This window comes from Gigantopelta aegis, chromosome 2 (genome assembly GCF_016097555.1).
Source record: "Gigantopelta aegis isolate Gae_Host chromosome 2, Gae_host_genome, whole genome shotgun sequence".
Classification (NCBI taxonomy): Eukaryota; Metazoa; Mollusca; class Gastropoda; order Neomphalida; family Peltospiridae; genus Gigantopelta; species Gigantopelta aegis.
In genome coordinates this window covers 29,214,967-29,287,055 of record NC_054700.1, presented here as the reverse complement: position 1 = coordinate 29,287,055, position 72,089 = coordinate 29,214,967, and the positions used below count along the sequence as shown (strand labels likewise).

The following is a 72,089-nucleotide window of genomic DNA, read 5'->3' as shown; positions in this document are numbered from 1 at the left end:
ACGGCTCGAGGGGATCACGAACGTAGTCCGTTAGGACTTGGTAAATATCATTTCTGCTCTGTGTATAACCTTGATGTGATTGATGTGACTTTAAATATTTTAATACTGTATTATACCAATATTCTTTAGACAGTGTCTTCGGTCATCTGACGAAGTAAATCGTAGACTTTTTGTTCTAACATTATACGAGTATTTGGTAATATAAAGCTTAGCCAGTCATCCTAGACGACCTGGGTAAACTGTAGGTTATTGTCTTTATTGTGATAAGTATTAATTATGTGTTACAAGGTTACTGAATGAGTAGTTAGGGTTAAATACAAATTAACCCGTTAGGAATAGAGCTATAATTCCTTTATTAATTAAGTTCCCCAAGAAGCGTTCCTAAATTATCACACGTTACTGAACGAGTAGTAAGGGTTAATTAAAAATTAACCAGTTAGGAATGGTGTTGTAATTCCTTTATTAATTAACTTCTCCTGTAAGCGTTTCTCAATTATCACACGTGTGGGTGTGGTGTAACGGTGAAGTGATTCGCATATTGTGTAACTAGACACTTAGAGATTAACTAATTAAGTGATCAGTTCTGGGTTGTTATTATTGCTGTTATTAATTTACTACTACGGCTGTACATTTGTCAGCGTAGATTAATACAGATTCCAAAGTGTATTGTGTTTTTGTTGTGTTTTCTAGAGAACTAACGTGCTATAATAATATATACTTATATAAGATCGTATCTCTGATCATACCTAGAGAGAGCCATACTAGGGTTAACAGCCTGTTACAGAGAGATCTAATAGATATACAGTTAGGAGAGATATTTTGATAATCGTGTTTTATTCAGTTACGGGAATTATAGAATCCCCGTGACAGTATGTTATGTGGATATTTGTTTATTTGTGTGTTTTGTACACTGCTTTTTGATGGGGGGGGGGGTTCCCGTCCTACCCCCCCCCCCAATGGCATTGGTCATATTGTCGATTTTTTTTTTTTTTATTAATTTATTTTTAATCAATAATTTCACAAAACTAAAAGAAATTTTTTTTTCTAGAAACAACACACTGTTTTTAAAATTATGTACAGGGCCAGAGGAGTGTATTTAAAAGTGGGGATGGGGGTGGGGGTACTAGTAGTGTGCTGTCAGTTCAAAGGTTGTGGTGCGTATGTGTGAGAGAGAGAGAGAGAGAGAGAGAGAGAGAGAGAGAGAGAGAGAGAGAGAGAGAGAGAGAGAGAGAGAGAGAGAGAGTGAGAGTGAGATAGCTAGAGAGAGTACGTACATATATTTGAGGCCCCGAACCTGTTAGTGGGTTCGGAGGAATGCTCACCCGGAATAAGTTTAAATTTCAGATGTTAACATAGGGTCTATGGCATCTCCAGCCTTTTGAGCACAGTAACAGGAAAAAGGAGCAGACCATGGCCATATCGGCCCTCACCTGTTCCGCAGCCTCTAATACACAATTTGAAGAAGAAGAAAAAAGTGTTCGAGACATGCAAATAACATACATACAATATAGACATATACTAGTGAAGATTTTGTGTGCCCATTAAGGCGTGAAAAAAAATATTCATATTAAATCGCCATAACAAACATTGAATAGAACCCGGACGTAAACAGCGAAGAATGGAATGTGGCGTTTTACAAATTAAAACTTTATTAAATACTGTTACTGTTTTCTTTTTCTTATTGCAAACACTCTCAAGTAAATTATCAATCAAGTATGGTACATATTTAATAATTATTGTATGGTGGATATTTGATAGAAAGTCATGAGAACGGTTAGGGGAAACCCACGATTTGACTGAATTGTTTTGTTTTTTTCTCTTCCATTAGTATTTTTTTTACCACCAACTGCAAAATTTAGCAGACTTTTATTATTTACTTTAATTTTTAGCCGTTCTACGCTTCAATCACATACATGCTCATAGGTCGGGAATAATAGAGTGGTGCGGTACGGCAAGACACATTTAGAAAGCGAAATGGTGTATAGTGCACGATCACCACCTGTCAGAAAGTCTCTATTAGTACCCTATTTGAGTCAAATAGTGTATGACACATCGGTGTACTGACCGCCCATTCTCACAAACACAGATGGGATGGGAAACTCTATGTGTATAACTGTCCGTATGCGTCGGTTTAACGCACATTTTTGTTTTAAATGTAGTATATTTTCCCTATTCCTAGAGTAGAGGAAATATCCTTTTTGAGGTGGGGGTGGTGTGTGCACGGTTACATTCTCTTAAATTTGTTTTTTTTCGCCTGTGGCGATTTTACTGGTGTTAGAGGGCCTCGTGTGCAGTTTTATTGCCCGTAGCCCAGATGGGCAACTTGTTACTAAGACTTCTGCTGCGCGACCGTCCTCGATCGGGTACGCCTAATACACACCCTCAGCCAGCTGCGGAGGCCATGTGGCTAGTAGTTACGTAATATCTCCGGTAGTGCTGTTTATGGCCAGGAGATTGCTCGCGGGTTGGCGACAGCCAGACTGACGATCAGAGAGAAATATACCGACTCTAGTAAATGTAGAATATGAGATGATACGTGAGGTACCGCCTTGTTCCCCCAGGCCAATTCTGATTTTGGAATAAATAGCTAGGATTTAGAGATATCTAGGAGAACGAATTAGGACGGCTCGAGGGGATCACGAACGTAGTCCGTTAGGACTTGGTAAATATCATTTCTGCTCTGTGTATAACCTTGATTGTGATTGATGTGACTTTAAATATTTTAATACTGTATTATACCAATATTCTTTAGACAGTGTCTTCGGTCATCTGACGAAGTAATCGTAGACTTTTTGTTCTAACATTATACGAGTATTTGGTAATATAAAGCTTAGCCAGTCATCCTAGACGACCTGGGTAAACTGTAGGTTATTGTCTTTATTGTGATAAGTATTAATTATGTGTTACAAGGTTACTGAATGAGTAGTTAGGGTTAAATACAAATTAACCCGTTAGGAATAGAGCTATAATTCCTTTATTAATTAAGTTCCCCAAGAAGCGTTCCTAAATTATCACACGTTACTGAACGAGTAGTAAGGGTTAATTAAAAATTAACCAGTTAGGAATGGTGTTGTAATTCCTTTATTAATTAACTTCTCCTGTAAGCGTTTCTCAATTATCACACGTGTGGGTGTGGTGTAACGGTGAAGTGATTCGCATATTGTGTAACTAGACACTTAGAGATTACTAATTAAGTGATCAGTTCTGGGGTTGTTATTATTGCTGTTATTAATTTACTACTACGGCTGTACATTTGTCAGCGTAGATTAATACAGATTCCAAAGTGTATTGTGTTTTTGTTGTGTTTTCTAGAGAACTAACGTGCTATAATAATATATACTTATATAAGATCGTATCTCTGATCATACCTAGAGAGAGCCATACTAGGGTTAACAGCCTGTTACAGAGAGATCTAATAGATATACAGTTAGGAGAGATATTTTGATAATCGTGTTTTATTCAGTTACGGGAATTATAGAATCCCCGTGACAGTATGTTATGTGGATATTTGTTTATTTGTGTGTTTTGTACACTGCTTTTTGATGGGGGGGGGGGGGTTCCCGCAAAACCCCCCTCCTACCCCCCCCCCCAATGGCATTGGTCATATTGTCGATTTTTTGTTTATTTATTAATTTATTTTTCATCAATAATTTCACAAAACTAAAAGAATTTTTTTTTTCTAGAAACAACACACTGTTTTTAAAATTATGTACAGGGCCAGAGGAGTGTATTTAAAAGTGGGGATGGGGGTGGGGGTACTAGTAGTGTGCTGTCAGTTCAAAGGTTGTGGTGCGTATGTGTGAGAGAGAGAGAGAGAGAGAGAGAGAGAGAGAGAGAGAGAGAGAGAGAGAGAGAGAGAGAGAGAGAGAGAGAGAGAGAGAGTGAGAGTGAGATAGCTAGAGAGAGTACGTACATATATTTGAGGCCCCGAACCTGTTAGTGGGTTCGGAGGAATGCTCACCCGGAATAAGTTTAAATTTCAGATGTTAACATAGGGTCTATGGCATCTCCAGCCTTTTGAGCACAGTAACAGGAAAAAGGAGCAGACCATGGCCATATCGGCCCTCACCTGTTCCGCAGCCTCTAATACACAATTTGAAGAAGAAGAAAAAAGTGTTCGAGACATGCAAATAACATACATACAATATAGACATATACTAGTGAAGATTTTGTGTGCCCATTAAGGCGTGAAAAAAAATATTCATATTAAATCGCCATAACAAACATTGAATAGAACCCGGACGTAAACAGCGAAGAATGGAATGTGGCGTTTTACAAATTAAAACTTTATTAAATACTGTTACTGTTTTCTTTTTCTTATTGCAAACACTCTCAAGTAAATTATCAATCAAGTATGTACATATTTAATAATTATTGTATGGTGGATATTTGATAGAAAGTCATGAGAACGGTTAGGGGAAACCCACGATTTGACTGAATTGTTTTGTTTTTTTCTCTTCCATTAGTATTTTTTTTAACCACCAACTGCAAAATTTAGTAGACTTTTATTATTTACTTTAATTTTTAGCCGTTCTACGCTTCAATCACATACATGCTCATAGGTCGGGAATAATAGAGTGGTGCGGTACGGCAAGACACATTTAGAAAGCGAAATGGTGTATAGTGCACGATCACCACCTGTCAGAAAGTCTCTATTAGTACCCTATTTGAGTCAAATAGTGTATGACACATCGGTGTACTGACCGCCCATTCTCACAAACACAGATGGGATGGGAAACTCTATTAACGTGCCCGAGGTTCAGGCACGCCCACCCCGGACTTAGCCTCTGACTTCGCCAGTGACCAATTCCGGGACAGGAGGGTACAAACAGAGAGAGCAGGCCAGGCCAAGTCAGAGGGTTTTATGTGCACATTCAGAACAAGCTGTTGAAGCGCACGCCTGTCATGGGCGCAGGTGTCGGCAATCGGCTGGCTCCTCCGTCCAGAACAGGACAAAGAGAGCAATGTCATGTCATGTCATAGGGTTTTACGTGCACATTCAGAACAAGCTGTTGTAGCGCACGCCTGTCGTGGTCACAAGAGCCGGCCTTGGCCGGCTCCTCCATCCATGACAGGAAAGGTGGGGGGAGGGGAGTGGTGGGGGTGGTGGTGGTGCTATGGAATTTGAATGGAGCAGTTAAATGCCAAAGAGAAAAGGGTGCGCAATTTTGATTGAGGGAATTTGGCGCAATTTTGAACGGTCGGTCGAAAGGTAAATGGCCGAGCTCATATAGGTTTTGATATTAGAGAATCGAGAGTAGCTCGTTCATTTTAGACCTTTACGATGCTGTGGTGTCTCCCTAGGTTGCCCATAGGGCCCTTATAAAGGGCCTGACCGCTTCTGGTCGAGGCATCACCAAGTACCATGTTATTACCAGCAGCAAGTATTGGGGGTTTGGGTGGGGGAGGCCGATATTCTTTTGTTCAGCTTCCCCCGGGTGCATTGCAATTGTGTACTCGGAACGGTATTCTTTTGTCCGGTTCCTTATTAGAGTACGTGCTGGACCCCATTAAATGGGGGCGGGTGCATTGTTATCATTAGTCAATGCACCCTGTGTACTGATGCAGTGAGCGTGTAGTCTGTGTGTGAATCCTAGTTTTGTGTTACGGTTGTACCTAGTGTCTTAAGTCCCTATTGTAGTGAGTTCAACGGTCATTCATGACCACCCACCCCCCTCCGTCCTTGTATAGCATTGAATACAATGACGGAGGGGGAGTTAAACTAGCCTAGCTATCTAATTTGAAGGGTTAAACCCTTATAGTGTAGGTATTGGTTTAAAAGCCTAGTGCTTGGCATACTTAACTTTATTACCAATGCAATAAAACGAAACTAACGGTGGCAAGTAGCAATTGTATACATATATGCACCGATCTAGGTACTTAGTTTGAAGTATTTTGATTCCCGCCCCCTAAATATAGGATTTTAGTAGGCTTACTTGGTTTGTCTTCAGGCTATCTGGATAGTTGGGTATCGGTTTTCCTGCATGTCTTTGCTTCTGGAATCCTAGTTGACTTACCTTAGTTAGCTAGGATGGAATGCATCAGTAATAAATAAAAAAAAAAAAACAAAACAAAAAACATGGTGCGGGTGCAAAGACAAATTCGTGCAGTTTATTTACAGTTAGGTGTAGTGGGGTTCTTGATCCGTGATTGGCTGGATTGGACCAATGAGAGTGCTGCATAAAAATAGGCGATAGTTAGTGGTGTCCTATCTTGGTTGATTATCTAACGATGTTGATTGGCTGGTTAATTAGCCAATTGGGTTACTGCGACTTCGACTCTGTCTTAGTGAGAAAAAAAAAAAAAAAAAAAAAAAAAAAAAAAAAAATAATGTGTCGTTAGCGGGTGGTGTATGCCAGTTGTCAATCACGAGTTAGGTCTGGATGGCATTGGCATATCTAGTGGTTATTAATCACTCGCTATCGTCCCGCCGTTAATCCCCAGAGAGCATGTGAGCGCCGATTTTATACGACCTCCCACATGGAGCCACCACTCACACGTGTTAACACTATCCTATTTCGGCGACCGAGACTGACCTCTGTAATGGCCAACGTGATGTATGTGTTCAGTGTCATGTTCTTATTTGACCTCTACAGCGAATATGAAGGTTACCAAACACTTTGCCACGGCGAACTTCTCAATATTATAGCTGGGTTTTTTTATCATTTAAATCTGATATTACTTATATTATACTGTTTAGAATATTAATTTTCGTTCGTCTGAAGTGTTTATGGTCATTGAAACATTATGTACAATATACTATTACGATATAAATCTTTCTTATTTCACAATTGTTTGTTTTAATTCTTATTATTAGGCATAGTACAATGAATGCAATAATTTATATTTTTAAATTTCAGCTATTTAGAAATGTCATTAATTACACATGCCTAGTCTTTGTTTCAAAGATGAGCAGTTGGAAATTATTGGTGTTGAAACATTTACATGTTAGTCATTTTTAATGGTCGGGTCTGTTTTCACAGTTCTATTCATCACTGAAACCAGTAATTGTTAATTTCGTTATATAAAGATATATAGACAGATGATTGGTCAATATAAAAATGTGAACGCAACGCAGACGCAAGTAGGCGCACACGTGCGTTTTTAGACGGATGCAGCAGGAGACTGATGCGTTTGTGCGTCTAAAATCAAACATGTATGATATTTGAAAAATCGACGCAGCGCTAAAAAAACGGAACACAGAGGGGGTCGCACACGACGCGTTTTAACTGCGTTTGTAAGCCCCGCTTTCCATTACCGCGTTTCCGAGCGCGTTTTCGCGCGTGAGTTTATCGATACAATGCATTTACATAGTACCTTTCCCATTACCGCGTTTAAGCGCGCGAGCATTCCGCGCACGGAAAAATCTATCGATCGATGAGCGATAAAATCGCGTGCAAGTTTTCCTCGCGGTGACGTCACAACGCGGAATGGTTGAAGCGGCTCTCTCGCCCCGAATAGTTGGTCCCTAGTTTCTCGGCGCTGACATTCGGAAGTATTCATGATGTTTTTCAGAATTAATTTCTAACATACTCCTTGACTAAGTGATAAAACCGCACCGTGCTCTAGCCTTCTCTGTAAAATCTCGTAGCAACCCAGTTACCTATGACTTCCGCGCTGGTGGGTCCGTCATCAATTGGGTACTGCTCATAACGCATGCGACGTGTTTGGTTTTTGTACAAACGTATATAATAGTCCAAATTGCGGTGATTGAAGACATGTTTCCTTTCTAGGTTAAGGTACAGCTGCGGTGACGTCACATTCTGCATCAAACCCGCATATGGAAATGCACATTTCCGCGAGCCGGAATCGCGGCGCGTGTAATCGCGGAAAACGCGGTAATGGAAAGCGAGCCTTAACAGAGACAGTTCCAGTCTATGGTGTATTAAAGGGACATTCCTGAGTTTGCTGCATTGTAAGATGTTTCCGACTAATAAAATATTTCTACGATTAAACTTACATATTAAATATATTTTCTGGTTTAGAATGTCAGTGTCTGTATATTCAATGTGTTTCTGGTCGTCTTAATATTTGTAAGAAGCCCAAACTGGATTTTGTCTTAAAATAATTTCGTACGTTCGAAAAAATATTTTAGGAAATAAAATGAAATTTAACCTAGTACAAATATTAGAACGATCAGAAACACGTTTAACATACAGCCCCTAATATTTTATGCAGAAAAATATATTTGATACTTAATTACAATCGTTAAAAAGTCTTTGTTAGTCGATAACATCTTAAAATTTGCAGCAAACTCAGGAATGTCCCTTTAAGACTATTTCCGTGTTTCGACGTCACGAACTCTTGATTCACTGTGTTGTAACTTTATCCAGCTGTGGTACAGGTTTGTAGATTAACCAAACTTAGAATCTATGTTCACGGGTTCAAACTAGGTTCTGCGCCTTTAAGAGACTCAGGCTGATTGCTATCAGGTTAGACCACCAAACGAAATCTCACAGACACAAATAAGAACACGTGTGGCTTAAACTAAAAGATCCCTTGAAACTGATGGGAAAATATAACAGGTTTCCTCTCAATGTGCTTATGTGGTGTCGTTAAACAAAACTATATCTATGGTTAACAGTTCCCATATCACAATTCTGTCACAGTGCTACAATTTCAACTTTATAACAATACAGTTTAGAGTACAGTATAGTTTAGTAGCTTTAAGCCTTCTGGCTCATAGGCATTACATCCATTAATTAGAATTAATTAATTGATACATTGACGTTTGCTGTGGTCTCTATTTAGTTAGCGACCTGCCAATCAGACCAGTTAGTGTCAAGCACTAATAAAATATGTTCCGAGCGATCAAAGACACACTGTAGTTTAATTGTTGTCACGGGTATTACAGGCGTCTTAATGAGTACACAATGACAACTATATATTACTACATGGATACGTGTTTCGTATGTGTCTTATAAATAAAGATAATTTAGCCATGACGACAATTTTAACCCTTTCTTTGAACCCTTTTTATGTTCTTTGTAAATAAAGTTTTTTCAAAACCATCAACCTTTGAAACCAAACGTGCTATGGTATTTATTCTTAAAATTCCTTTAAAAAAACAAAGGAAAAATCATTGTTTCATTCTAATTTTTAAACAACCCGTGGTTAGGAAACAAACCAAAACGTTTTTTTTGGTATCCATGGTTTTTGAAACATTTTCAACAATTTAAATTTTAAAATTCGTGGCCTTCCTTTAGGTAATACCCAAGGAAATGGATGGGCAACCAATTGGTACAGATTGGGGTTGGTGGTGGTTGTTTTGGTTTTTGTGTCTGGGGGGGTTGGGAAGGGGTAAGCCAAAAGTAACAAAAGGGAAAGTGTTTGTTTTTTAAATCCACAAGCCAATTTTATTTTTCCTGGGGCCTAATTCCCAAAAAGGTTTTCGCAACTTTTTGGGAAACCCGCGGTGCCCAATGCTAAAAGACGGCAAAGAGGATCTTTTTTTTGTAACAGGAAGCCTTTAGGAGACCTTTTTGAATTTAAAGGCCCGGGTTTAACGTTTAATCCCATGTTATTACCAGAAGCAAGTATGGGGGTTTGGGTGGGGGAGGCCGATATTCTTTTGTTCAGCTTCCCCCGGGTGCATTGCAATTGTGTACTCGGAACGGTATTCTTTTGTCCGGTTCCTTATTAGAGTACGTGCTGGACCATTAAATGGGGGCGGGTGCATTGTTATCATTAGTCAATGCACCCTGTGTACTGATGCAGTGAGCGCGTAGTCTGTGTGTGAATCCTAGTTTTGTGTTACGGTTGTACCTATTGTCTTAAGTCCCTATTGTAGTGAGTTCAACGGTCATTCATGACCACCCATCCCCCTCCGTCCTTGTATAGCATTGAATACAATGACGGAGGGGGAGTTAAACTAGCCTAGCTATCTATTTTGAAGGGTTAAACCCTTATAGTGTAGGTATTGGTTTAAAAGCCTAGTGCTTGGCATACTTAACTTTATTACCAATGCAATAAAACGAAACTAACGGTGGCAAGTAGCAATTGTATACATATATGCACCGATCTAGGTACTTAGTTTGAAGTATTTTGATTCCCGCCCCCTAAATATAGGATTTTAGTAGGCTTACTTGGTTTGTCTTCAGGCTATCTGGATAGTTGGGTATCGGTTTTCCTGCATGTCTTTGCTTCTGGAATCCTATTTGACTTACCTTAGTTAGCTAGGATGGAATGCATCAGTAATAAATAAAAAAACAAAACAAAACAAAAAACATGGTGCGGGTGCAAAGACAAATTCGTGCAGTTTATTTACAGTTAGGTGTAGTGGGGTTCTTGATCCGTGATTGGCTGGATTGGACCAATGAGAGTGCTGCATAAAAATAGGCGATAGTTAGTGGTGTCCTATCTTGGTTGATTATCTAACGATGTTGATTGGCTGGTTAATTAGCCAATTGGGTTACTGCGACTTCGACTCTGTCTTAGTGAGAAAGAAAGAAAGAAATAAAAAAAAATAAAAAATAAAAAACGAAAAAAAAAATAATGTGTCGTTAGCGGGTGGTGTATGCCAGTTGTCAATCACGAGTTAGGTCTGGATGGCATTGGCATATCTAGTGGTTATTAATCACTCGCTACCGTCCCGCCGTTAATCCCCAGAGAGCATGTGAGCGCCGATTTTATACGACCTCCCACATGGAGCCACCACTCACACGCGTTAACACTATCCTATTTCGGCGACCGAGACTGACCTCTGTAATGGCCAACGTGATGTATGTGTTCAGTGTCATGTTCTTATTTGACCTCTACAGCGAATATGAAGGTTACCAAACACTTTGCCACGGCGAACTTCTCAATATTATAGCTGGGTTTTTTATCATTTAAATCTGATATTACTTATATTATACTGTTTAGAATATTAATTTTCGTTCGTCTGAAGTGTTTATGGTCATTGAAACATTATGTACAATATACTATTACGATATAAATCTTTCTTATTTCACAATTGTTTGTTTTAATTCTTATTATTAGGCATAGTACAATGAATGCAATAATTTATATTTTTAAATTTCAGCTATTTAGAAATGTCATTAATTACACATGCCTAGTCTTTGTTTCAAAGATGAGCAGTTGAAAATTATTGGTGTTGAAACATTTACATGTTAGTCATTTTTAATGGTCGGGTCTGTTTTCACAGTTCTATTCATCACTGAAACCAGTAATTGTTAATTTCGTTATATAAAGATATATAGACAGATGATTGGTCAATATAAAAATGTGAACGCAACGCAGACGCAAGTAGGCGCACACGTGCGTTTTTAGACGGATGCAGCAGGAGACTGATGCGTTTGTGCGTCTAAAATCAAACATGTATGATATTTGAAAAATCGACGCAGCGCTAAAAAACGCAACACAGAGGGGGTCGCACACGACTCGTTTTAACTGCGTTTGTAAGGCCCGCTTTCCATTACCGCGTTTTCGCGCGTGAGTTTATCGATACAATGCATTTACATAGTACCTTTCCCATTACCGCGTTTAAGCGCGCGAGCATTCCGCGCACGGAAAAATCTATCGATCGATGAGCGATAAAATCGCGTGCAAGTTTTCCTCGCGGTGACGTCACAACGCGGAATGGTTGAAGCGGCTCTCTCGCCACAGTCCTCGTCTGAATAGTTGGTCTAGTTTCTCGGCTGACATTCGGAAGTATTCATGATGTTTTTCAGAATTAATTTCTAACTCCTTGACTAAGTGATAAAACGCACCGTGCTCTAGCCTTCTCTGTAAAATCTCGTGCACCCAGTACCTATGACTTCCGCGCTGGTGGGTCGTCATCAATTGGTACTGCATCATACGCATGCGACGTGTTTGGTTTTTGTACAAACAGTATAATAGTCCAAATTCGGTGATTGAAGACATGTTTCCTTTCTAGGTAAGTACACTGCGGTGACGTCACATTCTGCATCAAACCCGCATATGGAAATGCACATTTCCGCGAGCGGAATCGCGCGCGTGTAATCGCGGAAACGCGGTAATGGAAAGCGGGCCTTACAGAGACGAGTTCCAGTCTATGTATTAAAGGGACATTCCTGATTTTGCTGCATTGTAAGATGTTTCCGACTAATAAAATATTTCTACGATTAAACTTACATATTAAATATATTTTCTGGTTTAGAATGTCAGTGTCTGTATATTCAATGTGTTTCTGGTCGTCTTAATATTTGTAAGAAGCCCAAACTGGATTTTGTCTTCAAAAAATATTTTAGGAAATAAAATGAAATTTAACCTAGTACAAATATTAGAACGATCAGAAACACGTTTAACATACAACCACTAATATTTTATGCAGAAAAATATATTTGATACTTAATTACAATCGTTAAAAAGTCTCTGTTAGTCGATAACATCTTAAAATTTGCAGCAAACTCAGGAATGTCCCTTTAAGACTATTTCCGTGTTTCGACGTCACGAACTCTTGATTCACTGTGTTGTAACTTTATCCAGCTGTGTTACAGGTTTGTAGATTAACCAATCTTAGAATCTATGTTCACGGGTTCAAACTAGGTTATGCGCCTTTAAGAGACTCAGCCTGATTGCTACCTGGTTACTAAATGAAATCTCACAGACGCAAATAAGAAAACGTGTGGCTTAAACTAAAAGGATCGGCCTCGGTGGCGTCGTGCCAGGCCATCGGTCTACAGGCTGGTAGGTACTGGGTTTGGATCCTAGTCGAGGCATGGGATTTTTAATCCAGATACCGACTCCAAACCCTGAGTGAGTGCTCCGCAAGGCTTAATGGGTAGGTGTAAACCACTTGCACCGACCAGTGATCCATAACTGGTTCAACAAAGGCCATGGTTTGTGCTATCCTGCCTGTGGGAAGCGCAAATAAAAGATCCCTTGCTGCCTTTCGTAAAAGAGTAGCCTATGTGGCGACAGCGGGTTTCCTCTAAAAACAGTGTCAGAATGACCATATGTTTGACGTCCAATAGCCGATGATAAGATAAAAAATCAATGTGCTCTAGCGGCGTCGTTAAATAAAACAAACTTTTTTTAAACTAAAAGATCCATTGCAACTGATGGGGGAAATGTAGCAGGTTTCCTCTCATTGTGCTCAAGTGGTGCCGTTAAACAAAACAAACTTTTACCTTTAACTTTTATATTACTTAACAAAATAAGGCTATATCTATGGTTAACAGTTCCCATATCATAATTCTGTCACAGTGCTACAATTTCAACTTTATAACAATACAGTTTAGAGTACAGTATAGTTTAGTAGCTTTAAGCCTTCTGGCTCATAGGCATTACATCCATTAATTAGAATTAATTAATTGATACATTGACGTTTGCTGTGGTCTCTATTTAGTTAGCGACCTGCCAAACTAATAAAATATGTTCCCAGCGATCAAAGACACACTGTAGTTTAATTGTTGTCACGGGTATTACAGGCGTCTTAACGAGTACACCATGACAACTATATATTCTACATGGATACGTATTTCGTATGTGTCTTAGAAATAAGGATAATTTAGCCATGACAACAATTTTAACCCTTTGTTTAAACCCTTTTTATGTTCTTTGTAAATAAAGTTTTTTTAACCATCAATTAAATAATTTTATCTGTACAAACGTTTTTAACTTTTAAAACTTTTTTTTTCTTTCATTTTTTCTTTTTTTTACACTCCCCCACCCCTCTCGTTCCGAGTACAGTTTCTGGCTCTAGTCAGAAATCGTGCTCGCAACGAGCGTGCTTTAGCATTAAATTGATATAAGCACATACATACATACATACATACATACATACATACTACATACATACATACATACATACATACATGACGACAGACTAAGAGAGAACAGGTTCTGTTCATGCGTATTGATGTTCTCTGACATCAAAAACAGACAACTTATGTGTTATTCGCCAAAGAGCTGAGATCCATCTTATCTGTATTACCATGTTGTTAACTTGTGAGAAATGTTTCATGTTTGAAATAACAATAAGAACCTACCTGACCAACTTGTGACTTGTGTTATTCATTTAACATTCCTGTAAAACAACACAACGGAAAAACTGCACTGTGTTCGTTCTCTTTTCTCCAGCTGTCTCGCGATGCGACTAGACGTGTCTACGTGCGCTCTCGACTTGCCCCCCACCTGGGGGGACTGATAGCCATCTTTGGCTCTTTGTTGGAGTTTCGGGTCACGTATACCGGGTCACGGGCGACCGTGACTTTGGTATACGGGGACCCGCCTCCACAGAAGAGGAAAGGAGGGACCGGAAGAGGAAGGAGAAGGAAGAAACCCGTGCTAGGGACGGCACGGGGGGGGGGGGGGGGGACAAAGCTGGCGGCTCAACCGCCAGTGGCGGTCCCTTCTGTGACACCGCCCCCACCGAGTTCTCCGGAGAGGAAGCAACCGCCTGCGGATCCTGCACCCCCGGAACGGCCGTACACCACCCAGGACATGTTGATGTTCAAGCGGACGAGTGTGCCACCACCGACCTCCACCTCCACCCCAAAGACGACGACTCCGGTGCAGCGGTCAACTTTACCGACCGCTAATATTATTGCATGTGTTAAGCTTGTCAAGAATGATTATATTATATAACATATCTTCAATACAGTTTAGATCTGACGAAAAACCATTAGCTCTGGAGTAAGATAAACTAAATACACACTAAATACTACAGCCAGGCAAACATTGGACTGAAACCGGCCTCGGTGGCGCAGTGGTTAAGCCATCGGAATACAAGCTGGTAGGTACAGGGTTCGCAGCCCAGTACCGGCTCCAACCCGGAGCGAGTTCTTAAGGGCTCAATGGGTAGGTGTAAGGCCACTACACCCTCTTCTCTCTCACTAACCACTAACCAACTAACAACTAACCCACTGTCCTGGACAGCCAGCCCAGATAGCTGAGGTGTGTGCCCAGGACAGCGTGCTTGAACCGTAATTGGATATAAGCACGAAAATAAGTTGAAATGAAATGAAATTGGACCGAATCTTTGTGTCCTAACTGTTAAGTGGTTTGAAGTTTCAACTCATTATATTTGCTTGTCATTGTTGACAGATTGCATTCGTCACTACAAACCGGCCTCGGTGGCGTCGTGGTTAGGCCATCGGTCAACAGGCTGGTAGGTACTGGGTTCGGATCCCAGTCGAGGCAAGGGATTTTTAATCCAGATACCGACTCCAAACCCTGAGTGTGTGCTCCGCAAGGCTCAATGGGTAGGTGTAAACCACTTGCACCGACCAGTGATCCATAACTGGTTCAACAAAGGCCATGGTTTGTACTATCCTGCCTGTGGGAAGCGCAAATAAAAGATCCCCTGCTGCTAATCGGAAAGAGTAGCCCATGTAGTGGTGACAGCGGGTTTCCTCTCAAAATCTGTGTGGTCCTTAACCATATGTCTGACGCCATATAACCGTAAATAAAATGTGTTGAGTGCGTCGTTAAATAAAACATTCCTTTCTTTCGTCGCTACAAGTTTTTGTTTTGTTTAACACCACCAGAGCACATTTATGTAATAATCATCTGCTATTAGATGTCAAACATTTGGTAATTTTAACACATAGTCTTAGAGGGGAAACCCACCACATTTTTCCATTAGTAGCAAGAGATCTGTTATATGCACCATCCCACAGACATGTTAGCACATACTACGGCCTTTGATATACCAGTCGTGGTGCACTAGCTGGAACGAGAAATAGCCCGATGGGTCCACCGACGGGGATCGATCCTAAACAGACCGCACATCAAGCGAGCGCTTTACCACTGGTCCACATCCTGCCCCATGTCACTACAAAGACAGTTTATCCAGCCCCCAACGGAAAATCTTAATAGAACAATCAAATTACCACTGGCATTAGTACATAGTCGATTTAAGACCGATAGTCACATGTCTTGATGGTACTGGGACAACCCAGATAGCTGAAGTATGTGCCAAGGACAGCGTGCTTGAACCTTTATTGGATATAAGCACGAAAATAGGTATAAATGAGTGGATGAAATAAAACGAATACTTACACCTGAATGAAAAATAAACGATGGACCCACTCATATTTTTACATGTAACCCCGTGGTACAGCGCTCGCCTGATGCGCGGTTGGTCTAGGATCGATCCCTGTCGGTGGGCCCACTGCGCTATTTCTTGCTCCAGCCAGTGCACCACGACTGGTATAACAAAGGCCGTGGTATGTGCTATCCTGTATGTGGGATGGTGCATAAAAAAGACCACTTGCTACTAACAGAAAATAAAACAACCAAGCAATCAAACACTATACCAACCACTCAAACAAACAATAAACAAAAACAAAACAAAAAACAAACAAACAAGAAAACTTTATCAAGCCTAAATTCAGTAAAGGACTAGTCTTGTTAATACACTACGAATAACAAATAACACTGTCAAAGCTGTAATATATAGCTCGTTGGAAACATGACAACAAAAATCCAACAGTTATATTAACCAATTTTATAGAATTATAACAACAATTTCCAATTTGACTCCACAACGTTCAATAATTTGTATCAGTCAAGTTTAAGAGTTATTTCAAACTAAGTTTCTTTCAGATGTATTACAAGAATTGTTTACATAAAGAATTCGACGAAAATTGGGAATGTTGGTTAAGATTTTTGGAAAATATTTAAACGACCAGCCTGATTTTTTTATATATATATAAAAAGACTATGGTTGTTTGTTTTACAATGTTGCTGGTTTGGAGGAAATACTTATTTCAGCTTTCTTACTTCGTTTTCTCTCCTTGCTCCATGGTATATTCTGTGTATAATTGCTATGTACGGTAATGATTCGGGGCCCTAACCCTGACATTATCTATTGTTTTTCTGTGGCAATAAAATAAAAAAGAAGTTTCTTTCAGATAGGTAGGGTATGTCCAAGAAGCTGTAGCAGTCTCACCGAATAGTTGCGTCTAATACCGGCCTCGGTGGCGTCGTGGTTAGGCCATCGGTCTACAGGCTGGTAGGTACGGGGTTCGGATCCCAGTCGAGGCATGGAAATTTTAATCCAGATACCGACTCCAAACCCTGAGTGAGTGCTCCGCAAGGCTCAATGGGTAGGTGTAAACCACTTGCACCGACCAGTGATCCATAACTGGTTCAACAAAGGCCATGGTTTGTGCTATCCTGCCCGTGGGAAGCGTAAATAAAAGATCCCTTGCTGCCTGTCGTAAAAGAGAGCGGGTTTCCTCTTAAAAACAGTATCAGAATGACCATATGTTTGACGTCCAATAGCCGATGACGTCCAATGTGCTCTAGTGGTGTCGTTAAATAAAACAAACTTTTAGTTGCGTCTGACAAAGTTGTGTCAGTATAGTTCTATAAACCACTTCCTGAAAACTATATTTAATAACGTTCCGAACAGGACACGAGCAATCGAAATCATCCGTGTTCATTATTGTTAAGGAAATTAATGTGAGTTATAATGTAGTGTTAATTGGCGATAGTTAAAACTCAAAACAAGCTCAATTATGTGCCTGCTGGTTAGCAAAGGATTTTTGTTTTCATTTTATATATTTATTACGATAATAATTGACAAAAAGCATGTATATTCATAATATACATATGTATATCTATATTTTTAAATATAAACATTTGTTGTCATCAGAATTTAATATATATTAAACATTTTAAGATATTTCTGACGTACAAATGAAAGTATACATTTACAAATGTTATTTTGTTAATTTGAACCATTTAAATAGGTCCAAATAATAATGTGAATACATTCAAAATAGTTATGTTAAGCAGGTTTACAGATTTCTTCTTACAATTTCTTCTGGTGAACACGTTAAAATAGTCGAGCACTTTCGAAACTGTGATCTGAAAGTTCTATCAACACATTTCTAAACTTAGTATCAACACGTTAGAAGATTCGTACGAACAATGTTTAAAGATATTAATAACCTTCAAATAAGTTAATAACGCTAATTTAATAGAGTTGTATGAAGATGCTCAAACTATTGTGCCGAGCTAGTGTTAAATGCATCTTGAATAGCTCAACTGGCGCCATACGGACAACACTGGTCAGGGCCGTAGCTAGGATGTTTTGTTGGGTGGGGTGGGTTGGGGGTGGGGTGGGTGGGTGGGGGGGGGGGGGCAACTGAATAGTTAATAGTCTAAAACTCCTTAAACGGTTAAGAAGAGAATTGTTTTTAAGTGTCTATAATTTTGTCCGGATTTTTTCTGAGGAGGGTACATGCCCCCCCCCCCCAGCCCCCCTCCCCCCAGCTACGGCCCTGTTGGTTATTCACTCTTCCATAAACAAGATATCTCACGGCCTTAATATGCTAATTACCGAGTACTGGTTGGAACGGGACAATCCTCAGTTGGTTTGTCCACCGACGGGATATGGGTAACTCGGTATCCATTCTGACGAACCAGATTTTATTATGAAATGAAAAGTTATGCAAGACTTGCAAAGACGCCGTAGATGAACAGGTTTCGCAGTTAAAATCAATGTTAGAATTGGTAAAACTCATAGTTTGTGACCTGTTTGCTAAGAAAATGATCATTAATTTGTTTCTAACCAAAGAGGTTAAACTGTAAATTTGATTCTTCCTTGGTCGGTATCTCCCCAGAATTGGAATGAACAAATTGTCTCTGTTCCATAACGATGTCCAAGCGATGTAACATGTTAATCATCCACCGTGATAGCATACTGATCTAGAGTCACAGCTATCGTAATATTGAACTCTTTTCCCACATGGAATGGAAATGTGTTGACAGTGTGTGCTTCCTCCCACGTGCCTCCAATCTTGCGAGAGTTACATTTAACAGTATTTGTGGAAAATTAACATCAAAATATAAGACAATTGTCATATGTATTGACAATAAAGAGAAACTGAAACAAGTGTTCTTGATAGGTACACCAATGATTTCTATGAGAGAACCGACTCTCAAAGGGCATTTCAGTGCTTCATTCAACCTCGGTCTTATGAGCCACTCGTCTTGAAAACAGACATGGGTTAATTTCTCCCACGATTCGTTCACTAAACAGGTGGCCTCGTTTTGGACTAGTACCCAACACGAGAAGTCGTCATCCTCGCACACGTCGTGTCTGCTGCATCCACCAGTTGAAACAGTGAAGACCTCTTGTGCTGGTCAAGTTGTATTGTAGATGGCAATCTTTTGTATGTCATAGGGTTGCTGTCGACAGGCCTTCTCAAAATACTGCAATCTACGAAGTCGCTTGTAAGACATCGTTTTGAGGTTTTATCCCATGTTACCCACTCACATTGTGGAGATTCCAAACAACTCCAGATACATTCCAGCAAGGTGGTATTTTTCGGCTGATTGATAATGTCCTGGTTTGCATGTATGAAACAAACCAAGATCACATGGAGAGCAAGAAAACGGAGTTGTTGTCCACCTCGCTCCATGACGGCAAATATCTTTCAGAAACATTCCATACACGAGTAATGACATTAGAATGGTATTGTGTCCATTTAATTCAACTCGTATGCCATTCTTAAAAGGGCGAATCGGTATAAACGGATCATCAAGTTGTACTCACCACATCTAATATACTTTTCAAAAAAAGTAGGAGAACCTGAAATATTAATGTTAATATCAACTATTAGACCGAACATACATTTTGACCACAGACATCCTAGTAAAGAACGTTCAGGTCTGTTTATCAACACGCCAATACACATTCCATAGTTTGCACGTGCATCACGCAGTTGCCCCGTACACGTGCGTGGGGTGTCATTCTCGATTTTGACAATTTCCAGGAAGGTCGATTAATCACTGTGGAACATTATTTTTGTCAATCTTTTTCATTCTTTTGATCATACAGTTGTCAAAACGTCAACTTTCAAATTTCACTTCTGATCCCAATCGTCATTCAAGATCTTTGGTCCAGCCAGTGCATCACGACTGGTACATCAAATGCCCTTGCTGCTAATCGAAAAGAGCAGTTCATGAAATGGCACAGCGGGTTTCCTTCCTCAATATCTGTGTGGTCCTTAACCATATGTCCGACGCCATATAACCGTAAATAAATAAAACATTCCTTCCTTCCTTCAAGATCTTTGGTGGTCATAAAACTACTGTAACACTGAACTACCGGTTGTAATGTTTTCCCGATTAATTCATTATTATCATATAACCATTCCCCACAGCTAATATACCATACACTTTTGGCAATAGTGAAATCCCCTACTGTTTTTGAAGAGTATAATATAAAATAAAGTATTTAAATCCAACGATTAATAGATTATGAGACCGATGCAATAAAAACTTTCCCCATACAATTTTTGTTCTTTCCAGACAGAGTTTGCAGCGTAAGCCGAAATAGCTAAACCACACGCGATAACGAAAGTCTACGTATTGTTTTTGAAAAATAAATGTCTTCCTTGATATCACTAATGGCGCAATTTAATTACGTAATTCAAACCGGGGTTGCTTTGAAGTTCCGAAAAAATAATAATAGATCCATATTCTTATTTTCTCTTAGTATTACTTCGTGCTTAGATGTGTGTGTGTGTTTGTGTTTGTGTTTGTGTGTGTGTGTGTGTTTGTATGTGTGTGTGTGTGTTTGTGTATGTGTTTGTGTGTGTGTGTTTGTGTGTGTGTGTGTTTGTGTGTGTGTTTGTGTCTGTGTGTGTGTTTGTGGTGTGTTTGTGTACCGTGTGTGCGTTTGTGTGTGTGTGTTTGTGTGTGTGTGTGTGTGCGTGTTTGTGTGTGTGTGTGTGTTTGTGTGTGTGTTTGTTTGTGTGTGTGTGTGTATGTGTGTGTGTGTGTGTTTGTGTGTGTGTGTGTTTGTGTGTGTGTCGGGGTGGTGGTGTTGGGGGGTGGGGGTGTCTATCTTGTTTTCACATTTTAACTGGTTTAATCATTTTCAAAGTCTAGTGTGTCTTTAATTGTTAAAACTTGGTCTTTTGATATGCACGGTATTGAATATTGCATTTTAAAAATTAATTATGGTTATAAGCAGATCACAGTAAATGAAACTCGCAAAAACTCTTTGTCATTCGTGTTCCCGGTAATACACCCAGTTACCTCCAAAGTACAAAACCTGGAATTATTTTTCTTAATGAGAATAGTCATGAAAGTTGACGCCATACTGTCATAGTGTCAAACTTAGAATAATCGAGTTGAAAAAGATTCTTAATATAGGACACAATGACGACGCGTAACACTACATCAACCTGCAAAGAATGATAACTTATCTGCACTAAATGTTAACCGCATAAAACGCAATTAGCGCAAGAGTAACAGACTCTCCATATGATATAACCGATCAATTAAACAGCTCAATATATACTCTTCATAAAAAGTAGGGAACCTCAAATATTAATGTTAATATCAACTATTAGACCGAACATACGTTTTGACCACAGAAAACATTCAATAGTTTGTACGCGTATCACGCAGTTGCCCCGTACACGTGCGTGGGATGTCATTCTCCATTTTGACAATTTCCAGGAAGGTCGATTAATCACTGTGGAACTTTATTTCTGTCAATCTTTTTCATTCTGTTGATCATACAATTGTTATTGTTTTGTTTTTAGTTATTTTTATTGTTTGAATTTGCGATGCGACGTATGCAACACGATGAGCGTCTACGGGCTATTGGCATGCTGCAAACGGGCAGAAGTCAGCGTGAAGTGGCCAACACCTTCAATGTTTCGAAGTCGGTGATTAGCAGACTATGGAACAGGTACCAACAACCCCAAAATGTTGACGATCGACCCCGTTCAGGTCGTCCCAGGGCAACGGCAGGAGTACAGGATCGATTCATCCGTAACCAGGCTCTAAGAAATCGAGCTCAAACGGCCAATCAAATTGTTGCAAAATCGTCTTCATGCAGCCCATCTTCATGCTCGACGGCCCCGGATTGTGCCTACCTTGACAAATCGTCACATTGCCCACATACGTGAATGGTGTAGGGAGCGTCAGAACTGGGGTATTCGTCGCTGGCCATGTGAGTCCCTATTCACTTTGGACTTCCTTGACAGGCGTGGTCGGGTCTGGCGACGACGAAATGAACGGCACACCAACGTCACAATGCGATTTCATGACAGATTTGGCGGTGGATCGGTTATGGTGTGGGGTGGTATCACTATGACTGACAGAACCCCCACCCCCTCCATATTATGCAAGGAAGGGTCACTGGGCAGTACTACCGGGACAACATACTGACACCCTCTGTCGTCCCATTTGGTAGGCGTGTGGGCCGACGGTTTGTTTTTCAGGACGACAATGCCCGTGCTCACCGTGCACGAATCGTCAATACTCACCTCCAGCAGCACAACATCTATCGAATGCCATGGCCAGCAATGAGTCCAGACCTTTCCCCCATTGAACACGTCTGGGACATAATAGGGAGACGTGTGCGTCAGCGTCAAAGACCGCCGACCATGTTAGCGGAACTTGGTCAGGCGCTGCAAGAGGAGTGGAACAGACTCCCTCAAATGGCCACTGGGAGACTCAAACGCAGTATGCCTCATCGACTGAATGAATGTCTGACACATCATGGCGGTATCACCCACTACTGATAAATTTCACTTCTGACCCCAATCGTCCTTCAAGATCTTTGGTGGTAATGTTTGCCCAATTAATTCACTATTATCATATAACCATTCCACACAGCTAATATACCTTACAATTTTGGCTATTGTAAATTCTTATTAGACTTCCCCTACTTGTTTTGAAGAGTATTTAATATTACAACAGGGCTTAAGTCACGAGCCAATCTGCTAACAACGATTAACAAATAGCACGTATGGCAAAGACATCAGAAACTACTTTAACAGTTACAACACAAATATAGGCTTATGCAATTAAAATCTATAACGGGGAAAATCTTAACAGAACACACACATATCCATTTAGATTAATGCATAACCAACTGAGTCGGGTCCATATAAACAGAGTACAGCTCAGATCCAGATATCTCCCCCTGGTCCAACCAATGGCCATGCCAGAGACTGGACCAGAGGGGGACACGCCTGAACCTTAGTGGACATAGGCATGCTAAAAATGATCTGAACCTGAAGATTCAGATGTGTACGCTACAACAGCTCGTTCTGAACGTGCACGTTAAATTATCTGACCTGACCTGACCAGATCCAGCCACCCACATGTGACAGAGAAATAAACGGTGGACCCACAGTGACTCATCTCATGTTTTTGTTTCAAGTCGACTCCTATTTGCTCCCTAGTTACATTCCCCAGAATTAGCTCCAAAGCAAAATAGTAACCCTAAAACCAAACGGTTAAACCACTCGGTTATATAAACTCAATGGTTAAAAACAAGTTTGTTTTGCTTAACGACACCACTAGAGCACATTGCTTTGTTAATCATCGGCTATTGGATGTCAAACATTTGGTAATTTTGACATATAGTCTTCGATTAGCAGCAAGGGATCTTTTATATGCACCATCCCACAGGCAGGATAGCACATACCATGGCCTTTGATATACCAGTCGTGGTACACTGGCTCAAACGAGAAATAGCCCAATGGGCCCACTGACGGGGATCGATCCTAGATCGACCACGCATCAAGCGAGCGCTTTACCATGTCCCGCCATTGGTTAAAAACAGTCACGGTTATAATATTAACGGACTCTGTTTCGGGGAGGGGGGGGGGGGGGGGGGCGGAGCCCAGCGGTAAAGCGCTCACACGATTCGCGGTCGGTCTGGGATCGACCCCCGTCGGTGGGCCCATTGGGCTATTTCTCGTCCCAGTCAGTGCACGACGACTGGTATATCAAATACCATGGTATGTACTATCCTGTCTGTGGAATGGTGCATATAAAAGATCCCTTGCTGCTAATCGAAAAGAGTAGCCCATGAAGTAGCGACAGCGGGTTTCCTCACTCAATATCTGTGTGGTCCTTAACCATATGTCTGACGTCATATAACCGTAAATAAAAAATATGTTGAATGCGTCGTAAAATAATTTTTATTTTTTTCTTCTGTTTCTAAGGTATCAAACTGATTGTGTAAGTGCATGAACATTTTTATTTCAACTTATTTTTGTGCTTATATCCAATTAAGGTTCAAGCAAGCTGTCTTGGGCACACACCTCAGCTATCTGGGTTGTCTGTCCAGGACAGTGGGTTAGTTGTTAGTGGTTAGTCAGAGAGAAGAGGGTCTAGTGGTCTTACACCTACCTACCCAGACTACTGAGACGTTAAAACTCGCTCTGGGTGGGAGCCAGTACCAGCCTTATGTCCGATGGCTTAACCACGACACAACCGAGGCACGAACATAGAGGATAATAAACGAGTTACCAGTTATTATCAAATTTATGTCCCGAGTGAAATAATTTTCAGTTGTCACGAGCTTTAGCGAGTGACAAATTAAAATTATTTCATGAGGGACATAAATTTGATAATAACTGGTGCCGAGTTTGTTATTCTATTTATTACCGGAGGTATTTTTTTCTCTAAAAGCCTTTATTTTCGACACACACATGCACATACATGTATAGAAAAGATATACGCCACTTTACGCAATGTTCTGAGTATTTCTATAACTTTGTAATTTAATCACGTTCATAGATAATTTTCAAAAACAAAAGTTCTCTTTATTCTGGTACAAAATCTATAATGAATTGCATTAAAATGACATTTTGTTATAAATTTAACACCAAAATCAGACAGCTGTAAATGCAAACTCTTTAAACTACATGTGTGCGTTTGCCAAATCGTGATGACGTCATATTTAGTACCGACAAGGTCATTGGTTTGTAAGCGTCAAATTATCCAATAGTATTGTTCGTTAGACCAATGCATGATAATTTCTCAGTGAGAAATTATGATTTTTATTTTCCCCTTTATGAGTTCCTGCTGGGGTAATAAATTTTTCTTATATACCTCTTATTCCTAAGATTTGGCATCGCCCTCCTAGTAGAGGGGGAAGCTTTTCACTTTTACATGTTAGTAAATCTCTCTCTCTCCCCCCCCCCCCCCAACATCTTTTATATGTATCTGTTGCCTTATAACACGACTCATAAGCAGTGTGGGTTCCTCCTCCCAATGTATCACATTATCAAATACTGACTACGCAAGTCATAAGCAGTGTGGGTTCCTCCTCCCAATGTACCACATTATAACACGACTCATAAGCAGTGTGGGTTCCTCCTCCCAATGTATCACATTATCAAATACTGACTACGCAAATGACTAAGGAAGGAAGGAAATATTTTATTTAACGACGCATTCTCAACACATTTTATTTACGGTTATATGGCGTCAGACATATGGTTAAGGACCACACAGATATTGATGGTGGAAAACCCGCTGTCGCCACTTCACGGGCTACTCTTTTCGATTAGCAGCAAGGGATCTTTTATATGCACCATCCCACAGGCAGGGTATTACATACCACGGCCTTTGATATGCCAGTCGTGGTGCACTGGCTGGAACGAGAAATATCCCAATGGGTCCACCGCCAGGGATCGATCCCAGACCGACCGCGCATCGAGCGAGTAGTGCTTTACCACTGGGCTACGTCCGAATCCCACCTCCCACTCCATCGGTCCTGATAAAGAAACAATTAAACAAACAAACAAACAAACAAACAATCACTTACCGCTATAGATTTCTCTCTCAACTTTTGCAGAAAATATTGGAACAGAATGGCATTAGATCCATACATGGATATTTTATATTTATACACTTTTAAAATAAATATGATTATAAACGTCAAACAGCGATCTTTTCTCACATTTCTGAAGTTAAAACTATATCAGACGAATGCACGTGGTATCGCTTTGATATCAATAAGCATATTAAAGTCAAAGCATTGTTGACGTCATGTCAAAGGAATGTTGACGTTTTTATGGTAACGCCTTCGGCAATTTTCGTAACTTAAAGGAATGCTTAAGCAAGGCTTTTGGACTGGTATGCATATTCAAAGATATATAATGCACATTATTGCTAAATATCAACAAGTATATTATTATATTTAATTAATAAAACGGTTAAATGTGATGGCTATTAGATATAACGGGCGCAGCCATTTTGTTCCATTCCAGTGAATACGCCCTGAGAAACACAATCTACCTGGTTTTTGCGGGATGATAAATAGTCATACACTGCAATGTTCTGTAATAATATACATCCCAGTAAGCCAGCAATAAGTATATCCAGCAATATATATATATATACATTACAAAATAAAACACCATTGTTAAAGTGGCTACACAACAAGTCGAAATAATTAACAATGTTTTGTCCATGCATTAACCTACGTACTGAAATGATACATGGATTATTTTCATAGTTAATTGGTCTATGCTGTTAGTTGCGTCTACCTGTGATTCCTGATTGACAGGTGTGTATTTGATTGGTAACCAGACGAGCCAATTAATTGACGCTGTCTAGACAACAAAATACATACCGGTATTGTGTAATATTACCTGTCGCCCCTAAAATGGTAATGGGCATGGTTTATTACTGTAAATAGTTCTTTAAAACTATTGATTAAGTAGACTTTTCCATCTAAAACCACAGAACTGACCAATTACGTAGTCCCAAAGAAAAGAAAATTATCACTTGGGTATCGTGGGTTGTCGTTTTTGCTCCAACGTAGCATATCAATAAGCCTAATACTAATAGTGTACATTTTTCCTTTGGATTATTGAGAAAAATACTATAACCCCATTTTGTTCCGTTAATGCAACTTGAAATATATTTAGTTAAATAGTTTATTATATTATCGCATCATTTATGTTGTTTGACAAGTCAGGTTGATCAAAGAGAAGCGCCTTGTCGATAATTACTGCTTTTGTTTACACTGTACATACAGGAGATGGTCAGGAGCTGACGTCACTTTGACCCAAGCTAGCTGTCCTAGACACCTCAAAAAGAAAAGAAAATGGCTGCCCACAGTTAGCAGGAATAATCACATTTTTTTTTATTAACACTAAAGTTACGCGTTTTTCATTTGGTAAAGTGTCAGTATGTGTTGGTGATCCGGGTATGCATCTTTCCAACACATAACGCTCATGTTTTAGTTTACTCTCCCTTTAACGGAAACGGTCGAATTACCTCCAGCATCCTACCACTGGAATAAAAGCACCATGACGGAGTAATAGTAGCGCAGAACTATGAACAGCAAATATCCAGGGTTGATGATACAAAAACTATTAAGTACATAAACAATATGTACATAAAGAGTAAGTTCTTTGTCAAAATCAAAATGTAATGTCACGTCTTAACATGTCAGTCATTGTTATTGGATGTTTTAATAAAATAAAAACAATATCAGTAAATAAAAATTATTGGGATGTATTTGTATTCTTGCGTGGAATAGGGGTATTTAATTCAAGGTGAAATAGTTACATTTCACAAGAAATACTAGTATACATTGACATAGATAGGGTGTGTGTGTGTGTGTGTAGGGGGGGGGGGGTATGGGGCAATGCCCGCCAATCACCCCCCCCCCCACCAACATCTTTAAATTATATTAACGGTAAAAGATCTTAAGACATTAATATTTTTGTCACTATGCAGCTCTGTGGGGCGGGACGTAGCCCAATGGTAAAGCGCTCATTCGGGGTATTTCTCGTTCCAGCCAGTGCACCGCATCTGTGGGATGGTGGATATAAAAGATTCCGCTTTAATTAACAAATGTTAGACATCCAATAGCCGATGATAAATAAAGCAATGTGCTCTAGTGGTGTCGTTAAACAAAACTGTATCTTAAAACTGCAATCTCGGGATATATATATATATATATATATATATATATACTGAAACACAATGAAAACGCAAAAACTATTAATGAATTGATGGATAATGTAATATGACATTAATGCCTGGTATTCATGAGATACATTCACATGGAAACATGACCAGTTATCATCAGTAATCGAGTTGCATTCGTAATCGAAAAATTCCCCCCCCCCCCCCCCCGATATCAAGGTCAGTATCTGGTGTGTCCACCACTGGCCCGTGAGCATGCGTGAAGACGACGGGGAAGGATTGGCACAAACGTCTCAAATTAGACACAAGAATGTTCCTCCATTCCTCCTGCAACGCCTGTGCAAGCTCAGCGACGTTACGCGGTGGTGGCTGGCGGTGACGTACACGACGTCCTAACTCATCCCACATGTGTTTAATTGGGTTCAAATCCGGTGAAACGGCGGGCCAGTTCATAACGGTGATACCGGCTTGTTGCAGGAATGCCTGGGTAATTCTTGCAGTATGTGGACGGGCATTGTCTTGTTGAAACAGAAGGGGACCTCCTGGTCTTCGGTGACGGCGCAAAAGTGGCTGGAGAACTGGTCTTAGAATAACGTCAACATAACGCTGGGCTGTAAGGACATCGTGGACAATGATGAGATCACTCCTGAAATCACATACCATACCCCATACCATCAGACAACCGCCACCAACCCGATCACGTTCTCTCACACATCCGTCAGCGTACCGTTCATGGAGTCTCCTGTACACACGTACTCTTCCATCGGCAAAGGAGACAGAGAAACGGGACTCATCTGAGAAAACAATGCTCCGGTAAAAGGCTGGTGGATGATTACCATTCTGGAAAGCAAACTATAGTCTGGCAGCACGATGTCGCGGTATCATGATGTTATCGTTGTACGGGCGTCTGCATCTGAGTCCAGCCGAGTCGACGGATGACCGTCATCGGATGGATAGGCCTTCCATGACGTCCTATCGTGTTGCTTGCTGTCATCGTCGCAGTTCTGAACCGGTCACGTAGGTGGTGTCGTCGAATCTGCTGATCTTGGCGTGGGGTCGTAACGGGACGTTGACCAGGTCGAGGTCGATCACGGACACTCTGGTCTGTTGATAACGTTCAACAAGTCGTCCAATAGTTGATGGATGGACTCTGAAGGTCCTAGCAACTTGGCTTTGCGAATTCCCCCTTGAACCATGCCCAACGCTCGCTCCCTTTGTTCTTCTCTGAGTCGTGGCATTCTTAATGTGACGAGGAATATGACGCCGTTACGTGACTTTTATGTGTCCAAATATTGGCATTTCACGTGCATTGCATGCAGCATGATTGAGCATGTAGTGAACGCATTTCACACCATTTTGTGTGTTTCTACCATTGTATGTGTAACGAGAACAAAACCAGGATTAAAACCCAGACAAAAGTACCAATCAATGGCTTCCTCTCATAAATTGTTATTTTAAGTCCAATAAATATATTTTTCATTAATCACAACAAAATATTGAAAAATATCTGTTTTGCGTTATATATATATATGTATGTATATAATCTAACCATTTACAATAGACCAAGAGTTTTGTCTACATCGGTGAGATTATGGTTTGTTATGAAATTTGCAAGAATAAAAGAAGGGAGATTTAGCATAATTTTGTGGTGTGGTGGTCTTTAGCCACAGGTTTGTGTGATGTGTCTTGTGCTATAGTAAAGAGCAACTGGCTTATATACCTCTCGCTTTCAGCTGTAGCCACCGGATGACCTGCCATGGTGAAAAAGTGGGCAGATGTACGTAAGTCCCACCCTTCCGGTACATAACCTCTCCACAGACAAGACTCCCCCAGTGCCCCCTGCACACACAGCTTGGCACACCATGAAAACTGGGCCTTTGCAGACCCAGGCCAGACTTGGGGGGGGGGGGGGGGGGGATCTCGGAGCAGCTGGAGCCCCAGAGGTGCAGTGTGCATGACCTATCGGTGTATGGATACGCTCTGGCACTCGCCAATCCAGCCCCAGTTATGGGAAACTAGCACGTTTAGACAGAGGGTGTAAGTCACGAAAGACAATCTGTCTAGGAGAAGGAAAACTCTGAAAATAAACCCGGAAGACAGCATTCGATAGTCTTTGTTGACAAGCTGTCTATGAGAAGGAAAACTCAGAATTAACACCCGGGGAGACAGACCCGTTCAGCTAACAACAAGCAACATGTCAAGAACTCCTTCGAAGACGGAATGTGCTGACTGTAGTATACAGTAAGGGGACCTCCTTGAAGAAAACCAAGCACATACGCACTTACCCATTATGACCATGCAAACAGATATCAGAAGATATGGTGCTCACCCTGCTCTCCGCCAGACAGGGACGGTGACGGGCCCCAAGCCTCGAAGGGGCCCACCTACAGCTACTGGTGGGAAAAACTCTACAAATGATGGAAATGGGAGCAAAAGTGACTATAGTCGACCAAAGTCCAAAACCAGATGCTCCACTCATCATTGCACAATGGAATGCTGAAGGCATCCGCAACAAGAAGCCTGAACCGCAAAACTTCCTGAAAAGGGAAAAGGTTGACATCATCTATATCCAGGAAACCCACTTGACAGACACTCACCGCTTCTTTGTCAGGGGGTATGTGCTATTCCGACATGACAGAGAACACCGCCACAAAGGAGGAATTCTTACCCTGGTTAAAAATAACATTCCAGCGGTTGAAGTCTCAAGATCAAAAGGTGATACAGAGTTCTTAACAGTTAAGGTAGTCTTGCCAGAAATGGAGCTAACTGTTACCAACTGCTACAGCCCGCCAGACAGAGAAAGAAAGAAAGAAGTGTTTTATTTAACGACGCACTCAACACATTTTATTTACGGTTATATGGCGTCAGACATATGGTTAAGGACCACACAGATATTTTTAGAGGAAACCCGCTGTCGCCACATAGGCTACTCTTTTACGACAGGCAGCAAGGGATCTTTTATTTGCGCTTCCCACAGGCAGGATAGCACAAACCATGACCTTTGTTGAACCAGTTATGGATCACTGGTCGGTGCAAGTGGTTTACACCTACCCATTGAGCCTTGCGGAGCACTCACTCAGGGTTTGGAGTCGGTATCTGGATTACAAATTCCATGCCTCGACTGGGATCCGAACCCAGTACCTACCAGCCTGTAGACCGATGGCATGCCACGACGCCACCGAGGCCGGTCCCCCGCCAGACAAATACCTAAGTCTACATACCCTTCAACTGAAGGGCAGAGGACTACTTCTGATTGGAGATTTCAATGGGCACTCACCCAGTGGGGAGATACATTGAACTCAATAATAGGGGCGAGCAAATAGAAGACTGGATGATAGAAAACAATCTCATCCTGATCAACAAGCCAAATGATAAGCCAACCTATCTTTTAACATCCTGCAAGACAACAAGCACGCCAGACATTGCCATAGCCACAGATGACATCCACAAAGTTTGCCATCGACAGGTAATGGACCAGTTAGGTGGGAGTGATTATCGACCTGCTGTCTACACACTCAATGTGCCGGCACCAAGAAAAAATCACTACAATGGACCAAGCTGGAACTATAAAAAGGCCAACTGGCACATATTCACAGAGCTCACAGACGAGCTCTGCCAAGAAGCAGACATCCAAGAAAGAAGAGACATCAATGACAATGTTGACCGATTTACAAAAGCCATCTCTCAAGCAGCAAAAAGAGTTATACCAAGAGGCTGGAGGAAAAACTACAAACACTACTGGAGTAACAACCTCCAAAAGCTCCATGACCAGTTGACATCTGCACGGGAGCAACAAGAACGAAATCCCACCCCAGAAACAACAAGAGTCTACAACCAAGCAAGAGCCACATTTGATGATGCAAAAACAAATGAAACACGAAAAGCCTGGCAAGAGAAGACCAGCTCACTCAATATGGAAAATGACACCACAAAACTCTGGAAATTGACGAAGGCACTCAATGAGGACAACCAGTCAAAGTCACAAGCAAACCATTTTGGAAGAAAATGACCAGACCTACACCGGTAAGAAGGCAGCCACTTTGCTAGCAGAAAACTTCAAACATGATAGCGTACTCGACCCCACCAGAGAGAAAACAGCGAAAGTAAGAAAAACATCAAACAAGAACTCAGGGAACAAACAACTAACCCTACCATGACAGATCTCTTCTCAATTTCTGAACTCACTCGGTCAGACGGCTAAAGAACAAAAAATATCCAGGTAAAGATGGGATATCAAATGAAATGATTGGACATCTCGGTAAAATAGCCAAACAGAAGCTATTGATGATCTTCAACCAGTCTTGGAAAACTGGAGAGTTTCCACACTCCTGGAAAGAAGCCATAATAATCTCCATCCTAAAGAAGGGAAAAAACAGACACTCTAAAACCTGCTACAGACCCATTTGCCTCCTTAGCTGCCTCGGAAAGACCATGGAAAGGATGGTAAATAAGCGACTTTGGTTCCATCTTGAAACAAATGGGCTTATCAACCAGACACAATCAGGTTTCAGAAAAAATCGTAGCACAGAGGACCAAATAGCTTACCTGACCCAAGAGATCGAAAATGGATTCCAGGCAAATAAGAAAACTAGCTGTATTTGTTGACCTTACCAAGGCTTTTGACAAGGTATGGAAGGATGGCCTGCTTTTAAAGCTTCTCAAAAAAAAAAAAAAAAAAGATTTGTGGAAGAATGTATGGCTGGATAAAAAGCTACCTATTTCAGAGAACGGCCAGAGTAAAACTAGAAAGACACACACGCAATCTAGTGAAACTCGGAGAGGGAGTCCCGCAGGGAGGGGTCATCTCGCCAACAACTCTTTATCATCTTCATAGATGACATTGTAGACCACCTCTCAATATACATCTCAAAAGCCATCCATGCAGATGATCTGGCAATATGGACATCCTCTGAACAAATCAACACGGCAAACATCAGGATACAGGATGCCATGAATACTATCTCTGACTGGGCAGAAGAGTGGATGGTCACTATCAACAAAAATAAAACACAAGCCACCTGTTTTTCCCTTTCAACAAAACAAGAACTATACAACCTTTAGGTGGAAACATGCCCCAACAGGATACACCAACCAACCTTGGTGTCACACTGGATAGAAGGCTTTCATGGATACCACAAGTTAAAACAATGGAAAATAAGGCAACCAAGAAAATGGCTATCATGAAGAAGTTAGCAGGCACAAAGTGGGGGGCAAATCGTAAGATCCTCACCTAAGTCTATACAGGTGCTGTTCGACCACATTTAGAGTATGCTTCAACAGCATGGATTACAGCAGCACAAACCAACACAGCAAGATTGGCAAAAATCCAAAATGCCAGCCTCCGTTTGATAACAGGTGGGTTAAAAACAATCCCAATCTCTGCAATGAAAAAAACTACGAGATTACATATACTTGAAGAAAGGAAGAAAGAAAAACTACTCCGACAATGCGAAAAACTTAAGAGAATGCAATCTCATCCACTGCACACAAGCCTGAGAGATCCTACCAAGAACAGACTTAAGAGACAGAGCATAAATCACATCTCCAAAATACTCCAGAGACAACATGCAGAATGCTTGCCACCACTGGACCAACAGGGCGAACCACTCCAGGACTAGGAAGACTGGGAAACTGAAGATTTTACCACGATCATAGACCTGCCAGGAGTTGGTAACAAGGAGGAACACACAGAGGCAGAACTCAAAGCCCTTACCCTCGAGGTGTTGGACAGGGATTACCACAGAGATTCCTGGACCAAAGTCTATACAGATGGCTCTGCTGAAAATGCTGTCAAAAATGGAGGAGGGTGTCTTTATCAGATATGTTGATGGAAGCTTCACATCGAAGTCCATCGCAACTGGATATCTCTCCACCAACTTCAGAGCTGAGGCATGGGCACTACTTGAAGCAGCTAAAGTACTAAACTTACAAGACAAACTGTCTCCCAACACTGTTTTCCGTACAGACTGCAGATCTCTACTACAGAGCCTCCAGACACATTGTGGCGAACATATCCTGTCGAATATCAGGAGGGAACTTCAAGATATGTCAAAAAGAACAAACATAATCCTTCAATGGATACCATCCCACTGTGGCGTGCCAGGCAATGCAGTAGCAGACAGGCTCTCAAAAACAGGAAGCAAACTTCAGCAGGTATCTCAACCCACATCATACTCGGAGGTGAAAACCATCATAATGAACCGCTGGAAGATACGGATGGAAGTGGAAGTGGAAGTGGAAGTGGAAAAAGAGGACAACCTTGAGTCAATGGACAGAACACAGCAAGTAACCATCTTTAGAATGAGGACTGGCCACTGTCGCCTGCTCTCCCACCTCTATAGACTCAGACTTGCCCACACTGATGAATGTCCCTGTGGTACAGATGCCCAAACGCCTGAACACATTCTTCAGTCCTGTCCATCATATAGCATCCTGAGACAAGAAACCTGGCGTATCCGGTGGACCTAAAAGAGAAACTTTGGGGACCGACGTCGTCCCTTCGACGGACAGCGGACTTCCTGGTGAGAACAGGACTGGAAGTCTGAGCATGGCCTTGGGGACGCAGAAGAAGAAGAAGCAGCATAATTTTAAGTGTTTAATCAATTTGTCGATTTTTGAATAACGTACATTTGTTTTAATGCAATATAATATTATGTAGCTACTGTGCACCATGGATGAAAAACATTTAGGGTTCACAACAGGCTTATGACTTTCTCCAAAAGAAGAGGTCACGGGAGACCTGTGACAAAGAGGCGGGTTATTTTAGTAGCACATGTACAACGTGCTTCCCGCACTTTAGGGGCCCCCGCGGTGATGTGTACATTTATTTTACCCAGGTCATGTTTCCCCTCTCCCCGAGAGGGTTGCAAAATATATAACCTGGGAAGGAGGCCCCGCTGTTATTTGTGCTACAGGCCCACGGATCCTTCAACCACACACTGCTGTGACACGCCCCTTGATCCGCATCTGTATACAATTTATCCATACGGCTTGCGTCAAAATTCATAAATTTACAACGTTTGGTATTCTATTAACCCAGCTTTTTTTTCACTCTATAAAATACCTTCTATTTACGTTATCCATACATGCATATGGCTACATGTATATATTACGATGTATTCATAGGCTATATGCAATTAGGGTTCTGTTTATCATCAAATGCAGATGGAAAGAAATTCTGTGTTCAATTTCAGTAACAAATACTGTTCAATTTCATACATATCCATAGATGTTCCGTACATTTTTATTATCAGATGCCTTTGCAGGGGGGTGGGGCGGGAGTGGGATGGGTTTGGGGGAAACGAATCCCCCCCCCTGCTCCAAGTTAATAATTTTCTTTTTTTGTGTTTTAAGTGTATTTTCTGGGAGAGCATAACCCGACACCCTGAAAACCTCGCTCGCCACAGCCCCAGTCTAGACCTACGACCCTCTCCCACGTCCCCCTCCCACGACCCCCTCCCACGTCCCACTCCCACGACCCCTCCCACAACCCCCTCCCACGTCCCCCTCTCACGACCCCCTCCCACGTCCCCCTGCACTCGCCTGATTATGTGGCCATGAACGAAAACTGCTATGTCAACCGCACGTTCAAATAGATCCTCCTCCATGAATTTTATTTGTATTATTAGAAAGTGCACACTCTAAGGTACCGATTTCAGTGGATATGTCTACTCTTTCTGGAACACAACATACGTAGACTATATTCGTACGTGCAATATTCGTACGTGCAATTCGGATAGTGTTTTTCATCATTATTAATGGCCCGTTCACACCGAAACCGAAATATGGACGCCGCTAAGCTACTCGCTATAGATCTACGTCATTGTATTTAACCGTTCATACCAAAATCCCGCTGGAAATTCTCTGAACGGAAAACGTCCGCTGGAATCGCTCGTCGACTGATTTGGAGCGCGAATTCCGAGCAATGTTCTTGGCCATTTGAACTGCTTTGGTGTATAACCCAATACTTTACAAGTCAAAGGGCAAATACAAAAGAAATGACATTAAAGAACCAGTTTGTGGGTGAACACATTATTATTATATATTTATTTATTTTATATTATAGGCTTTAAAAAAAAGTTTTATTTTTATTTCATCCCCACGAGTCTAGATGAAATGTTATGTGTGTACACTTTTCACCTTTATAATAAATAAATAAATAAATAAATAAATAATACATCAAAAAGCAAAATGGGGCTGGTCCTTTCTTCTAGGTATCGTCCAAACTAGTGCCCTACGACTGGTATATCAAAGGCTGTGATGTGCTCCTGTCTGTGTTAAAGTACATATAAAAGATCCCTTGCTGCTAATGGAAATATTTAGCGGGTTTCCTTTGCAGACTACGAATTAAAATTACAAAATGTTTGACACCCAATAGCCTGTGATTAATAAATCAGTATGCTCTAGTGGTGTCGTTAAACATAAACTTTTTTGACTCAACGCATCTAGGTGAAGATCCCGCTATGAAGCCGAGCAGACTGTAGAGAATCAGCAATATTGTAATAAATCGTGTAATAACCGAATCAATTTTTGTTATATATATTGGATCAAGGAAGTTATAACCAATACTCACAACGCGATCAATTACAACCACACTAGAGGAGAAACCAGACGAAGAGAGAAACGATCACAATAATTGACGCTAGAGGTGCTACATCAGGCTCTTGGTGGGTCATACGGACAAACATTACAAATGTTGTTTCTCCATGGGTGAAAGAAGGAAAGAAGGAAATGTTTTATTTAACGACGCACTCGACATATTTTATTTAAGGTTATATGGCGTCAGGCATATGGTTAAGGACCACACAGATATTGAGAGAAGAAACCGGCTGTCGCCACTTCATGGGCTACTCTTTTCGATTAGCAGCAACGGATCTTTTATATGCACCATCCCACAGATAGGATAGTACATATCACGACCTTTGTTACACCAGTTGTGGAACACTGGCTGGAATGAGAAATAGCCCAATGGGTCCACCGACGGTGATGGATCCTAGACCTACCGCGCATCAAGCGAACGCTTTACCACTGGGCTACGTCCCGCCCCTCCATGGGTTAAAGAAGCTTCCCACCAAATTTAGATTGAAATGGTCCAGCAAATCTGAAGAAGTTACAGTCTAAATGCATTTTTCTCCCCGGGGTACAAATGGGGCACCCGTCATTAATGACATTAACAAATTAGATAAACAAATTTTGTATCCATTTACATATATGAGGACTATTCTTTACAGCATTTCTGCAACACTTGACTTTAAAATTGGCTTCATGTTCCCTCTTTGGGCCGCGTCCCTAAGACCCCTAAAGAGTTCAGAATGACCAAATCGTGTTCCTTCGGGTGCCAAGAAAGCTTCCCATAAAATTTGGTTGGAATTGGTGAAGTACTTTTGGAAAAGTCGAACAAAATATTCAATTAAAATGCAGTTTGCTACATAATGAAGACCTGTCGAACTCAACCTTGGAACTCCGTCATCCGATTGTATGTTGTTTGCGCAATTACTGTTAGAATGTGTTGCTTTGATCTCATGGTTTTTAAATACAGTAACTGATGGATTAAACCACTGAATTATTTCAAATAAATATTAAAGACCCTTTTCCTCGCATTCCAAAAATTAAGCCGACGTTTAACAGACATCAAGGCGCTTACTTAACAGGGTAACAGAACACGGGCTATGTCAGCATATCGCTCGGGGGGGGGGGGGGGGGGGGGGGGGGGAGACGCGGACAAAAGGCAGTACAATACATCCAACATTCAAACAAATGGCTCTTGGATATGAATCATTACAGTATATACATTTCCATCCCTAAATTAAGAAGAAGAAGAAGAAGAAGAAGAACAAAAAGAAGAAGACATTTGTATTGTTTAACGACACCACTGGAACACATCGATTAATTAATCATCGGCTATTGGATGTCAAACATTTTGATTCGTAGTCATCAGAGGAAACCCGCTACATTTTTTTCTAATGCAGCAAGGGATCTTTTAAATGCACTTTCCCATAGACAGGACAACAGTTGTTGCCAGTTGTTGTGGACTGGTTGGAACGAGAAAAAATCAATCAGCTAAATGGATCCACCGAGGTGGTTCGATCCTGCGCCGCAAGCACCTCAATCCAGCTCTCAAACGACTGAGCTAAATCTGGGCCCCCTAAATTAAGAGTAAACCTGAATTAGTGTTTAATATTTTTATCTTCAGGAATAGGTTATTCATACTTTGTCATCACTGTACTTAACTTGGAATACAGGAGCAAGTTTCACAGTGTTAAACGGAATGTTTGGTATAACTGTTAAAAATGAGGCTTCAGTTATCATAATTCGTTAAAAGTTGAATTTGATTCTCTGCAGCTTAATATCTTGCCAGAACGTGAAACCAATAATATCTTCCACAGGATAGCGATGTTTGAAAGACATAAAGTGTTGGCCATCCACCATGATGTCGTATTGCAACGCGCCGACAGCAATTGTAACGTTGAACTGCTTCCCAACTTGGAAAGGAAATGAGCCAGCGGTTTCTTCCACCTCCCATACATCTCCAATCTTAGTGTTAAATATAACCTGATTTTCGTAAAAACGAACTTCGAAATAAAACACAATTGTCTCGGGTGCAGCCATTAAAGGGAAACCGAACCTGAAGTTCGTGGTAGGCACGCCAGTTATTTCTATAAGGGAACCGACTCTAACTGGGCATAGTAGCTGTTGGTTTGACGTCGGCCGCGTCAGCCACGTGTCCTGAAAACAACCGGTACCGAGTTCCTCCCACGATCCGTTCACCAAACACGTGATTTCTTTCTGGACGGGTCCACAAAACGAGAAGCCGTCGTGACAGACGTACCTCGCTGTTGATCCCGGAATCTGCGTCTCGTACTCAACAGTAGCATTGGCAACAGATGCTGGGACGTCACACGACGTCACCGTCGTCGTACACGTCGTGTCTGCTGCATCCACCATTTGAAATGCCGAGCCTCTATAGGTTTTCTTAAGAAGTAACTCCGAGGGTAATCTTTTGTATGTTACCAAGCTGTTACTGGGCACGACGCTTTTTGAAATATTACAGTCGATAGAGTCATGGACGAAACATTGTTTTGTGTTTTGATTCTGTGTTATCCACCCGCATCGTGGTGATTCCAAGCAGCGGAACACACACTTTAACAAAATGTCTTCTTTTGAATCAGTGATGATATTCTGGTTAGCTAGCAGAAAGCACAGACAGATCACACACACAGCGAGAAAACGTAGGTGTTGCCTACCTCGATCCATGTTAAGAAATGTCATAAACATTACATATACTTCTTGGCCCGTTCTTATAAACCTTTTAGAGTCCAGAATCAATCCCTAATGACGCCACACGCATACAATTTGTATGGCGTTGTCATGACATCAGCGTCTCAGACTCTATTAGACTCTATATCATGTTTTATAAGCACCAGTCCAGAGCTCTTGCTGATAGGATTCCCTCGAGTTAATTGCATATATATTGATCATTATTCTTGTAAGTTAATAATTATGCTGTCATGTCTGTTTGTAAGTCAATAAAAATGAAGATTTCTAAAACAGTATAGATTGAATCATTGATTGGGAAATTAATCTTATGTAAAAGGTTGCTTCGAAAAGGCATTCTATTTATGTTTTTTTTTAATCAAAACACCAACTATTGATAGGGTCCAAAAAGTCTATGTGGATAATTTGAACGGGAATGTCAAATGCAAAGAACAAATGTTTATGCTACTTGATCACGTCATTAATGATCGTATTCGATCAATAATGTATGTTATACAGCAACAACTTGTTAACATGACAATGATATAAAATAAACCCATTAATGAAAAAAATTAAACAGTTTAATACATTTATCGTTAAAAATAATAAAACATACAAACAATATAAATTCCAAATTTCAATTGACTAGGCCGACTTACGAACACTGCATGTGCCATTTTGTTTCGCACTCCCTACCTAGAAGAATTGTGCGTCCATTCCTATAATATATTACATTCAATGTCTAAACTGTAAGTCAGTCAATTTGTAAACTGACTTTAATATTCAAACACTTTGTAGTGACAAATTCACTCAGGCCATTTGAAGGTATTCAGTCACAGACTATTGACCTAATTAATGGCCCAACCATAGGCGTACGGGCTCCCATTTTTGTAAGGGGTGGGGAAGGGGGCAGACTGGTTTTAGCCCGAATTAAACAAAAATGCCCGAATCTGGATAAAAATGTTTTCATGTGGGATGGTGCATATAAAGGATCCCTTGCTGCTAATCGAAAAAGAGTAGCCCATGACGTGGCGACAGCGGGTTTCCTCTCTCAATATCTGTGTGGGCCTTAACCATCTTTTAGATCTTTTGAATTGCTACCAGTGTTAAGTGCGTCGTTAAATAAAACATTAATTTTCTTTCCTTCCTTCCTGTGTTGTTTTCCATCCCGCGGTTGAGAATTGTAGGCCTCAGAGAAACATATCTGTTTTCCAATTCTTTGTCATCCCCGGTCAGATCGATACTAAAGAAAGATCTAGACTATCTTTAGAAAAAAGGGGGGAGGGGGATACGTAGCCCAGTGAAGCGCTCGCTTGATGCGCGGTCGGTCCGAGGATCGATTCCCGTCGGTGCGCCTATTGGGTTATTTCTCATTCCAGCCAGTGCACCACCTCTGGTATATCAAAGGCCGTGGTATGTGCTTTTGTGTTGGTAGGATGGTGCATATAAACGATCCCTTGCTACGAATGAAAAAATGTAGCGGGTTTCCTCTCTTCGGGTATTGGATGTCAAACATGTGATAATTATGACTCGTAACCTAAACTCCTATGTTCAAGTGAGTCAGGTTGGGAAAAAACCCATATGACGGTGGGTTTAAACTGATTTGGACAACACTACCGGAAGCTGCAAAGATCTGAAATGGACCTATCCGGTGTGGATGCACAAAAGAATGCACTTTTCATTGCAGGTGTAAGAAATCTGCACTTCTATGCATGTTAATTTGTTCTTGTGATGAGGAATGAAACATAGACTAGAAAGGTTAAGTAACAATAACTGTGCTGTTTTAGTCAAATGCTCATGATGTTTTGTTGATGGTTCATTCCTTCACGTATTGTGTGTAGACCTGTTAACTGATGATATGATTGTTAATAGCTTTTGGATGGTAGCCATCTTGGATTTCAAGATGGCAGGCACATATTCAATGTCACTATATAATTCTTAGACCCTTAAACTATCGGTCGAGGCGTTAAAACTATTGATATCTTTACTACTAAATGAGACATTGAGCAAAATAGCTTGTGGATGGCGGCCATCTTGGATTTTAAGATGGGAGCCACAATTTTCAAATATTTTCTGTCAGCATTGAATTCCTCGACCCCAAAAATGTAGATATAGGCGTTTGAACTGTCTCGATATCTGTACTAGTTAAGGTCTCACTACACAGATCACTTCCGGGTGAGAATTCATTGATCACGGTCCACTATAGTTCCTAATTGTGACACATGTTATGGTTCACATATTCACTTCTAGGAAATGGTGAAGAAGTAAAACAATATGTATGTTTAATGGTAAGCCTTCTGGCTGTATTTTGTCCATGTTATTTTGTAATATTTGTGCACTGACGTTTTGTGACATGGGTGTATAGCGCAAGAGACAACCAGAGTGAATCGGTTAATGAACCACCTGTTCGGACCGGTACTACAGCCAGATGCGGTCATATAGCAAAAAACTGAGACGGAAATGTTCTCAATTTTGGAGTGAAAATAAATGCTTATATAATGTATGTTCGCAATGGTGTATGTTGTTAGTGCCAACGAGAACCCGTTCTATTGGCAATCTTCGTTTGAAGTTGGGCAATTTAACATGGGTTTCAATGGCAGATGACATCTGTGTAGTGAGACCATAATGTAAAACATAAAATTACTGTTTATCCCTAAAAATATACGTTTAGCAAGCCAAAATGAAAATGTACTAGTGTAGCATCCTTATAAAAGGTAATTTCATCGATGTGGATTTGAGCCAAGCTATTTGGGTAAATATTGCAAACATGTCAATTTTATTTATTTTTGTTATTTTTATTTTTATTTTATTTAATTTTTTTAGGTGTGTGTGTGTGTGTGTGTGTGTGTGAAAATGTATATTCTAGTGTTCTTACATGTAATATATAAATTGATCTGAGTGTCTAACACTGAGTTTCTCATTGTAAAAGGTCAAAATTGAATGTCATAAGGTCAATATCCAAATTCACCCTAATTTCTGTGATTTTGTGCATAATGATTTTTTTCGAATATAGTCATAGTGACAAACAGTTTTGATGGTATTGTGAATATATAACATAGTATTCTACTATAAAAGTAGAATTTGTATCTGCCATTAATAATGTGTGGATCTTCATGCTGAAATATACAGACAAAAACAGGATTTCAACACTTCACTATGAAACAATTGTTGGCCATAGCAACAGTTGATGAAAACTAATATTTTTAATGAACTAACTAGATAATTAGCTTCTTTGTATGTTCTCTCTATCAGAACTACCAACAAGTTCATACATTACCATATAGTGGCTGTTTGTTTGATGGCCATCTGTTGTGTGGATGACCAAGGAGTAACAATGTGATATGAAGTTTTATTGGATGGTATGGTGCATCTATCTTTTGGTGTATTGTTTAGAGTTCATAAGTTACATTGGTCTAGTATAGCTTTTCATGGTGTAAATGACCCAAATGATCAAAATGACTTCAAACTAAGTTTGATGATGATGATGATGATGATAACTAGTTTAACGTGCCCATATACCACTAGGGTTTCGAACACGCCCATCCCGAGTCCGACCTCCGATAAGATCGGTGGCCTGACTCGGGATGGAATGACTAAGTTTGACAAAATCTGTTACTAGACTTTAAGGTCTGACTACACAGATCACTTTCGGGTTAGAGTTCATTGATCATGGTCCACTATAGTTCCTAATTGTGACACATGTTATGGTTCACATATTCACTTCTAGGGGAATGGTGAAGAATTAAAACAATATGTATGTTTAATGGTAAACCTTCTGGCTGTATTTTGTCCATGTTATTTTGTAATAGTGTGCATCGACCTTTTGGGACGTGAGTGTATAGGGCAAGAGACAGCCGGAGTGAGTACCTTTTCGGACCGGTACTACAGCCAGATGCGGTCATATAGCAAAAAACTGAGACGGAAATGTTCTCAATTTTGGAGTGAAAATAAATGCTTATATAATGTATGTTCGCAATGGTGTATGTTGTTAGTGCCAACGAGAACCCGTTTGATTGGCAATCTTCGTTTGAAGTTGGGCAATTTAACATGGGTTTCAATGGCAGATGACATCTGTGTAGTGAGACCTAAGGATATATTAAACAAAACAGTTCCACAATGGTGGCCATCTTGAATTTCAAGATGGCAGCCATATGGGGGTGCAATTTCCGGTGGCCCCTGGACTAAAATTCCTTGTTTTGGGTTACTCTAAGCATATGCCAACTTCCATGCTTTTACGGGAAAGTGCACAATTGATCAGCTAAGCTGTCCCACTATCAGAGGAAACCCGCTACATTTTTCCTAATGCATCAAGGGATCTTTTATATGCACTTTCCCACATACAGGAAAGCACATACCACGACCTTTGTCCAGTTGTGGTGCACTGGTTGGAACGAGAAAACATTATACCAGAGTGACGAAATTAAATAATTACGTTCGTTTGCCACTGGCGCTAACGCTGTGCCTATAGTAGTACCAGGCACGGCTAAGCAGGGGGTGGGGGTGGGGGGTGGGGGGTCTAGCCCCCCCCCCCAATAATTCTGAATCAAAAATATTATTAGTAGTAAATCTTAAGGCAGAGATGAATTTTACTTGTACAATTGCATCCCCTAAAAAAATCCTTTGTGCCCTCAATCTCAGTCAGCCCCCACTCTCGACCACAATGTCTACTTGCTTCTGCTGTGCCTGAACTTATGTCATGACATTTCATTTGTAGCTAGTTTCATTCTTATATCCAATTAAGGTTCAGCCACGCTGTTGTAGGCAGTGGGCACACACACCTCAGCTATGTGGACTGTCTGCCAATGACAGTGTTTTAGTGGGTGGTTATGTTGGGATAGAATCGGTGTACCCACTGAGTCGTTAAACTTGCTCTGGGTGGGAGCCGGTACGGGGATGCAAACACAGTACCTACCATCCTTAAGTCCGACGGTTTAACCACGACACCACTGAGGCTGGTGGTCATGACAGATAGGAGGTTATTTTAAGGAATCGAGTGACATTAAATGCAAAGTTATCGGCCAAAAGTAGTTCAAACATATATACTGTTAGTTGAGACATAATGTACAATCCTGAACCATTTTTTCGGTGATGACCACAACAACAACACACCCCCCCCCCAAACCCCCCAAAAAACAACAACACAACAACAACAGTAGAATAAGGGCCTGTATAGTGCCATGACCTACTTTCCGTGACCTGGACCTACTTTTCTGTGACCTTGATGACGTCACGGCCTTGTCACGTGACCCGGCCCCGTCCTACTGACCCGGCACCATCCTACTGACCCGGCAACGTCCTACTGACCCGGCTCTGACCTACTGACCCGGCTCCGAACTACTAACCGGACACTCACCTACTTAGGCCAGACCCAAGAGTATAAAAAAGTTATTTTTCTGGAATTTTTCATTTGCTCGCTGATAAGTCTACAGATTAGACCTACGTTCGTTTGATATGGCCTGCTCGACAAGTGTTGAAACGAAATGTCGTCTAGAACTTGGAACTAACGTCTATGTGGTGGCCAAGCTATGGAAAGGAGACACTGCTATTCACATAAGTACATTTGACAGTGACAAGGGGAAAATGTTCCCCACCAAGCGAGGTATTGCCCTTAGTCTAAAAGCAGTGGATCGAACTGTGTACCCGTAAAAGCCAAATTCACGAAACGATAACAGCATTAAACCAAGGGAAAGACAACAAATTATTACGTCATCTTGGAGCCAATGTTTATGTGAGTGTGGACAAAAATATCCCTGGTGTGGACGTACGATAGTGGTGGTGGTGTGAAGAAACTAAATCCGTGAAGCCATCGAGGAAAGGAATATTCCTTTCTCTACCACAATGGGAGAAACAGAAAGGCTGTTTCACAGTCATGTGTGACTTTGTACCAGAGCTGAACTCCATTGTGCCCTGTGCCATGGAAGACGACCATCAAAACCAGATGGGATTTTTTCAGTGTAACTTCTGCAACCCGAACGAGTGATAACAAACATTGTTGACTATAAAAAGTGGTTTGTGGTATAAACGTCATTTGTTTTACGACTGTCCTGGAGAGCAGACGTATTTTATAATTCTAAAAATTTTGTGTCTTGTTGTACTCTATCTGGAACTAAGAAAATGGCATCAGGATATTCGAGCAGTGTTAGTAGCAGCAGCAGTAGCGACGAGGACGAAGTCTTGGTCTGCAAATGTTCAGAAAGACATACAATCAAATGTAAAAGAGTGACTACCAAAAAAGATGAGAAGAAGAGTACTGAATATATGGATCAAACGGATGCTACACGCGGAATTGGGGATAAAATTGAAGATGGTGAACTCGTGGATGAACCCACAGATCAGACGGATGCTGGTTGAGAAAAAGATCCTGACTATTCTGTTTCCTACGATGCTGACGACGAAGACGAATGGTCAGATGCAGCTCGTGAGTACGCCACAGCTGTTGCCTATGAGGATGACTGGTTTTCGAGACGCTACTTGTTCTGTCATCATCCCGAAATGAGCCATTTCTATGCCCGGATGCTGACGTATGCTCGATGGCCCATACAATTAAGTCAAAAACCAAAGGAACTCGCCAAGACCTGTTTCTACTAAAATGGAAAATGTGCTTCTGCTGAGGTCTATGTGCCTACCGATGGTAGAAGATGGACGATCCAGTGATGGAACATTACAGACTGTCCCCGAGATGTCTTCATATGAACAATGTGTTCAGACATTAGATGTTTTAAACACGTGTGAGACACCTGTATGTTTTTGTCATAACTGTATGTTTTGTCATATATTTTATGTACTACATTTTTGAAAATGTTGTTTAGTAATAAATTTTGTGTTGTATCTTTTGAATCTGTTATTTATAAATAGCATGACTTTGTGACCTGTTGGGAATCATGTCTCGTTGGGAACCTGTACATCGAGTCTGTTTACTATGATGTAAAACATCCGGGTAGTTATGCAGGTCCTGGTAAACTGTATCAAGCTGTCAAAGCAGAGGGTAAATTTAAAATCCCTCTAGCACGTATTAAATCATGGTTGAAAGGTCAAGAGACCTATACCATGACACATCAAGTGAGACGAAAGTTTTCACGTAATACCTATGTTGTGGAATGGTTAGAGTCACTGGCAATCCTATCTGATGGATATGGTCAGTTTGGCTAAATACAACGATGGGGTGAGATAGCTCATGGTGATTATTGACCTGTTCTCAAGGTATTTGTGGGTGTTACCACTCAAGACGAAATCGGGGAAAGACATAGTAGATGCTTTGACAGAATTCTGGAAATCAGAGTCCAGAAAACCCAAACTGTTCCAGGCTGATTCAGGGTCGGAATACAAAAACATAAGGTCAAACCATTGTTGAATCACATGTTATAACGCAGCTGTTTACTCTCAATGAAACCAAAGCAAGTTATGCTGAACGAGTCATTAAAACCATCAAAATGCATCTGTATCGTCACATGTTAAAAAACTTTACTTACAAGTACATGAGTGTCCTAGAGAAGGTCGTCTATAGCTATAACCACACCAAACATCGAATGTTAGGTCAAACAGCAGCCAGTGTCAACCAAACGAACGAAGAAGAGGTCCGGCTGTCTCAGTACCTGATCAAACCTAAAAAGGCAATCCAGAAGAATAAGTTTACCTTTGACATAGGTGACAAAGTAAAAGTCAGTCATCTTAGGGACACCTTTGAACCGGAATACCAAGAGAAATGGTCTGGTGAAATATTTACCATCGAGAAAAGGTACTGGTCTCAAGGTAACGACTTGTACAATTTAAAGGACTGGGGTGGTGATGCCATCAAAGGGACATTCTATACTGCCAAACTTCAAAAGGTGACTGAGAATCCTGATCAACTGTACCGCATTCAAGACATTGTGAAAAGGAGAACTCTGAACAGACAGAAAGAAGTGGTGGTGAAATGGCTTCACTGGCCTAAGAAGTACAATTCGTGGATTCTAGAAGCAGATGTTGTTCAATATTAGACAGTATAAACGACCTCTGCACACTTTGACTTTTCATTAGCATGGAAGCCATCGTGGAGGCGCAACCTGTTAAGAAGTCATTCGGGTGATACCTGGACATTTTTTGGTAAACGTGTGGCCAAATCGGAAACCGTTTTTTTCTCTCAGATTATCATCATATACGTAGTGGTGATTACATGTATCATCAACTTATCTCTCGATCGAGGTAACACTAACTTGTGGACAGCACTATCCAGTAGTAGCTTGGGTTATTTGTTACTAAACCCTAAGATCAAAACCAATAAACACCATGGATAAGTACATTACCATTCGAAGTACAGACAGCACGTCTTACTTTCCTGACAACACACACCGGTCTTTTAGAGTCAATCTGTATGACAGACTACATCTCGGTAAAAAGTGGGTGGTAGCAGTCACCGAAATCACCATTCAGAACTGGGATGTCTCGAAAAAAAATCAGACAGTCGTGACATTTACATCTGTTCCAACATCTGCCACAGTTCTCATGTTAGTGAAAGAAAAGAGCCCTTGTTGAGACAAACTTCAACCTCGCTTTCCAGTTCAACATGGTGGGAAAAGTCAGATCATGTACAGCGTGGACCGATATCTAGAACTGTATGATCCTACGTGGAAGAAAGAGAAAAAAGAGGGCAAGTCTGCAGAACCGGATGTGGTCATGGTCTCACCCATGCAACAGGTGGTAGAACAAGCCAAAGCAGAGCAGAAACGTCTCCACAAAAGTATAAAAGGGAAAGCAACACAGCGTTCAGTCAGTTCACCAAGAAAGCGCAAAGGAAGTAAACCATCATGGCTTCATACATGAATAAAGTTGAAGAGAGACCCATGTCGAAGAATTCTCTATCTTTGAACTTCCACGTACATTAACTTCTGTGGAAAAAAATCTATTATGAGGACACAAGACCCATGTCCCAGATCACAATGGTAAACAGTCCTGTTGAGTTCAACGTATATGGACAAGGCATCGATTACATCGATCTGAAACGTACCAAACTACACGTGAGATCCAAAATCACCAAAGCCAATGGCTGTGCTTTGGTCAAAGACGAAAAGGTGGGACCCGTCAGTATGTGGCTTCAAAGCCTGTGGTCGCAAGTGGATATGACACTCAATGGAAAACTCATCACCACCTCGACCAATCTGTATCCATACAAGACCTACCTGAAAGTGTTTCTGAATGGCGCGTCCACAGTCAAGGAATCGTCCCTGCAATCTCAACTGTACTACAAAGACACGTCTGAAGCTATAGACAGTGCAGATCCTGTAGGTGGCGTCAATACGGGACTTGCTATCAGAGGTGTTTTATGTGAATTGAGTCACACCGTGGATATGGAAGGACCGCTATATGAAGACTTTTTCGACATCAAACGTTATCTCATCAATGGCGTCAATCTACAGATCAAACTGTTCTGGACCAGACCTTCCTTCAGTCTGATGGCAGGAGAAGATAATCCCGATTACAGAGTCAAGATCGAAGACGTGTACCTTCGAGTCTGCAAAGTGCAACACTACACGGCAATCATCACGGCCCATTCCAAGATGCTGCAGGACACAGAAGCTAAATATCCATTCACGAAAAGTAACATCAAAGTGGCCACCATTCCCAAAGGACAACTGAGTTTTACTTGGGATCGCTTGTTTCAAAACAAATGTCCCAACAAAATCGTGGTGTCACTGGTCTCTGCAGAAGCAGTGAATGGCAGTTACACCACAAATCCATTTAATTTTGCCATGTACGATCTTGACTCGATCGTCTTGTACGTGAATAGTGAATCGTTACTGGTTCAACCTCTGCACGTGGGCAAAAAACAGTACATCTTGGCCTACAACAACCTGTTCGAAGGAAGAGAATCCATAGGGCTGGACGTGTCTAGAAACGATTTCGGAAGTGGTTATGCTCTATATCAGTTCACCTTGGAACCTTACCCTTTGAAGGAAGAATACCTGGATCTTATAAAAAAAGGCCTCTCGATGTAAGCCTATGTGCGTCCAATTTATATATGTGTAGTTGTCTCTAGAGAGACCAGAGATTGTAATTAGAAGACTGTACTTACAGTTTAAAAGGCCTTACCAGAAATGGTCAATTGTTTGATCTACTCGGAAAACAATCTTCTGCTTCAAATCGACGGAGCCAGAAACGTCATGTACGTGGAACCATGAACACTTTATAGTTGGAATGTGCTCTGAACGCCGATCCAGTCACAAGGCACACCGATGAACTTCCACAGCATCGACTGACCCGTTTGAGAGTTTTGGCAAGCATCGAGCATATTACCGGTTTCGAGCCTTTCTGCAGAGAAACAGTGTACACACTGTGTACAACGACAGGGTGCTTCAAGACGCCGACAGCAACTCGTGCGGACTTTTTGCCTTGTTTTATGTGATGATGAAATCAAACTATTGTGTATGTTTGTCTTAACTTATTTTAATCATTGTACATTGTAGTTTCTGCCTTTAAGGCCTCTCGACGTCAGCCTATGTGTGTCCATTTTATATATGTGTAGTTGTCTCTAGAAAGACCACACTAGCCCACACAATCCAGCTCGAATCGATAGATGGTTGGGAGGTATGGCACTGCGTTCTGTTTTTACTACAACACAACATCAACATAATATAACAACAAATACATTTTTCAAATCATTTATTTCCTCCCGTTTCAAACAAATGGAGATAAGGGTTAAGGAGCAGACCTCTATTCCACTTTACAATGATTTCCATATAAATTGTTTTTTGTTCTTTCGTTGTGGTATTCCTGGTGGCCGCTTCTGTCTCTGTATGGTTGGTTCCATGTTTATTGAATTCCCTGGATTCAGCATTTTTTCTGTCTTCTTCTTTGGGTCCATTGTCTTCATTTGCACATCAGCCACGAGTTTGGACAAAATGGGAGGTGTTTCTCCTTTTCCATCTTGAATTTGTTTGGGTTGTGTGGCATCCATCACTTGTCCTTTTAATAGTCGTATATATTTTTCTTCAGGCACCAGACTTTTTTTTTGTCACGTGTTGCATTATACTGTTTTTAACAAGGGTGCTATACTCTGTGACACTTTTGTTGACAGAAACCGTCTTGTAACCCAGCACACGTAATACTTTTTTGTGTTTTTTTTTCAACTTTTCAAATGCCTGTTTGGAGAGTGGAACGTCACCATACAATATATTGGCAATAATGAAGGTCAGTGTTTTCAACTGATCCGTGGTAATGTGTTTCAAGAGTAGATTTGTCTGCTTTGTTGATTTTCCATACAACAGGAAACGAAGAAAAGACAAGTTCTCCTTGATGACTTGAGACATTTTGACGTTGCTTTGAAAATGGGCTGCTATTTATACTCTCGGGACGTAGACGATGGAGTCTTCATTGGGAAATATCCGAGTTCTTAGTCTTAAATTGTCATCGACGTGAGGTGACATATCCACCACCAAATAGTTAAAAGTTTCTTCATAGCATCCCTATAAGCTTCCACCAAAACACCTGCACGTCCTAGAAACGTTTTTAAACAGAACGAGATACCACGTGTTGAGATCAATGGTTCTTGCAGACTTTCCTTGTCCGTAAAGGTTTTGCGTAATGAATATGACGCTCAAAAGTCTTCTTTGGTGACATCCTTGTATAAACAGCAGCTCTTTGTCTTTGTGTTCCAGTACTTGGTGCATGAGATCGTCCAAAATGATGAGTCAGTGTTGTCCATCAGCAAATTCTTCTATGTCCACCTGTGTAGGTAACCCCAAATAAAATGTAAGGTTAGCTACAGTCTTTTCCATCTCGTCGTAAACTGGCTGGTACACGCCATAACAATACATGATTTTCTTTGGAGGGTCTTTGACGTACATACCATTCAGGTTTTTCAGAAATCTGTATACCCACTGAGTCTTTCCAGCACCAGTTGAGCCTGACACTCACATACTCGAGCAAGGCTCAAATGGCGCCAAACTCTGTGTTTCCCACCAAGGACGTGTGGGATCCACCACTGCTTCTGGACTCCACGAATAATAGCACTTTTAGGTAACATGGGTTTTATCGCTTCAAATGTTTAATTTTTCAACCACGATACTCTGTTTTTCAAATTGTGTACTTAAGAAAGATGGTTAGGAAGTCTAAAAAAATTCTTGGCTAGACATTCTGGAACCAGACAATCTTTTCTAACACGACCCATAGCGACAAATGTATCTGTCAAACTAAACTACTTTGCAAATCACAACTATTTTATAGTGTGGCCCTGAGTGGCCGTGTGCGATACTGGGTGTGGCCCTGAGTAGCTCTGAATGTGGCCCTGAGTGGCCCTAATGTGGCCCTAAGTGTGGTTCTGTGTGTCCCTGATTGTCCCTGAATGTGGCCCCGAGTGGCCCTAATGTGGCCCTGTACGGCCTTGAGTGGCCCTGAGTGGGCGTGAATGCGGCCCTGTGTGGCCCTGAATGTAGCCCTGAGTGGCCCTGGTGTGGCCCTGTGGCCCTGGTGTGGCCCTGAGTGGCCCTTGTGTGGCCCTGAGTTGCCCTGATTGTGGCCCTGAGTGGCCTTGGTGTGGCCCTGAGTGGCCCTGAGTGTGGCCCTGAGTGGTCCTGGTGTGGCCCTGAGTGTGGCCCTCCAACATACAAATGTGTCCCTCTGTATGTCCCTCTGTGTCCCTCTAACATACAAAAGTGGCCCTCCAACATACAAATGTGTCCCTCAGAGTCCCTGCATGTGTCCTACGATGTTTCTCTCCTGTTTGCCAGTGACATATGGCAAATGACCCCGAAAACCAAACCTTTCAGATCATAGATGATATTGTTAACGCAACTTAAATTTGAAGAAAATGTTTGTTTTGTTTAACGACACCACTAGAGACACTAATTTTTATTAATCATCGGCTACTGGATGTCAAACATTTGGTAATTTTGACATATAGTCTTAGAGAGGAAACCCGCTACATTTTTCCATTAGTAGCAAGGGATCTTTTATATGCACCATCCCACAGACAGGATAGCACATATCACGGTCTTTGATATACCAGTCATGATGTACTGGCTAGAACGAGAAATAGCTCAATGGGTCCACCGATGGGGTTCGATCCTAGACCGACCGCGCATCAGGCGGACGCTTTAACATTGGGCAACGTCCCGCCCCCAAATGTGACGAAATAATGGTATGTTTAGGTCTGGAAAACATAGCCCGGGTACTCTGCCGTAAAAGAAAGGAAGGAAATGTTTTATTTAACGACGCACTCAACACATTTTAATTACGGTTATATGGCGTCGGACATACGGTTAAGGACCACACACATATATAGAGAGGAAACCCGCTGTCGCCACTTCATGGGCTACTCTTTTCGATTAGCAGCAAGGGATCTTTTATATGCACCATCCCACAGACAGGATAACACATACCACGGCCTTTGATATACCAGTCGTGGTGCACTGGCGGGAGCGAGAAATAGCCCAATGGGCCCATTGACAGGGATCGATCCCAAACCGACCGCGCATCAAGCGAACGCTTTACCACTGGGCTACGTCCCGCACCATGCCGTAAAAGAACTAAATGGATATTTGGACAGTTATAATTGCTCTTATTGTAATTGTCCGAAAATCTGTCTTGCTCTCGAACGGCAAAATAATCCGGGTCAGGTGAGTGTGCAGAGGAGTGTTTTGGGGGTCTAGACCCCCCCCCCCCCCCCCCCCCACATACACACACAAACACCCATACCCCCACTCCAAGAAATGTTGGGTTTTTTATTTTGTTTTTTAAATGTATTTTCCGGCTCAGATTTTTGTAGCGGTCCAGGCTGACCTTTGTCCGAATTAAATAAAAATGCTCGAATCTGGATAACAACATTTATTCATATTTAACAGCATTACAACCAAACAGGGGGCGGGATTTAGCTCAGTCGGTTGAGTGCTCGCCTGAGGTGCTTGCGTCACAGGATCGAACCACCTCCGTTGATCCATTCAACTGATTGTATTTTTTTTCTCGTTCCAACCAGTGCATCACAACTGGTCAAAGGCCGCGGTATGTGCTTTCCTGTTTATGAGAAAGTGCATATAAAAGATTCCTTGCTACTAATGGAAAAATGTAACGGTTTCATCTGATGACCACGATTCAAAATTACCAAATGTTTCACATCCAATGGCCGATGATTAATTAATCAATGTGCTCTAGTGGTGTCAAACAAAACAACATTATACTACCAAACAGCTATATAGGATTGTGCTCTAGTGGTGTCAAACAAAACAACATTATACTACCAAACAGCTATATAGGATTGTGCTCTAGTGGTGTCAAACAAAACAACATTATACTACCAAACAGCTATATAGGATTGTGCTCTAGTGGTGTCAAACAAAACAACATTATACTACCAAACAGCTATATAGGATTGCAAACGAATCACTACACATTTTCACAACTAATTTTGCATGGGCGTACATAGGGGGGGGGGGGGGGAGGTTCGATGGGTTCGACCGAACCACCCCCCCCCCCCCCCCCCCGAAATCGCCTTTTTAAATAATTTAATATATCTGACATTGATATCTGACATTATTATATTTACTCAACATAGAAATATATGCCCAATATCTCTGCAGTCTATTTTGGAACCCCCCTTTTCAAAACTCAACATAGAAATATATGCCCAATATCTCTGCAATCTATTTTGGAACCCCCTTTTCAAAATCCTATGTACGCCCATGTTTTGAGGGTAGAATGACGGAAATACATGGTAAAAAGGTCTCAGGTTAGCACATTCTGCCCCAATACCTGTACCATTTCCCCCCTAATTTGAGGTTTTGCTCCAGCACTAGGTGGGGGGAGGGGGAGTTACCCCCTGTCTCGTACACTTATGGGTCCAACAGAGTATCACCTGAAAATATATACATTTGATTTACCCCTAAAAAGTACGTTATTTAACCATCTATATAACCATCATATCCCACTTATTATTGATATTTTGTAAAGAAAACAGTTTTTGTAAAAAGAGATGATGTTTTATGAAATTAAATAAAATTCTATAAAAAAAAAAAATTGTATGATTTAAAGAGACTGGTGTACTTCCATGTTGGTCCTAAAATAGACGGCAATCACAGAACTGTCATTTTGACTTCGTGTTTAATAAAATAGCACATATCTTGGTGTAATTTGTTAGACTCGTTCATCACGTTTGACAGGCAGGTAATTGTATGACATTAGTATCAGTACGTACAGATATGTGGGAATAATGCCCCCCCCCCCCCCCCCATCATCCACCCTGACCCCATCCCCACCCACACCTACAATGGAAAATAATGTTATTTGTACTGTTTATGTTTTTAAGAACATCGTTGATCACTCCAATGAAGCTGTTTTTAAAACGAAAGTGCTGAAAAGATTTATGGTGGACTTTTTATGAATTTTTATCTTTGTATGGGGTATTTCAAGCTCTGACTGTAAAAAGGCTTCATAGGTGACAGTACATTTTTATTATCTCATATTGTTTTACTCATTACCATCTGTGCAAAAGTAATAAAAGGGTTAATGGCTTTTAGATCCTGTATACAATTGTAAAGTAAATAGTCAGTAAATGTTTTAAAAAGTTACTTTTTCCTTTAGTTCCAATGTATTTAAAACTCCGTGTTAGTAGTGAAGATATAATGTACTTGTGTGTCTGCTGGATGTCATTTTAAGCAACACAACTAATGTTCTCTTTTTTGCATTACAAATTTTTTTAAAATTAAATATGGTTAATTCGACAACACACGGAAAAAAAGGAAACGTCATAGTAATTTATACACCTATTCACCTTATGCCCCGTGGATCAAATTTTTTTCCGGTGACCTATGATTTTTTTTTTTATTCCAGTAATATAAGGATATCTTTATAATATGTGAAAATTTCAAGGTGTAATGACTTAAATTTTGACCGAATAGTATCATTTCCCTTTTATTCGCAGTGTCAAAATGGCAAGCTCGTGTTACGAGAATGCTTGACCGTCCTCTGCGAAGTAGGGTAAACAGTTAAAGTTTGGTTTGTTTAACGACACCACTAGAGCACATTGATTTATTAATCATCAGCTACTGGATGCCAAACATTTTGTAATTTTGACATATAGTCTTAAAGAGGAAATGCTATATTTTTCCATTAGTAGCAGAGAATGTTTTATTTGCATCATCCCACAGACAGGATAGCACATACCACGGCATTTGATATACAAGTCGTGGTACCTGGGGTACATCCTCTGCAATTGCCCACTTTTTTTTACCTTGGAACATTTGTTTTTGTTTTTGCAATGACATTTTTTTTGGTGTTTTTTTGCCGTGGACATTTTCTTAATTGCAGGGATTAGGTGTATGTTATATTAAGCGAACATTTTTGTCGGTAAATAATGCAACAATACACTGGTTACATTTAAGCTATACATTAAACAGAATAACCACATTGCGAATCAGTCAAAATATCGATATGACCACATGGTTCTCGATGAAAGCCGGTCGGGTGATGTCGTCATTCATTCGCCAGACACCGGCCTCGGTGGCGTCGTGGTAGGCCATCGGTCTACAGGCTGGTAGGTACTGGGTTCGGATTCCAGTCGAGGCATGGAATTTTTAATCCAGATACCGACTCCAAATCCTGAGTGAGTGCTCCGCAAGGCTCAATGGGTAGGTGTAAACCACTTGCACCGACCAGTGATCCATAACTGGTTCAACAAAGGCCATGGTTTGTGCTATCCTGCCTGTGGGAAGCGCAAATAAAAGATCCCTTGCTGCTAATCGGAAAGAGTAGCCCATGTAGTGGCGACAGCAGGTTTCCTCTCAAAATCTGTGTGGTCCTTAACCATAAGTCTGACGCCATATAACCGTAAATAAAAGGTCTTAAGTGCGTCGTTAAATAAAACATTTCTTTCTTTCATTCATTCGCCAGAAAGCGAGACGATTCACGGTCACGTGACATCGGGAGCGCCTGGCCAAACTAGTTTCAAAACAAATAATTTCTGTGATTTTGGTTTACAACCGACCTCTTCTGATCAGATAAATAAAGAAGTAACAAGAGGGTTGGGCCAAAAGTTACCAACAGTCTCAAAGCCCATTGTGTAGGAACAGAGAAGAAAATGTCAGATATTTAGACAAAGAAAGAGTAGAATCAGGGTTAAGGGGTGTAGATTTTAATAAAGAACGTGACTGTAGATATGTGAAAAAATCCCCCTAAGAGAAAAGAAAAAGAACCAGATAAATTGACGGAAAAAGTGTTGATTGGATAGATTACATAACCCATTTTGAACAAGTAGCTTTTTGGAATGATCGCTGATTTAATGACCTGTGTGGTCTGATTGTAACCATACACTAGATCTTGAAAAGTATCCAGGTACTGATAAGACTGTTTGTAAGTAAAATATCTGTACATGACAACTTTTATTGTTCTAATAACTCTCTCAGCATAGGAAGCTTTGGTCTAATTCTGAGTGACGTAATAATCTATACCTTTGTTTTTCAAATATGATTTTACTTTATTGTTATTGAAAGTAAAGTTTGTTTTATTTAACGACGCCAATAGAGCACATTGATTTTTTATCTTATCATCGGCTATTGGACGTCAAATGTATGGTCATTCTGACACTTTTTTTTTTTTTTACAGGAAACCCGCTGTCGCCACATAGGCTACTCTTTTACGACAGGCAGCAAGGGATATTTTATTTGTGCTTCCCACAGGCAGGGTAGCTCAAACCATGGCCTTTGTTGAACCAGTTATGGATCACTGGTCGGTGCAAGTGGTTTACACCTACGTATTGAGCCTTGCGGAGCACTCACTCAGGGTTTGGAGTTGGTATCTGGATTAAAAATCCCATGCCCCGACTGGGATCCGAACCCAGTACCTACCAGCCTGTAGACCGATGGTTATTGTTATTGAATTCACGGCCCTTATCTGATCTTTTTTAAGGTGTTATCGACTGACAGAGACTTTTTAACGATTGTAATTACATATCAAATATATTTTTCTGCATAAAATATTAGCGGCTGTATCCTAAACGTGTTTCTGATCGCTCTAATATTTGTAGTAGGTTAAATTTTATTTTATTTCCTAAAAAATGTTTTTTTTCGTACGTACGAAATTATTTGAAGACCAAATCCAGTTTGGGCTTCTTACAAATATTAAGACGACCAGAAACACATTGAATATACAGACACTGATACTCTAAACAAGAAAATATATTTAATATGTAAGTTTAATGGTAGAAATATTTTATTAGTCGGAAACATCTTACAATGCAGCAAACTCGGGAATGTCCCTTTAATGGCTATCAGTAGGAATTTTACTTCATTATTATCCGAAGCAATATTAGACACGTCGGTTAAGTCAACATCCCAGCGTGCATTCAGTCCACTGGCCACAAGCCAGTTTCTTTTGTACTTATAACGCAATGTTCGCTGAAGCGAGTAAGTGTATTGTGAAGCGAGCCACTGCTTGATATAATGTAGGCTAATGTCAAATTTACCTTCCTTTTTCACAATATAATACAGTTTATTCAGTCCCGAAAAAGATGCTGGGTGTTTTGGATTAAACTAAATCTCTGACAAATACTCCTTCCATCCTTCAGTGGGCATGGTTTTAGATCAAATGAAATAAAAAATGCTGCAGTATTTACTAAGTTTAGTATTCTTAGTCAGTTGCTTACAATACATTTTGTTTATACACAGTCAATAATGCTTAGGTCAGGTCAGGTCATAGGGTTTTACGTGCACATTCAGAACAAGCTGTTGTAGCGCACGCCTAATAATGCTTAACACTAGCTGTTCACATATACTACGATAAATAATGATGACCTAATTAGCCCAAGCCGGCTGCGGTGACACGTGATCTATTTATAGCTAGGTGGGACATTCCCGCGATTGCACAACATGCGGCAATACCTATGCTGGGGTACACTTAACCAATCAGAACGTCGGCACCCCGGATATTGGGGTACAACTGTCAAATCCCTTTCATCATTCGTGCACTAAAATAATTATTACGTCTTAATCTCTCGGACATCCTTATTGGATGGTTTAGCAAAATAAAAACAATAGCAATAAATAAACTTATTGGGATGCATTTTTATTTTTGCGTGGAATAGGGGTATTTAATTCAAGGTAAAATCGTTACATTTCACAAGAAATATATTGACGTAGACGGGGTGGGGGTGGGGTATGGGGCAATGCCCGTCAATAACTTCTCTCTCCACCCCAACATCGTTTATATGTATTTGTAACTTAACGGAAAGATCTTTTCGCACATTGATATTTTTGTCACTATACAGTTCTGAGGGGCGAGACGTAGCCCAATGGTAAAGCGCTCGCTTTATGCGCGGTCGATCTAGGATCGATCCCCGTCGGTGAGCCCATTGGGGTATTTCTCGTTCCAGTCAATGCAACACGACTGGTATATCAAGGGCCGTGGTATGTGCTATCCTGACTGTGGGATGGTGCATATAAAAGATCCCATTGCTACTAATGGAGAAATGTAGCAGGGTATTGGAGGTCAAACATTTGTTAATTAGAAAGGAAACCCAGTACATTTTTTCCATTAGTAGCAAGGGATCTTTTATATGCACCATCCTACAGACAGGATAGCACATACCACGGCCTTTGCAGACCTTCGTTTTTGACAGGCGCGAGCGCTAACACGCCCGTCAACCCCCGTCAACTCAATCTGACGGGCGCGAAATAATGCGCCCCTAAATTGAACAAAACAAGCTTGTATTTTTTTTATTTTTTTTAACTGCAATTTTAATTGTTTATTGAATCCAATCCACAACGCCACAAACCTTTCCATTCTGTTCACAATGAACTAGGAGTTCACTTATTATTAAAATCTCGTCGGTTTTGTTTTGTTTTGTTTAATTTCGTACAATGCAGGTAATGATCGCAAAATTTATTTTACACTGTCGTCGTTTTGATCACGTGCAGAAAAAATAATAGGTGCGTTGTCCAATAATTCTATGATATGTATAATGTTTATACATGTTGATATCACAGTAAACGCGTACACCAACAACAAACGAATTTAGTAAAGCAGGTTTTGTTTTAGTTAATAGCATAGCGACATACTCCAGACATTTCTACTTTCTGTTTCACGATACTGCCACATGATTTAAAGCCAAGAAGATTGACCTTGGTAGAGTCAGATTTCAAGTACATGTGATCGGTTGACGGGCACCTGAAACAAACACACCGATTTAATTTCAACTCAGTAATTCCAATTTACCGAGTGTAAAGCATATATATTTTAAAATTAAATTTACATTAGGTTTGTTTGTTTGTTTTTGTTTTGTTTAATGGGTTGCTACGATTGTGTTAACTACAGTACACCGAAAATGAAAGCTGAATGAAAATTGTAGTAAGATATATTTGGGTAGAAAACAATAGATGTTGACATTTTTTTAAATAAAGAATTTGCAGGTACATAACATGCACATTATGATATCATGATAAATGTGATAACCCTGTGCCATGTGGTTGTTACACTTTTACATTCAGTTCACAGGTTTGTGTCCATGGAGAAATCATATCATTCTGCGATGAAAACCAAAATTATTGTACTTGTTTTAAATAAAACAGAATAAGCACAAACAAATCAGTTTCAATTCCTTATTCATAAATAGTCAACAGATTATCATGATTCAGAAAAAAAAGAAAGAAAGAAAGGTTTTATTTAACGATGCACTCAGCACATTTTATTTACGGTTATATGGCGTCGGACATATGGTTAAGGACCACACAGATATTGAGAGAGGAAACCCGCTGTCGCCACTTCATGGGTTACTCTTTTCGATTAGCAGCAAGGGATCTTTTATATGCACCATCCCACAGACAGGGTAGTACATACCACGGCCTTTGATATACCAGTCGTGGTGCACTGGCTGGAACGAGAAATAGTCCAATGGGCAATCATGATTCAGAATTGTAATGCAACATGATATGCATATAACACATAAACAATCGATAAATATTGTGTTCATGGTGTTTCTTTTTCTTATGTAAGACTGCAATGGCCCATTCCTTCATCTTTGAGAATAACCATCATATTAGTTAAATTAGGATATTTATTTTGAAAACACAAAACATTAACCCTTAAGATATTTAATTTAGAAATCATTACTCCTCAAACTTAATCATGTTCATGGGTGCAATTCCTCTCGGTCTCTTGCCTCTAATTCTGATTATTTTGAGGGGTGCGATTCCCCCTCTGCATTTTGAGGTGTGTGATTTTCCACCCCCCCTCCCTCGTAAGCATTTCGAGGAGTGCGATTTTTAGCACTCCTGGGGTTTTCAAAAACGAAGGTCTGCCTTTGATATACCAGTCGTGGTGCACTGGCTGGAAAAAAAATAGCCCAATGGGCCACTGACAAGGATCGATCGCGCACCAAGCGGGTCGCTTTATCACTGGGTTGTTTTAAAACTACATTCCCTGGAATATTTTTATTATTTAAGCATATAGAACAGAAAATCCAATCACGTTTGGTACATATATGACGCCACACTCCGCATTGGTTTCACTACGCTGGCTTATCCAGGTCAAAAACAAAGCCAATATTTTGAAAGTGGGACACTTTTGACGGGCTCGTACCGATCTCGGTTTTTATTGGCTTATCACAAGTATAGAATTCCCCAACAAGAGATCACGTGAGATTTCGCAATTTTTGAACAAATTTAACTGTCTTGATTGAGGGGTCGTCTCATATCTCCAAAACATATTTATATCCGACGCCTTTCCAGGGGTCGGTGAGTGGGGGATTTGCCTTGAAATTTTGACAGTGGCCAGCTGTTGGCATACGCGTTACATGTAAGGGGGTGTTACTAATTACGTAACGCTCTAGGGGTAGAGGAAGAGGGTACTGTGTTCGATTTACGTAACATCTTTCAAGACTATATGTTGTTTTTATTCATTACTTAGACCTAAAAAGGTGTGGGGGGGGGGGGGGGGTGGTTTAAAATGCGCGGTCAGTCTAGGATCGATCCCCATCGGCGGGTATACAAAAAGACCATGGTATGTGATATCCTGTCTGTGGGATGTTACATATAAACGATCCCTTGCTAAAAAAAAATGTAGCGGGTTTCCAAGGCGCGTGTGCAGGGATTTCAGCTGGGTTGGGGTTATAGACAAAAAATACATTTCAATTTTTTTTAAGTTTGGTCAAGTAAGGGTTTCGACCCTGCACATGCACCCGATTCCTCTTTAGGATTATATGTCAAAATTACCAAATGTTAGACATCCAACAGCAGATGGAAGGAAGGATAGGATATGTTTTATTTATAACGACGCACTCAACACATTTTATTTACGGTTGTATAGGGTCGGATGATTATTAAATCAATATACCCCCCCCCCCCCCCCACAACTTTACTCTTTCCAAACGAAATAATATTTATTTGAATTTGTCGATTTTAACACGTAAAATTAAGAAGTGAAAACGTTCATTGTCTACTTTAGTATATTTTATTTTAAAAATATATACATGATTAATGTGTTACTAGTATACAAACTAAACTTTGAAAGTTCTACTAACACTTTATAAAATATCAGTTCTGAAATAGGAAGGTACGACTGTCGATAATACGTTGTCAAGATCAAACCGGTTTTAACTAAAGACTCTAGTACCGTATCCTTAACCGAACGTTCTTCGTACAGCGCAAATTTTCTCTTTTAATGTTTTGAGACGAACTCTACAATTTGAAATCGGCAAACGCACCTGTTAACTGAAACTGACAACAGGCTGTCGTTTGTGCTTTGCCGAGCTATGGCGGCACATGCGACGAATCAAGCGTATACGTTTGACGATATCCGTTCATAGCGAACACACACGACTTTTTTAAAAGTGCATTTGAGCTTGTATTTCACATTTGTACATGATGTTATAATATGGTAAGCAGAGAATGTAACTTTAAAATGTATCTAACGAGCGAAAGCGAGTTTGATACGTTTTTAAACAACGAGTTGTGAGATAACTGGTATCTAACGGACACGAATGTATCCTCTGAACTGAACTTTATTTACACTCAGGCCGTAGTCTACGGCATATGAAGACATTTTTGCATAAAACAATTAATACATTGTAACAAGATGGTGAGAGTACAATAAATACAAAAACATACAGAAAATCAGCCAGAGGGTCTGAAATAATTCATAACTAAGTTACAAAATATAGAATGTTTTCTAAGGACACCAGCGTTTTTAGAGTTACATAATTTATAAAATTTATATATACTTAACTCCAAAAGAAACGCGAAAATTTTAAAATATTAAAAAATCCACATTTGAATAAATTATGTACAAATCGATTAAGTTGACCAATAGCCATCTTGTCAGCGTATCCAATTCCACATAACGCATGAAAAAAACGAGTACAGTGTGACGTCACGCACGTGCTGAAATTGACGACCAAAATCGATCTGGAATGCAAAACGGGTGGATCATGAAAGATGCGAATTGCACGTAAAACACTACCAGGCCTGGGTATAAAAGAAACGCCAGACAGCAATGTTCAACTCATTTTACGAGTAGCGATACAACGATGCCACGACTTAACGCTGATTCCAGACATAGATCTTTGGGGAATTTGGAGGCCGGAATGGATGCCAGGCAGGTTGCACGTGCTTTCGGTGTCCATGTCTCGACAATCTACCGTCTCATAGACCGATTTCTACAGAACAACAACGTCGTCGACCGTCCACGTAGCGGCCGTCCCAGAGTGACGTCACAGCGCCAGGACCGTTACATCGTCCGAACTCACATGCGTAATCGGTTCGTACCAGCCACCACAACAGCCCGGCAGACAGTGGGAACCCACAACCGCCCCGTTTCCTACACCACGGTACGACGTCGTCTGATCGTCATCCATCTGAACTGTCGTCGACCGTACATTGGACAACGTCTCACACAGCGACACCGCCTTGCACGACACAACTGGGCTGTTCTGCATCGACAGTGGCGGAACCGACAGTGGCAGAACATCGTCTTCTCCGACGAAAGCCGCTACTGCTTAGATAGGGCCGACGGTCGTATGAGGGTGTGGAGGCGTCGAGGTGAGCGCTTCACAGATGCGTGTGTTATGGAGAGGGACCGTTGGGGAGGGCCTTCCGTCATGCTGTGGGGTGCCATATCCTGGGGACGTCGTGTACAACCTGTCATCTTCGACAACAACGGCCGAGGACGCGGCAGGGGCGTCACAGCACAGCGCTACATCGACGAAGTGCTCACGCCTGTGGTGGTGCCTTTTTTCGCGGGTCACCGTCAGATGGTTTACCATCACGACAACGCCAGGCCACACACGGCACGGGCCACCCAGGCATTCCTGGCACAGCACAACATCATCACACTGGACTGGCCAGCTTTAAGCCCGGATCTGAACCCCATCGAGCACTTGTGGGACGAGGTTCAGCGCATGATGAACCAACGCCCTGCTCCCGTGGTGACACAGCAGCAGCTCCGCCAGGCCGTCGTGGACACCTACAACAACGTGCCCAGGGCCTTCATCAGGAACCTCTTCCTCTCCATGGGTAGGAGGTGTGCGGCGGTCATGGCCAGCAATGGCGGACACACCCGCTATTAGTGGACATGTTTGAGTGGCATGTGACGCCATTGAAGAAGCGCCATGGCCTTGACATTTCAAATGACAATGCGACCTCGATTTTTAACATGTCAATAACATGAAATCTCATCTTACGAATTGTTTAAGTTTTTCATAGAAACGATTATTTTAAGAACTTTGGGACGTATTTCAATGAGTGCACTCAAAACCTCCAATCTACGTATATATTTGGTTTTGATTTACATAATGTACATATTCGATTGTTTAGTGATACATTTTTCCATCTGCCGGTTTCAATAGGAAGATTATGATTTGAAAATCTGAATTGTAATAATGGGCACCAGTGGTTTTTTTCTATATCTATGAGATATGTCTCAAATGCAACCATATTTTTTAATAATTTATAATTTGAAGCTTTGGATGAATTAAAAACCAAGTTATAAGCAAATGTTAACATCTTTTTCGACTAAAAGTTATTTACAGCCGTTGAACTTGTAGCTGACTTACGCGTCACAGACACATGATTGTCAGGTTAACTATACGTCACAGTGTAATCGATTTCCATCGCGTTGGTTTTTTTTATGGAACGTATGGCATTGGTAACCTGGTCATCACCTAGGAGCAGCCAGTCGTAAGTCTTGAAATTGTTAACACACGTACATGTGTAAACAACTATGTGTTATAAAAAATAATATATTATGATCTCACCAACGGGTGTGTAAGAATATTATGTAGCTACTGTGCATCATGAATGAAAAATGTTTAGGGATCATAACAGGCTTTATGACTCTCTCCAAAGGAGGGTCACGGTACCCGTGTGACCCCCCCCCCCCCCCCCGATCCGCATCTGTATACAATTTATCCATCTTATACGGCTTGCGTCAAAATACATAAACCAAGTTTGTTATGTTATCTGTTACTACAGCTTTTTTTTTGCTCTTTAAAAACCTTCTATTTACGTTATCCATACATGCATATGGCTACATGTATATATTACAATGTATTTATAGGCTATATGCAATTAGGGTTCCGTTTATCATCAAGTGCAGATGGAAAGAAATTCCATGTTCAATTTCAATAACAAATACTGTTCAGTTTCATACATATTTATACTGATAACAACTGTGTAAGTGGTATATAGTCCAGGCCCTTGGGGAGCTACGGGGGTGGGGGGTGGGGGGTGGGGGGGGGGGTGGGGGTGGGGGTGGGGGTGGGGGTGGGTGGGTATTGTGCAGATTTGTCTACAAGCATGAAATTTGGCACAGATGTAGATCAAAACATGCTGAATTCATTGTTTGAGGGCGCCAAGGCCGGCGCTCGTTGTGACAGCCATATTGGCGAAATCCAAAATGGCCGCCGTTCGTTACTTGATTTGGTCAAAACTTCAAAGCTATAAGTCACAGGATCATAAATAATGACTGTTTGTATAGGTTTTCGACCACAAGGAATCCAAATATGAACTCTGTTTTGAGATATAAAAAGTCATATGGCCAGTTTAGCTACTGAAGCTTTCAATTTATGCCAAATTATTTATTATTGTTCACACATCCACCTTCACATTTACAAAGAGATGTGCAGTGGACTCCAGCTTTACTGCATTTACAGTTCCCAGTATATGATTTTTCACAACCACAATGCAAAAGGATGGAGCAGGCTTTACTAGCATCTTCAAGAGTTGTCCAATGTGGCCTTGTACCACCCCCATTCACTGAAGTCTGGAATTTCCTGCTGAACTGACGTTGCCTGATTCAGTAAAACCCTGCTGCAACAATGCCCTCTTGATATGCTCAAACAAAGCAGCCTGTGTGGGTGGTATATTCTCCAGAGTCCTTTTGCCACTTGTAAAAAGATGATGCCTCGCTTCATTCACTTTGGCCAATCCACATGTCTTGCTGTACATGACAACGACAAATCGTTTCAGGTTCTCCATGTGCTGAAACTCTAGGCTGGAGATGTTTGGGTCAGTGGTCAGTGCCACAAGTGTTTCAGTAAGACCTGGTGTGTTGTGCCAAGATGCCCAGGCAGTCTTCTTACCACATCCAAGGAATTGAGATGTCGTGTCACATCCTGTAATCGCGTGGACAAGTGGCAATGCCAGAGACTTAGTAGGCCCAAGACTGGAGGAGATGTCATGGATGGGAATATCACGGATGTTTTTCCCAGTACTGAGAAGGAGTTTTCCACCAAGATCATTCTTGACAATCTCTTCACTGAGGAAAGGGAATAACTCTTTTTTGTTATCCTCATTTTTGAGGAATCCATTGTTCCAGTCATGCTTTGGTATGCACGTGCGGCCATCGCCAATCCTTGTACGTGCACCCATGCCACGTCGCTGATGTGTCAGAGACTTCAGGCTGACATCTGGGTAGTTGTCCCATACAGCATCAAAACGTTCAAGGTTTGGGGTTATCTGAGACTTCAAGAATGGTATCATGTGTTTCGTAGCATACTCAGCAAAGGTTTTGCTGATGTAGGACGCACCATATGCACAACGGCTGCCATATCCAGCACAACAACTGTGGCTGTTTTCGCTCCAACGTGTTGTCCGGTTGGTGCTTTGATGCACTCCACAATGTCAGATTTGCAGCCTGACCGTAGAGATCCATGATCTGCCAAACTTGGTGGTTCTCGTTGGTTTTCAAAGTGAAAGAACTCTGCCATGTCTGCATCTGGACGAGACTGTAGTGACAAGAAGAGTTGTGTCATCAAATTCATATTTATCTTCTGTACATCGCTTGCGCAAAATCACTGCTGCCCGCATCAGTAATAGAGCTTCATCTTGGTCAATTTTGAAATCATGAGTTTTCGCAAGTAAATCAGCGACCTTTGCACTATTTGTTAAGTAGACATCCTTCCCCTGTGAAAATTCAACCCATTCAGGAAGAAGACTGAGAAGATGTTCTTTGAACCGTATTGAATGAGGATCCCTAGGATCAGGGCACGGACTTCCCTGTTCTTTCATCAATGTTCGATACATCTGCCGAAGTGCTGATAGCTTAAATACTGATTCAGAATCCTCAACTAAAGCAACTATTTTGCGCTGTGACAAGTGGATCAAACTGAGGTGGAGCAGAGCCTGTGGCTTCTCGACGGCTACTGGCACGTGCTGTATCTCGCAGATGCAGGTAACACTGGACATGATAGTAAGTATCACCAGCATGGGCATCAGCAGCTTGTGTTATCAGTTTACCCAGTAAGGTAAAATTGTTATTGGACTTTGCCCAACATTTTAGGTTTGCATCTGCGTTGGCAGTTGCGACCTTACGTAAATTGCTTTGGTCACATCCTTCACAGAGAATGCAGCAGTTAATATGACGATCTTTTCCAGCTGATGTCGTAGCTGACCTGAGTTTCTTGGGGGAACTGTTGGCACCGGACTCCTGCTTTTGACGCAGCCTTTTCACACGTGAACTGCTGCAGTAACTCCTGCATGTTTTGTGATATTTTGCATTATTTGCTCGGAGTGTTGCCGCAATACCCGAACCATCATTTAGATCATCAAACGAGACTGTAGTACCAGAGGGGACAGCATTGATTTCCCGAAAGTCATTCAAGTCTCTTTCAAGAGTTAAAAGTCCTTCCTCCTTTGGTGTTTGCAATTGTTCGTTTTTCTGAGATTGACAAAGACAGCAAAGTTCCCAATTCAGAACCATTTTGACAATATCACAGGTGTGTGTTTTCTTTATAGATCACCACCACCAATACTGTAGTACCACTACTAATCCAGCTGTTATCGTTACTCTAGCTTGCTATTTCTACTGTGACACACACCTGGAAAAAACCCGAAAAACATGTTAGGCACCACCAATTACGCGAACCAAAATAATCTGGAGTAGTTATTCACCTTTGATGAATATATATGGGGGAAGCTGTGAATAAATAAACATTTAACAAGCAATTAGTGGAAGGTATACATTTCCATGCCTGAAAACAAATTAATTCGTGTGGGACAAAGGGCTTTGAAGCTGTAAAAGTTAGCCTAAAATTATGCCCATAGAGATATTATTGTCACATAATTGTCTAAATAGCCATCCTATCTCAAAACAGGGTTCATATTTGGATTCCTTGTCATCGAAAACCTATACAAAGAGTCATTATTTATGATCCTGTGACTTATAGTTTTGAAGTTATGGCCAAATCAAATAACGAACGGCGGCCATTTTGGATTTCGCCAATATGGCTGCCACAACGAGCGCCGGCCTTGGCGCCCTCAAAAAATGAATTCAGCATGTCTTGATCTACATCTGTGCCAAATTTCATGCTTGTAGACAAATCTGCACAATAATATCCCCAAGGGCCTGGACTAATAGGTTGGACTATACAAATTAAAATTCCATAGGCGACCATGTTAACGTTTGTGTTTAAAAATACTATATGCAATATATCGACCAAACTATGACCCATAAATATAAGTACTACAACCCCTACCTCAAAGTATTAACTGCAGAAAATGGTACCTTTCATGGCTCATTTTCGGTATAACCAGATGTTTCTACAACATTCTAGTTTCGCACAAAATTTGAGTACTTTTTTTTACAGGTAACCCATACATGTTCGAAGCACAAGGCTACTTGACACGGTGGTACTGTATCAAATAAAATTGCATACATTTTTAGCTCAAATGAAACTAATTCTTTTTTACAATCAACACACTCACATTTATAACCAATCACAGGACTTGTGGTGTTAACTTCTCTATCAAACGTTCGGTACACCTCGAACTTCGACCCAGCCGGAAATTAATTGGTTTAGTGCAACCTATAGTGCCACTTGTGTGACGGTAACACGAAGCGGTGGTCAGGAATAGGGGCCGTTAAAGGGACATACCCTAGTTTTTAAACACTAAGGAATATTTTTGACTATTAGAGCCGTTTTTGATAACTGAAATAATACTTTACTTAGATTTTACTGATTAGATTATCCATTTCCGTACATTCGAAGTGTTTTTCGTCTTCCTGGTGTTTTTAATATCACAAAATGCATTTCTCATAGTTTTAAAAAGTCACGTGCGTCTGAGAAGTAACAGTTATGGAGTCAAGTTTTAGTCTATTTTTAGAGGGTATTTCACCATTTCAAAGTCACAAAGTCATGTTTCACTCAATTGTAACTTTATCCAAATGTGTTACAGGTTTGTAGATTAACTAAACTTAGTGTTAATTTTCATGGGTTGAAACTAGGGTCTGTCCCTTTAATTGAAAAATTTCGTGGTCGACATATGCTGATTTTTTTTACACGGTACTTGTCAGTTGAGAGCACTTCCTAAAATTAGTAGTCACATAACCCTCTCGACAGTGTTGTATTTTTCACAGAATATATTCTTACATAGAAATTGTATTGAACTGCGTGTAGTAATTAATGGTGGTGTGTAACCACAAAGGCACGTTCAAATAGATCCTACTTCATGAATTTTATTTTTATTATTAGAAAGTGCACACTCTGTCACTGTTAGGTATCGATTTAGGCGGGTATTTCTACTCTTTCATTTTTCACTTCTCTGGAACACAATATTCGGGTTCTGTTTTTCATCACTATTAATGGCCCGTTCACTCCAAAACCGAAATAGGGTCGCTGCTAAGCTAATCGCTATCTACGTCATTTCATTTAATAAGTTGACATTAAATGGGTTAAATTGACTGGACTATAACCGTTCAAACCACAATCGGGCGGAACATTCTCTGAACGGAAAACGTCGCGTATCCGCTAGAATCGCTCGTCGACTGATTGGAGCGCGTTTTCCGAGTGATTGGCCATTGAACACATGTCCTCATATGCCGTAGAATACGGCTTGAGTGTAATAAATTCTTGTCTTGTCTTCGCTATTTGAACTGCTTTGGTGTATAACCCAATACTTTACAAGTCAAGGGGCGAATACAAAAGAAATGACATTAAAGAACCAGTTTGGGGGTGAAACAGTTCAACGACTTGATGTTATAGGTGAACACATTATTATTATTATATATTTATTTATTTTATATTATAGGCTTTTAAAAACAAATGTTTCAGGAAAGGTGCCGATTTTATTAATTTTGTTTTTATTTTTATTTCATCCCCACGAGTCTAGATGAAATGTTATGTGTGTACACTTTTCACCTTTATAATAAATAAATAAATAAATAAATAAATAATACATCAAAAAGAACAATGGGGCTGGTCCTTTCTCCTAGGTATCGTCCCAACCAGTGCCATTGGTATATCAAAGGCTGTGATATGTGCTCCTGTCTGTGTTAAAGTACATATAAAAGATCCCTTGCTGCTAATGGAAATATTTAGCGGGTTTCCTTTGCAGACTACGAATTAAAATTATAACAATGTTTGACATCCAATAGCCGATGGTTAATAAATCAGCGTGCTCTAGTGGTGTCGTTAAACATAAACTTTTTAACCGTTTATTTGCCAAGCTTCTCCCCTTTCTATGTTATGTACATGTTCCTATCATTACCTGGCGGAGGGAATGTGTTAGTTCCAAGTTAATTTCAAAACGTGTGGTCGACAAAAATGGGCCCGTCATGTTGATGGAGGGTGTGTGTGTGTGTGTGTGTGTGTGTGTGTGTGTGTGTGTGTGTGTGTATGTGAGTGTGCATGCTCCCATAATTCCTCCCTGCATTGTAATGAAAGAAAGCAGCATCTATTTGGCAGAACTCTATGATTTCGCGGAAGTATGAAACCGTAGCGGAATTGAAACCGAAACGGTTGTCGACGCGGAATCCGCGGGGTTTTGTTTTGATTTTGCGCGGACAAGACTGCGCATGTACGGGGCTGTCAGTTGTTAATGACAGATGCGTCACTTCGTGACAGACGTGTGTCAGTTTTGATTTGTTAACTGTATTGAGGCGGTTATCATTCGAGCCCGTCTAAATACAGATAACGCATCAAAACCATGTTCAAACTATTACGTGGTCAACACCAGTACAACACATTTTTAACTAATCAATTTTAAACAACATACACTAAAGTATAAATGAAAACAGGAACACAAGCATGCAGTAAATATATTTTATTATGATACAAGCACAAACACTTTTAATGTACATATATTTTTAACATTCAAGGAGAACGTGGTTAATTGTAAATAGGTAGGATATTGATAAATAAATGGAGCAACCAGCGAATTGTCTGGTAGTGCCCGAAACCCCCGAAACCCCCCCCCCCCCAAAAAAAAAAAAAACCCAACACATTCAAACTACATGGGGCGAAACGTAGCCCAGTGGTATTTAGCGCTTGCTTGATGCACGGTCGGTTTGGGATCGATCCCTGTCGGTGGGCCCACTGGGCTATTTCTCGTTCCAGCCAGTGCACCACGACTGGTATATGTGCTATCCTGTCTATGGAATGGTGCATATGAAAGATCTCTTGCTACTAATGGGAAAACATGTAGCGGGTTTCCTCTATATGACTGTGTCAAAATGACCATATGTTTGACATCCAATAGCCGATGATTAATAAATCAATGTGCTCTAGTGGTGTCGTTAAACAAAACAAACTTGTTTTTAACCATTGAGTTTTCCCATTTAATGATGACTGTAGCCATTTCTCTCATGATAAGTGGGAAGCACATTCGTGTACTTTGATGTGGGATGGAAATTGCTAATTAGTACATATAACATTTACAATTCAGTAATCAAATATGCATTTAACAATTATATAAATATGACAATCAGATATACAAGTGATCACCAGCCGGAAAAATTAAATGACGTGATGCAAAGATAGAAAGAAAACAATCTGATTAAAATTAGCTCTACTGGGTCTACCAGTAGATCTAACAGCATTGTGTGGACTCTTATGTCCAGGTGACATTTCATTATAGATATCGACCAATTACACTTCGCCTTTTATAGCGTTATTCGGAAGCATACAAACTCTATTAATATCGGGCGAGACTATTTATGCAATAGGCGAACTTGTTGGTCTATTTCAACATTAAAAAAACAGGGGGAAAACGCTGTACTAAACTCTGGATTGTATACTAGTATAAACAGATTTTATGACTATACCATCACGGTTTTTTTCTTTGTCTTAAAACGAATTTTATATAAAATTTTATATTGCAATTAGCTTCCCGCATACTTCGTAATTCATCCTTATCATTTCGTATACCCTCGGCATAATCCCGAATGTTTTCAAATTCTTTTCAAATTACTGGCATGATTTTGCAAGTAAGGTTTTGATTGGTCGAATGAAAGGTGTAATAGTGGAGCTAATTTTAATTAAATTGGAAAGACAAATGACCAGATACATATTAATAAGTGTCACCCATGGATAGATGGAGTGACGTGATGCAAATACAGAAAGACAAATTACAAAATACATATTAATAAGTGTCACCCATGGACAGATGGAATGACGTGATGCAAATACAGAAAGACAAGTGACCAGATACATATTAATAAGTGTCTGGCATGGATAGATGGAGTGACGTGATGCAAATACAGAAAGACAAATGACAAAATACATATTAATAAGTGTCTGGCATGGATAGATGGAGTGACGTGATGCAAATACAGAAAGACAAATGACAAAATACATATTAATAAGTGTCTGGCATGGACAGATGGAGTGACGTGATGCAAATACAGAAAGACAAGTGACCAGATACATATTAATAAGTGTCTGGCATGGATGGATGGAGTGACGTGATGCAAATACAGAAAGACAAGTGACCAGCTAAATATTAATAAGTGTCACCCATGGATAGATGGAGTGACGTGATGCA

The 72,089-nt window shown here is 40.7% G+C and overlaps 3 protein-coding genes across 3 annotated transcripts; all 3 read left to right on the top strand.

Annotated features, from left to right (window-relative positions):
• Positions 1-33,396: 33,396 nt before the first annotated feature.
• LOC121388124 lies at positions 33,397-34,095 on the top strand. The gene has a single exon (XM_041519352.1). It carries the CDS (start codon positions 33,397-33,399, stop codon positions 34,093-34,095), a length of 699 nt encoding a protein of 232 aa, XP_041375286.1.
• An 11,089-nt stretch (positions 34,096-45,184) lies between these two features.
• On the top strand, positions 45,185-46,856 carry LOC121388115. Its single transcript, XM_041519341.1, has 2 exons — positions 45,185-45,298; positions 46,251-46,856. Exons 1-2 carry the CDS (start codon positions 45,185-45,187, stop codon positions 46,854-46,856), a joined length of 720 nt encoding a protein of 239 aa, XP_041375275.1.
• Positions 46,857-47,795: 939 nt separating this feature from the next.
• LOC121388108 (uncharacterized protein F54H12.2-like) lies at positions 47,796-48,851 on the top strand. The gene has a single exon (XM_041519330.1). It carries the CDS (start codon positions 47,796-47,798, stop codon positions 48,849-48,851), a length of 1,056 nt encoding a protein of 351 aa, XP_041375264.1.
• Positions 48,852-72,089: the final 23,238 nt, after the last annotated feature.

Bases quoted from the DNA above. Each gene is read 5' to 3' on its own strand.
- LOC121388115 (XM_041519341.1), top strand. From the start codon at position 45,185: ATGGTGAACTCGTGGATGAACCCACAGATCAGACGGATGCTGGTTGAG. The intron at 45,299-46,250 runs GTGAGTACGCCA...GTTATAACGCAG, and splicing joins CGAATGGTCAGATGCAGCTC to CTGTTTACTCTCAATGAAAC.
- LOC121388108 (XM_041519330.1), top strand. From the start codon at position 47,796: ATGGTAAACAGTCCTGTTGAGTTCAACGTATATGGACAAGGCATCGAT.
- LOC121388124 (XM_041519352.1), top strand. From the start codon at position 33,397: ATGGCTCTGCTGAAAATGCTGTCAAAAATGGAGGAGGGTGTCTTTATC.